Source organism: Brachyhypopomus gauderio, unplaced genomic scaffold (genome assembly GCF_052324685.1).
Source record: "Brachyhypopomus gauderio isolate BG-103 unplaced genomic scaffold, BGAUD_0.2 sc60, whole genome shotgun sequence".
Lineage (NCBI taxonomy): Eukaryota > Metazoa > Chordata > Actinopteri > Gymnotiformes > Hypopomidae > Brachyhypopomus > Brachyhypopomus gauderio.
Window position 1 is genome coordinate 1,333,615 of NW_027506881.1, and position 71,572 is coordinate 1,405,186.

The 71,572-nt window shown below is 42.9% G+C and overlaps 2 protein-coding genes and 1 long non-coding RNA gene across 3 annotated transcripts; 1 reads left to right on the top strand and 2 right to left on the bottom strand.

The window, feature by feature from the left end:
- Positions 1–26,345: 26,345 nt before the first annotated feature.
- Positions 26,346–32,086, bottom strand: LOC143489284 (uncharacterized). Its single transcript, XR_013124634.1, has 5 exons — positions 31,736–32,086; positions 31,005–31,637; positions 30,723–30,838; positions 30,466–30,559; positions 26,346–30,104 (listed from the first exon to the last, which is right to left on the bottom strand). It is a non-coding gene; the product is annotated as an uncharacterized LOC143489284 (long non-coding RNA).
- Positions 32,087–34,661: 2,575 nt separating this feature from the next.
- Positions 34,662–38,727, top strand: LOC143489202 (uncharacterized). Its single transcript, XM_076988053.1, has 9 exons — positions 34,662–34,862; positions 35,803–35,855; positions 35,960–36,079; positions 36,232–36,914; positions 37,091–37,229; positions 37,329–37,451; positions 37,544–37,595; positions 37,779–38,353; positions 38,658–38,727. The coding sequence occupies exons 2-8, from the start codon at positions 35,805–35,807 to the stop codon at positions 37,946–37,948; spliced, it is 1,338 nt and encodes a 445-aa protein (XP_076844168.1). The 5' UTR covers positions 34,662–34,862; positions 35,803–35,804; the 3' UTR covers positions 37,949–38,353; positions 38,658–38,727.
- Positions 38,728–44,248: 5,521 nt separating this feature from the next.
- Positions 44,249–50,912, bottom strand: LOC143489203 (uncharacterized). Its single transcript, XM_076988054.1, has 14 exons — positions 50,642–50,912; positions 48,801–48,853; positions 48,509–48,628; positions 47,567–48,354; positions 47,024–47,162; positions 46,805–46,927; positions 46,663–46,714; positions 46,354–46,479; positions 46,053–46,252; positions 45,601–45,756; positions 45,374–45,448; positions 45,058–45,194; positions 44,599–44,870; positions 44,249–44,370 (listed from the first exon to the last, which is right to left on the bottom strand). Exons 2-12 carry the CDS (start codon positions 48,849–48,851, stop codon positions 45,165–45,167), a joined length of 1,860 nt encoding a protein of 619 aa, XP_076844169.1. The 5' UTR covers positions 48,852–48,853; positions 50,642–50,912; the 3' UTR covers positions 44,249–44,370; positions 44,599–44,870; positions 45,058–45,164.
- Between the last annotated feature and the right edge of the window lie 20,660 nt (positions 50,913–71,572).

Here is a 71,572-nt window from a genome sequence, read left to right on the forward strand (position 1 = left end):
AAAACATTAAAGCTATTCCAGAATAACAAGTGAGAAGTATTTTAAACTTTGATTTAAAAATGTCTAAAGTCATGGCTCTTCTAATGTTTTTATTCAGCTACTTTTGTGCAAGAATGGCATATACTTCTGTTTAAAGAGCTTCTCCGTGCAGTTTCCGCCTTCTTTTGGAAGATCTGTTAAGATGAATGTCTGCAGTAAAAAATGATTGACACATGCTCCGCCCTTTATCCACGCCCACCGGGGCACCGGGCTGCAGCATTACATATATGAAGTGACCGTTGCGCGCGACTCCGCCCACCTCGCGCGACCCTGGTGCTGCGCGCGCCGCAAAACATTGCGATCATGGCGGCGCTGGTGAGGAATGTTCCACCATTCATAATAAGTTTTGGGTACAAAACAAGTACAAGTAGCAAATAGAAGAGCAGCAAACTGCAGCGTGTGTGGCATAAAAATACAGGACGCTGGTTCCACCACATCTAATTTTATTCGCCACCTGAAAACCCACCCGGAAAGGTTAGTCACTGCCTGAAAGTTTATTAGCAATATTGCAATATTGGTATTGACTTCCCACCAGTGCACCAGTATAGAGGGTGTTCAGTTATGGAGGCCTCATAATGCGACCTCACCGAGCCAGGCTAAGTGCAAGTACCCTGTCAATCCTGATCTTTTAAAAATGTAATGCGTTAGTTGCATAAATATTTTCCTTGTATTGGACACTGAAAGACACCTTGAAGTTCAAATAGATTGTGTTTGATCCAGTTCATTAGGAGACAAATAGTTGTTGCTGCAGGGCTTTTTATGTCAGAATCATTATTATTGTAAAATTTGAATTCTGTTTTTAATTTTTATTTTATAATCACTAATTTGGTTGCTATTTTCCTTATATGCAGACCTATAATATATATAGTTAAAAATGTGATTTTTTAATTTCACAGCCCTCCTTTATCTTTTAGAACAAAATATAGCAGATGTTCTACTGAAAGAAGAGAATATTGTATCCAGAAAAATGTCAATTTTGAAAGAAGAAAAATACTTTTTGGAGAAAATTACAGATACAAAATTTATCTAGAAAACATTTGTGTGTGTATTTGTATTTCTTCATTTACCAGTTTAAGCTATTATACATCAGAAGTGTCATAACAGATCATTACAACTATACAGTGATTTGCGACTACAGTGTCACTCAAATATTTGGGACTTGACTTGGACTTGAGAACAAAGACTTGAGACTTGACTTAGACTTGAGGTCAAAGACTTGAGACTTGACTTGAGACTTGACTTGGACTTGCAAAAAATGACTTGTGAGCATCTCTGGTACCAGGCTAGAGTTGAGGCTTAGCTCAGCGGGACCCACTTCTATTGGCTGAGCAGCGTGATGTCAGTCTCGCCATCCGGGAAACTGAATTGAGGAACAAGGTTCCGCTGCAATTCTATCCATTCAATTGCTGTGGATGTAGCATATCATATCATATCATATTTTTATACATTTAATGGAGTACTGTAATTATTAGTTTGGAATGATTGCAGGTTATTATTATCAAATTTAATAATTATATTTCAAAATGCAATTTATTTTTCGATCTTAAGAGTACATATTCATTGTTAATCAGTGAGGTTTCTGCACATTTTAATGTATTGGTTTAATCTTCACAAATTCAGGTCAGTGTAAAATGGAATACAGTGCCTAATCGCAGTTATGGTGCAGAAACATACATTAGCATAAACTCTATATCACAAAAAATACAATTCTTTGTACCTGAGTATTAATAATTATTAATACTGAGTAATTTAGGTGAAGATACTTTTAGGTATATATTTATCCCCATACTTCCTCTTTTGTGTTCAAATTACAAGCAAATCATATCACTCTGCAATTTACATATGTTCAGTATAAATAATGTAAATGTGTGGTTAACTTAATGGTGGAAAAAGGAAATGGACACAGACAACTACCTTACCAAGATTTTCATACAGGTGATACAAATAATCCAAAATGTAAGCTATAAAAAGAGCAGCTAACAGTGAAGGCTGAAGGCTGATTGACCATGGCCCATTTGTAGAGAATCCAGTAGATGAGGGAGCGTGTATAGTGCGCAGAGCATTCATGCTACCAGCTCCAAGGTCATTCCAGGACAGGACAGATCCACTGGGCTTTCCAGATGACTACTTATTTGAGCACTACAGGTTCAGAAGACACAGTATTATATATCTTTGTAAATTACTGGGGCCATATATTGAGAAGACCACTAGACGTAGTAAAGCTCTTACCAAACCCCAAACGGTCTGTATCGCTTTGCGCTTCTTTGCCAGTCGTGCATTTCTGTACAGCGTTGGGGATGCATAAAATCTTAGTAAGGCAACGGTCTGCCGCGAAATTCGAAAGGTTTACCTTGCGCTTAAGCGCTTCCTTAATATATTCATCAAATTCTCTGGTCACAGAGGCATCCTTCCCATCCTTTTCAGAACAGCTGGCATGTATTCATGAGAAGTAGTGTTGGTTTGATCAGTAACTTGGAGTTAAATGTATGACTTTAACAGACGCTCTGGATAAAGGCTCCATCTGTACCCATGGAGGCAGACTATGTGAACCAAAAAATTGTTTCACAGCATCAATGTACAGGTACATGCAAGTTTTGCCTACCCAACAGAAAATGTAAAGCATGTCAGTTCATGGGTTTGAACAACTTTCACCCTTTGTCACTTTTGCCATTGTTGTAAATGGTTTGCACCAGCCAATTTCTATTCTCCAACATTGAGGCAAAATGGCCCGGCTCGGTGCACGATTCCAGGATATTTCGTGCCTCCTCACTGGCACAGAGGTTTGCCCAAGGTAAGAACACTCCAACCACACAAAATAGTGCAGATTTGGCCTCAGTGTTTAACTCTACTCCTTATAATCGTATGTGCTTTTCCTGGCTTACTGCTTGGGGATAGGGGTTACCCCTGCCAACCTTTTCTCCTTACCCCATATGCAGACCCTACAACAGATGCAGAGAGGAGGTTCAATCGTGCACATTCAAAGACAAGGGCATGCATTGAGATGGCATTTGGACAGTTAAAGAGCAGATTTAACTGCTTGCGCCATCTCAGTGACCCCTGAGAGAGCCTGTGATATTGTAGCACCCTGTGCAGTTTTGCACAATGTGGCAATACTGCAAAAAGGAGTAATGCCAAGAGTGCAGTTGGAGCAATGGGAAGACGACATTTTAATTGCAGACCACATGGATGGTAGAGCTGTGAGGGACATGTATGCAAACACTTACTTTAGTTAAGGGAATATTTTGTTTGCATTTGTTCATTAACACTATTAACATAAAACAAGACGCCTTTTTTTTGGAAAGAGAAATGTATTAATTGTCTTGCTGAGCCTGTGGACAGAAGAAACTTTGATTTACTTATCTTGCAAAAACAAGCATATTAAAGTGAGACCTTTTTGCAAATACTCACATTTTTCTCCATTTTCTTTATTTCAAGCTCCAACTTCCATATTTTTAGTTTTTTGTATTGCAGATCTGTTTTTTTACATTCTATATCTAGGAGCAAGTACCTTTTGTAGATCTCACTAATCTCAGATTCCTTTAAGACTGAAGTATAGTCAAGATTGAGAAGTATTTATTCATGTTGAACTGCATAACTACCACTCACGTGTTCTCTTGCAGAGGTGTGAGCTCTGGACATGGAGGCCTGAGGGTCTTCTCTCTGTTCTTCCATTTCCTTTAAATACAACACAAATCGTGAGATCACACAGCACATTAACAGACAGATACATAGACACACGCCTTACAGAACAGGCAGACACTGTGTCCTTTCTGAACAGCCAGACACTGTGTCCTCATCCTCCTGTACCATCCTGGATGATCCGGCAATCTCCCCCTGCAAACAACAAATTAAGACGATCCTCAGGGTTCAGTCATAAGAAATAGACTGGTTTATGGTATGCACATCATTGTCAAATACAGGAGGGTCCAAAGAGTCAGCACGCCCCCCACCACTGTAAAATTTTAGTCATCAAGAATACAATAATACTATGATGTAGCCTGTAAGAACTGTGATATACATGGGCAAGCGATCTGTGCTCGATTGCACGGTACTGTCACGACCATGGGGTTCGGTGATTGATTGATTGCTGGGCATGGTGAATGTTGTTGTGGAGCTACGAAGTAAAAGAAGTTGTACCACATCCTTGCTTCCGTTGGTCGTTAATTAGTTACCCACGTTCATATCATAAGAACACAACATGGTGTCAGAAGTCGGAGTTACGGAGTAACACGAGGATGGTACCGTAAATGAGCTTGTAGAAGTTTATCCACACCGAGCACGTGCGAGAAAAAAAAAAAAAGACCGTTGAGGCAAAAATGGAGCAATTCAAGCCGCCGTCGCCGCTGATTCTCACAGGTAGTTTAGCTGAAAACTGGCGCAGATGGGAACAACGATTCCGGCTGTACATGGACGCTTCGGGAGCACTGGAAAAAGAGGAAAAGGTAAAATGTGCCATTCTACTTCATACTGTTGGCGAAGAAGCGTTAGAAGTGTATAACACACTCGCCATTACACCGACCGGAGAAAATGACACGATGCTAATGGAGGACATCGTGAAAGCATTCAGGGATTATTGCAGCCCACAAAAGAATGTTGTTTTTGAACGATACCAGTTCTGGTCCCACACAATGTCTCCAGGAATATCGGTGGACAGATTTATAACAGAACTACGCCAGAAGTGCAAAGACTGTGAATTTGCAATAAATAAAAACGATATGATTAGAGATAAGCTAGTATTCAGTATAAACGATACTCGTTTGAAAGAGAGGCTACTAAGAGAAACCGACTTAACTCTACGCAAAGCTATAGATATATGCAGATCTTCAGAGCTTGCTAAAACACAGCTTCAATCAATGTTAACAACGCCCGTCATGCACGACACCTCAGTGGATGCATTAAGAAATGTAACTGTACAAAAATGTACAGGACGGAACAAAAGCAGAATAAACAGCAAGAAGCAAATGACGAATGACGATGCCCAGCTTATGGTGTGGTGTGTCATAAGTGCGGAAAGAACAACCACTTCTCGAAGGTATGTAGAGCTGACAATGTGAAGATCAGCAACAGGAAAGAGAAGACTGTCCATAACATAGAGAGTGAAGTAGATTCTTTATACATAGGGATGGTACAACATGAAAACATGGAAATGGCAAGTCAGAAGAAAGACACTATATGGCATGAAACGGCTACAATCAGAGGTTTACAAATAAATTTCAAACTGGACACAGGAGCTGATGCTAATGTGCTTCCCAGGAATCTATACCAGCAGTTACCAGGTCCAACCCACCTAAAGGTCACAAAATCTTTTTGCTTTTGGTGGTGCACGCCTGCCTGTGGATGGGGTAGTATCTCTAGAGTGTAAAACGGCCAAACACAAGGCTATGCTTGACTTTCACGTAACCAGTCATGCTGACAAACCTATTCTGGGTGGAAGCGCATGTGAGGAGTTGCAGCTGCTCAAGAGGATCGAAATGCTTACAGCAAAAACCCCACAACCCAAACCATTTCCAGCCACCAAAGAGGAGCTGTTACAGCAATATGCAGAGGTCTTCACAGGACTGGGTGAATTTCCTGGAGTCCACCACATACATATTGACCCAACTGTCACACCAGTGATACATGCCTGCAGAAATGTACCCCTCTCTGTTATGGATCCATTAAAAAAGACACTGAAACAATTACAGGAAAGACAAGTCATAACGCCTGTTAGTGAGCCAACTGAATGGGTTAATAGTCTTGTTGCCACAAAAAAGAAAAATGGAACGCTTAGGGTATGCTTGGACCCTTGCGACCTGAATCAGGCAGTTAAACGCCAGCATTACTCCATTCCAACTCCAGAAGACGTCCGTAGCAAATTGACAGGAAAGTCCATCTTTTCCATCTTAGATGAAAAGGATGGATACTGGCAGATCAAGTTGGATGAGCCCTCGTCAAAGCTGTGCACTTTCAACACACCATGGGGTCGTTTTCGTTTTCTCAGACTCCGATCAAGTCTGCCAGCGAAGTGTTTCAACAGAAGAATTGTGAGACTTTTGGCGACATCTCAGGTGTTCACATCGTTGCTGATGACATGATTATTGCAGCATCGTCAGAACAGGAGCACGACAAGATCCTTCAAAAGGTAATGGAGAGAGCAAGAACAGCCAATGTGAAGTTTAACAAGGACAAGATCCAGTTTAAAGTAGACACAGTGAAATACATGGGCCATGTCATCACAGCAGCTGGTCAAAGAGCAGACAAAGCCAAAATTAAGGCAATTTTTGACATGCCTGAACCTGAGGATAAACAAAGTTTACAACGTCTGTTGGGAATGACAAATTCTTGGCACAATACATTCCAAATGAAGCTTCACTCACGGCTCCTCTCAGACAGTTGCTAAAGAAGAATGCAGCCTGGCAGTGGTGTCCTCATCATAGCGCAGCACTGAAAACTCTAAAGGATGCTCTTACACAAGCCCCAGTTCTCAGGTATTTTGACCACGAAAAGGAACTCACTTTACAAGCAGACTCCTCCAAGGATGGATTGGGAGCTTGTCTGTTGCAGGAAGGCCGCCCAGTGTGTTATGCCTCGCGAGCTCTCACAGATACAGAGAAAAGATATGCACAAATAGAGAAGGAGTTACTTGCCATAGTGTTTGCCACCAAGAGGTTCCACCAATATGTCTACGGCAGACCCGTGAGTGTGCAATCTGATCATAAGCCACTGGAAGTCATAATGCGCAAGCCGCTGAGCAAAGCACCAGCACGACTACAAGCAATGATGCTACAATTGCAAAGGTATGATTTACATGTGACATACACACCAGGTAAAGACTTACACATTGCAGACGCTCTATCACGCGCCACAGTTGGAAGAGGCAGTGAAACCATGTCTGAAAATCCATGTGAGGAGAAAGTTGTATACGCCTTAGAAGCTACTGATGCCCTGAGTGAAGAAACCCTCAGAAGACTGAAGGAGGCAACAGCTGCTGATAGCGTGTTACAAGCTGTATGCAAAAAACATCTGACAGGTTGGCCCACAAAGAAGCACAGCCTTGAGTCGTCACTTCACTGTTACTGGCCAATGCGTGACATCATTAGCATACAAAATGACATCATCATGATGGGAGAGAAAATTGTCATACCTCGGAGCTTCAGAAAAGTGATTTTAGACAAATTGCATGTTGCACATCAAGGAGTGCAACGCACAAAAGCCAAAGCAAGAAAAACCCTGTACTGGCCTGGCATGGCACAGGACATAGAGACCATGATCGAGAAATGTTTACAATGCCAGCAGTTCTTACCAAAACATCAGCGAGAACCGCTCATGCCTCATCAGGTTCCAGAGTTACCATGGATGAAAGTCGGAGCAGATATCTTCATGCTGAAAGGTCAGTCGTATCTTCTGCTAGTGGATTATTTGACCAAGTATCCAGAGGTGCTCAACTTATCTGATACAACTGCATATACAGTAATTCAAAAAATGAAGTCTGTTTTCGCAAGGCATGGGATCCCCAAAGAGCTGGTGAGCGATCATGTCCCATTCGCCAGCTATGAGATGAAATCGTTTGCGGATTCATGGGAGATCAAGCTCACACATTCCAGCCCAGGTTTGAGCTCACACACTCCAGCCCAGGTTTGAGCTCACACACTCCAGCCCAGGTTTGAGCTCACACACTCCAGCCCAGGTTTGAGCTCACACACTACAGCCCAGGTTTGAGCTCACACACTACAGCCCAGGTTTGAGCTCACACACTCCAGCCCAGGTTTGAGCTCACACACTCCAGCCCAGGTTTGAGCTCACACACTCCAGCCCAGGTTTGAGCTCACACACTACAGCCCAGGTTTGAGCTCACACACTACAGCCCAGGTTTGAGCTCACACACTACAGCCCAGGTTTGAGCTCACACACTCCAGCCCAGGTTTTCCCTCGTCAAACGGAATGGCTGAGCGATCCATCAAAACAGTGAAACATGCGTTGAAGAAGGCCATGCAGTCCGGCACAGACCCACATCTTGTGCTGTTGTCGCTCAGAAACACACCAGTGACAGGTCTACATATGTCACCTGCACAGATGTTAATGGGCAGAGTCTTGCGGAGCACGCTCCCTTGTTCCAGTACAGTACTGAAACAGACATCACTGCAGAAGATACATGAAAGAATACAGGATCTGCAGCGTCGTCAAAAACACCACTATGACCAGCATGCAAAACCACTTCCTTTGCTGAGTCCAGGTGACACTGTACACATGCAAACCCGTCGAGGTTGGGAACCTGCGGTGGTCCTTCAACAGAGAGCTGAACGACGCTCCTACACCGTGCAAACTCCAGCAGGTATGATGTTAAGGAGGAATAGACGTCATCTGAGATCCACCCAAGCCTGTTCCGGAATACACACCCTGATGAACACGCTGATTCAGAGATGACTAACCCGAGACCAGAAACAGACCAACAACCAGTTGACACTCCACCTCCTGTGAACAATGACAATATGCCTACGTGCTACATGAGATCTGGTAGGGCAGTAAGACGACCAGCCAGATACAGGGACTAATTCGTTAGATTTACACGAGGTGTTACCCAATGAGTGTCAAGCCTATAGGATGGAGGAGTGAAATGTTAAAGTTTACAAGGAATGTGTAGTTTAGGTTGAAATGTTTAGTTTAGATTTGTACAGAGCAAACACAAAGGTGAACAAGACACATTGCTAAGTCAAATAGAAACGTGTCTAGTAATGGTCTACTGAAAGCCATTAGTTTACTGATATCACCTTAAGGTTCTTGAAGTACACACGTGGATGTGCTATTGTGTTTGAGTTAATACACTTTATTTCATGCATCGAGTTCAGATGACTTTAGTTGTAAACGATGCTTCAGTCTTGAAAAGAGGGATGTGATACATGGGCAAGCGATCTGTGCTCGATTGCACGGTACTGTCACGACCATGGGGTTCGGGGATTGATTGATTGCTGGGCATGGTGAATGTTGTTGTGGAGCTACGAAGTAAAAGAAGTTGTACCACATCCTTGCTTCCGTTGGTCGTTAATTAGTTACCCACGTTCATATCATAAGAACACAACAAGAACAAAAATGTAAAATCTGAGAAACAACTGAACCTACCTTTAACATAAGGGTGTGTATCATGAGGACAGACAGGATCAGATGATGTTCCTCCTTCAATTCCCATAATGATGGGGTGTCCGCTGTTTTGCTCTAAAGCAAGGTCTTCTGCAGGAGTGAGGGCTGCTACAGGAGGCCCACCACCAGTAGCAGCAGTAGCAGTTTTCTTTCTGGTTGCTAAAATATTTTATACAGTTATTTAATATGGTGTTTTACCTTTTCCTGCACATTGGACTAATCAACTGTACTTACCATTCTGGAGTATATTTTTACATTTCCCTTGACCTGCTGCCACGTTCTCTTAACCCTGCTCATGTTACTTCTAAATCAGGAAATTATTAACATTATTAATTTACTATAACACTTTTTAAATGCCAATGAATGGATTAAATTATATGCTCATGCATTGTATGCAATATTATGCCAGGCAGCTTCTCTGGCTTTATTAATACAGGACGTGTTGCCTTTCTTCATAATAACGTCTTTATATTCCTCATAAAGACGTATGAGTAGCTCCTGTTCAGCAGAAGAAAAAAAGCCGCTCGTTCTTTCAGCCCTTTCGACATTTTCTTGCCTTTTTGAATATCGATTAGCAGTGGCGTGCACAGACATTTTGGGGGGCAAGTGCTCGGGGGGGTGAAGGGCACTTTTTAGCGCACTTCATTATAAAAAAAATATTACAAGCACACGTTGAATGAAATTTGACTTTTATTTGTAACATTCTCTAAACGTGAGTTTTCAATGGAAAAAAGTCACACCGCCAACTGATAAAATCCATATCCAATATTAACTATATACAGTCATTGTTAAGTCCTTCAGGTAACTTCTGTTTACCCTCCACTGTCTGCAGGCCTTGTTGCATATATTTTGCAATTAGTAAATCAATATAGGCCTACAATTAAGACAGTAAAAAGACCAAAAAGTAGGAGAAGGAGTTATAGGCTACTGAGTGTTGTCATTACATGAATGCAGATGGGCATTTTTCACAGGTAATGGGGAACTTCCCGTTTCTTCTTTCACAAACGAATGTGTTAATTTATGTTGCCTAACAAAACCTATACAACAGAAGACGTTCAGCTTAACACATAGATTTGCAAACTCTACCTTAATTATTTGTATGTGGGCGTCCTCACGTTATCTATCATTGATTTGGGCTAGTGCGACTAGTTTATCAGGTGACCAGTCGGCTAAAAATGCTTAGTAGTTTGGTGCTGTGAGACATTTTACTGCACAACAAAATGATTTCACGTTGGGCTTAGAGGGCAAACGGTAGATTTGAATTTGGTAGATGTGTATGTGACCTGGCTGGTGGGGACGGGAGAAGAAGTCTATCTGTGAGCGTGTGTGCTGTGCTGAAGACGCTTCCTTCCACTCGCTGAACTGAACTGCTGCTGCAGCGCATCTGGTGTTAAAGGAAGAGAGAGGTCGGGTGTGTGCGAGGTGGTGGCTCATTTCAGGGCATTGTTTTTAATCGCTCAGGTTTTCAAAAGATCATTTTAAACCGACCTCAGTAACATGTTAATAATAATAATTTTTTTTTTAACCGAAGTTTCAAAAGGGCACTTTCGTTGATAAAGGGCAGAGTTGGTGGTGCTTTGGCACCTGATGTCTATGTGTGCACGCCAATGTCGATTAGTGAGGCTGTGTAAATACTGTGTGCACGCGCATGATCGCCGATTACAAAAGCCAGGCTTGAATTAGTGGGAACAGGTTGCGTCTGGATTTCGTTAGTGGAACGGAACTAGACGGAAGTGAACTGTTTGGCTAACTCAAGCGAGGCTCACTCTAATAAGCGCCGTTTTCATAAGCTCGCTTCGTGGAATAGCCCCCAGGGAAACGGAAAGTTGTTTGTTGTGGATAAACTTTCTGTGGAATCCCTTATCTGCAGCAGCATTTGCCGTCAGGGCCGCCGAGGCATTTCGTGCACACAGAAGAATCGACGATAATCAACAAAAAGGACACACAGGTGCAGGGCTGGACTGGGACAAAAAATCGGCACTGGCATTTTTGGTTTAGACCGGCCCCTCATAATTAGTGGAGCACAACCGACTTGTAATTTATGTATGTGGGGTACGACGTGGAAAAATAATTATGTTGGCTTGCGAAGCAGCCAACATACTGTTCTCTCTATTCTTCTTATTCTTCTTCTTATTATTATTCTATTCGAGTTTTCGGTAACTTTCACAGGTCGCAGTTTTTGAGCTAGAACCTTGAAAATTGGCAGGTTCACAGATCTCATATGGAAGAAGTGTGCTTGTGCTTTTGGGACATGTCGGACATACGGTGTCCTCAGGACAAGTCCTCAAAGTTGACTTTTTCCCATAGAGAATGAATGGCGGAATGTTCAGAAATGTCCCCAGTTAGTGTGCTGTCATGAAAAATCTCCTGGATAAACAGCTGTAAATTCCTTCCACTTTCATCTAGAAGCTCCATTTAAATTTTAAATGAGAGAGAAATTTGTCCTTTCTGGCACGCCAAAATATCTAATCATTTTATTAATTACTTTTAGAGTTATGAGCATTTGTTTGGCACTAGACACAGAAAACTGCCCCATTAACTCCCATGTCAATTTCTCAAAATCAGAACTGTCTTTTTCACAATTTGCCTCTGTGTTTAACTTGTGATAAATCAGACAATATTGGGTCAAACAACACATAAATTACACCAAAATGATCAGCCAGGGGTCCTCTCTCATACAATATCTTCGGTTAAGCGATACGTTAAATAGAGCCCGAAGTACGACCGTTTGTTCGGAGGGTGCAAATCACATTAAACGAGGCTTCTAGAGTGGAAGAGACCGTGTTTCAGTTAAGGGATTTTTCACAATTTGCCTCTGTGTTTAACTTGTCATAAATCAGACAATATTGGGTCAAACAATACATAAATTACACCAAAATGATCAGCCAGGGGTCCTCTCTCATACAATATCTTCGGTTAAGTGATACGTTAAATAGAGCCCGAAGTACGACCGTTTGTTCGGAGGGTGCAAATCACATTAAACAAGGCGTCTACAGTGGCAGAGACCGTGTTTCAGTTAAGGGATTTTTCACAATTTGCCTGTTTTTAACTTGTCATAAATCAGACAATATTGGGTCAAACAAGACACAAATTACACCAAAATAATCAGCCAGGGGTCCTCTCTCATACAATATTTTCGGTTAAGCGATAAGTTAAACAGGTCCCGAACTACAACCGTTTGTTCGGAGGGTGCAAATCACATTAAACAAGGCTTGTCCACTCAGACAAGCAGAGTCAGTTATTTTGAATGTCTCTCCCCCTCCCCCACGCGCACACACACATGTATCTCTCTCATACCCACTCCACACAGACACACACAGATGGAGCAGAGGAACAGATGGGGAAGATGGAGCAGAGGGGCAGATGGGGCAGGTAGAGCAGCAGGGCAGGTAGAGCAGCAGGGCAGATGGAGCAGACGGGCAGATGGGGCAGATAAAGCAGATGGGGCAGATGGATCAGAGGGGCAGATAGAGCAGATGGAGCACACACGCACGGAACCTCTTCTCTCCCTCAGTCCCTGCAGCAGTATTAACTGTATAACTGAACAACCACTCAATTTTAACTAACCCACAACCAATTACCCCTCAACAGTAATTGCCCCACCACAGGTAAGTACCCCCTCAACAAAAAAATCACATCTAAACAAGCTTTTAACATAAATTATGACCCTAAAAAATGGACCCATTGATTTCATAACTCCGTTAATTTTCAAGACTTAATGATCAGACTTGGTGAACTGACTCAATAGCTGATCCCTAGCACTGCACTGAATATCATATTGATGCCATTTGTCTATCCTCCCCTTCTATCATTTCATTCATCCTTCCATCCTCCCATAAGAATGCATTGACTTAATCAATCCCTTAATTTTCAAGATATAGTGATCAAACTTGGTAAAATGACTCAGGAGCTGATCCCTAACACTATACTGAATATCATATTGATGCCATTTGTCTATCCTCCCATTCTATCATTTCATTCATCCCTCCATCCTCCCATATGGACCCATTGATTTCATAACTCCCTTAATTTTCAAGATATCGTGATCGAACCTGGTGAAATGAATCAGGAGCTGATGCCTTGCACTGCCCTGAATATCATATTGATGGCATTTGTCGATCCTCCCCTTCTATCATTTCATGTATCCCTCCATCTCATAGAAATGCAATGATTTAATCAATTCCTTAATTTTCAAGATATAGTGATCAAACTTGATAAAATGACTCAGGAGCTGATGCCTAGAACTGCACTGAATATCATATTGATGTCATTTGTCCTCCCCTTCTATCATTTCATTCATCCCTCCATCCTCCTATAGGAATGCACTGATTTCATCAATCTCTTAATTTTCAAGACTTGGTGATCAGACTTGGTGAAATTACCCAAAAGCTGATCCCTAGCACTACACTGAATATCATTTAACAGTGATAACATTGAAACAACCTTTAACATCATTTAGCAGGTTGTCAACATTTAAACAGCCTTCAACATCATTTAGCAGGATATCAACATTAAAACAACCTTTAACATTAGGAGGTCAACAACATTCAAAACAACGTTTCAGCTGCTTTGCAAGCCAACATAAAGTTTGTTCACAAACTTTGCCTATCTAGTTTAAAAATTACTGTTTAAAGTCATTGTATTCAATCTTAGCATTATTATATTACAATCACTTTTATGATTTTATTGAAATCATCTCTAATATGTATTTTCTGAATATCTCTGATAAAACAGCTCAATTCTAATTCTTCAGGTTAAAGGTGCTCCCTCTTTTAAACAGCTATAACATATATTTGTATCTGGCTACAAACAAAGCTGCTTTATGAATTCATGCAATGCAAACTTGTCTTAAAAGCATTTGACACCATTTTACTCTTATTCAGTGTGGGCATATCTTTTTTTTACACTTACTGTAGTCATGCTTAAATTGCAAAGCTTTTATTTATCATTTATACATTTTTAAATCTTAGCATAGAGCATAGAGTCGTTACCAGTGATAAGAAGCTGATTCTGAACAAAAGATGAGCGCGTTGTAGCGCATATTTAGTCAATGACATGTACACACAACAGTATATGTCTGATCACTTATTTTTTTACATTTAGGGGAAGCTGAGCTTCCCTTGCAGTCTTAGAGCAATCGCCACTGATTTTTACACATTTTGTAGCATCTACATTAGGGGTGACCTGCAATAGTCAGTCCCACCAGGATTTCGCGGGCCTTTTTTGTGATTGTTGCAGGCTAAAATGTTTGATGTTGCGGGTGTTTTTCAAAAAAATTGCGATGGAAGTTGTGGTGTGTTTTTGCTTTTTTGTGAGTACATTGCAATAGGGAGTAAATGTTGTATGGTTTCCTCTATTTAGTAGTCCATTTTAATTATCTATTTAACTATTTATTCAGGGTTGCCAACTTTTCAAGATCGCTTGGAGTGAGATTTGAACCTGGAGGGGGTGGCGAACGTAAGTTGTTACCGGGCGGCCTGTAAAATGGACACAAATTAAGTATTATATCGAGATCGATGGCGACCCTGATTTATTTATTTATGGGTATTATGCTTCTTATAAAACCCATGGTTTTAACACTTCAAGCAATCATTGAAGGAATCATTTCGAATCATTTAGACTATATGTATAAATATTTAACTTAATTAAGTTTATCTGGTGCGCGCAGTTACAAAATTCGAGAGGTGCACGACCTTGCGAATCGACAGCGTGCGACGCCCTCGCGCACGGGCGGAGCCAGTGCGATTACGTCATCTTCGCCGCGCGGACCCCCCGCCGCTTGTGCGCTGCAGTGACTTCGCAGGCTACCGTTGCATTGTGGGGAATGTAGTGTTTGTGCTTGCAAAACACCATCGGGCGGTTGTGGCCTGCGGGCCGGTTCTAATAGTAATTAAATATCATCCAGGGGGCCATAGATAATCAATTCGCGGGTCGGATCTGGCCCGCGAGCCTTAACTTTGACATATGTGCTCTATAGTTTGGGCAGGAATGATCCCTCTCAAGATTTTGTATGCCCCGCCCCCTGAAACACAGGTGTTGGGACAGAGAATGCACAATGATCCCTCTCACTTTCTTGAAATTGTAGTGTCTGTGCCTATGTAATACATTATGTAGTGTTTAAGTTTAAACTAACTGGTCTAAAATTCATTTCTCTTCTTGCTTATGTTCAGTTGAGCAGGACAAAGAGGTTGAAGAATGTGGTTTACATATGTTTTTTGGTTTAGGGGAAAAGGGGCCCTAGTTCAGGGGTCAAAGGTCTGGTGGGCCCTTTCTCACCCTACTCGCTTTTCTTTTTCATGATGGATGATATGATAGAGTTTACAGATGTGAGGAGCATCAGACCTCCTTTGTGTAACTCGCATATAAATATGGGTAGACTGGCAGTGTTCGAGAGAGGAGATTCACATTGGCCCGAGACCTCTCTCAAGCAAGACCTAGGTGCTTGATTTGATGCTGTTCTTTTTTATAATAAACTTATTATTGACAACTAAGACAGTGTCGGCGGAGACTTCTTCATTCATCATCACAGCATTGCTAAAGAAGAAAATACACCTCAAGAGTTGGCACCCCAGATGGGACCGTGTTGTGACTGACAGCGCTGCCGGACGACCTCTGCGCACTTATTCCTGCACCAGGCCAACAAACGGGTGAGCTGGTTTCTCACGTGTTTTGGGTGTTGGTTTATTCGTAAGGGCTGTTGTGTGGTTGCTGTCTAGTTGCACCGAGAAGAATCATTTATGTGCCATGCTGTGTTGCTGTTAGAGAAACTCTCCGTTTTAAATTTGGGTTCTAAATTTGGGGATTATGGTGGTGCATATGTTGAAATATGGGAATAGAGATGAATGGGAAATAGTGAAGATAAAGGTTTAAAGTTGAAGTAAAGAATAGGAAATGGTTTAAGTGTAGAATAGCGTAACTAGTAATGATAACAGTGTGCTAAATAACACCATGCGAGAGTAAGTTGTTTGGGCCCTTGACTTCTTAACAGTAAGACATGTGTACATTAGTCACTGCATGAAAGTTGGCTTTGTGATATAGTCTGATTTGGTTAAAAGTAAAGAGACTAGTGGTAACCCTGGGCCCAGGGCAATTGGCTAATAATAAGCATAAATAGAGGATTAAAGAGGAAAAGGTAAAGAGATAATGAGAAATGAGTTTAAGAGTTAAAGGTTAAAAGTTAAAGGGAAAGCCGCAGATTTGGTTTAAAGCCCTCTGGGAGGCGATGTTAGATGGGCCAAAATCCTGGAAAGTCACTAGGTGAGTTTCAGGTCAGTTCAATGGAACTGGTGGTGTAGCATTGGGATTCATTGTAGGTTCCCACTCAACATTAGCTGACGAGCTGTGTTCGAAGCAGCCTGACATTTGAATTGTCTACACTTCATATGGTAGCAAAAATTTTTAATGTAAGAGAAAAGATAAATGGGAAAAGGAGCGGCTATAAAGCATGCTATAGGGAAGTGTATGAATGAGTCGACTCTGAGTGTTTGAGATTTAGTGGTTCGTAAGGTTATACCTGGTTTAGGGTTGAGAGTTGTTTTGTGCTTAGAGGGAGAGTTGTCCCTTTGCCTGGGTGTCTGTCTGTGTGTGTGTGCGAGCTGAGTTGGTCTCTGTGTGTGTGCGTATCTTGGTGGAATGCCAGATGTGTGTGAGAAGCTGAGTGAGTTGGTTTCCATGGATTATATGATTTTATATTAAATAAAGGCCTATATAAATGTTAGTAGTTGAGTTATATATGATATAGAAAATTTATGAGCCTTTTTGGGGGACTTGAGTTGTAAAAAATAAATAATTAATAAATAAATAAAAATGTATGAGCCTTTGGAAAGAGGACTATGAATAAAGATGAGAACTTATGAGCCTCTTTCCAGGGACTTTGTTAAAATCTATGAGCCTCTTTTGAGTGGACGTAGGATATTTGAGTAAATTATATGAGCCCCCAAAGAAGGACATTGTGACGCTGGGGTGCTGGAGCAAGGACGAGACACGAGTCCAGGTCTCCGGTCCAAACGACACGTTTTTATTTGTAATAATCGCGCACTGGCGAACAGAAAACAAACACAGGCACACAACGTGCAGACTATAGACAACGACGAGCACAGGACACTGCGCGAGCGCACATTAAATAGACAAACCACATTAACCCCAGGTGATTACGAGACGATTCACAGGTGAGACGGATTATCACATGACATAGCCATCACCACGAAATATCCACAGACGCAGACGATGCACGTAGACTACGTAAACACACGCCCAAAAGGGAGGGGCCGGGGTCCTCAACGTGACAGACGCCCCCTCCAAGGGCACTACCCGTCCCGGGGTGCCAACAGGACCGAGTGCCCCGAACCCACGACGATGGGCGGATCCGACGCGCTCCGTCCTGCGTCTGGGAGGTGACTGCCCTTGGTGAAGCGTCCGCCACGGACCGCCTAGAACACCCTCCCTGGGAAGACGGGGGAAAAGACGGAAGACACATTAAACGGAACGTTCACGAATACACAAACAGGCACGCTCACACACAGTGGCACAAGAGGGAAAAACGGGTTTGGTACACAAAGGGGAAGACTGACAAACACGGGAACACACACACACGACATGGGCGCTAGGCTTCGCGCCAGGAGGAGAGCGAGCAGGAGAGAGGGGTCCGGAGCTGCTGGTGCTGCAGGCGCTGCGGTAGGCGGTGTTCCTCCTGCTTTTGCTGCGGACTCTCCGCCAGGTGCAGCGCGGCGGGCGGACGTGCCAGGGGCAGCGCGGCGGGCGGACGTGCCAGGGGCAGCGCGGCGGGCTGACGTGCCAGGGGCAGCGCGGCGGGCTGACGTGCCGGGGGCAGCGCGGCGGGCTGACGTGCCGGGGGCAGCGCGGCGGGCTGACGTGCCAGGGGCAGCGCGGCGGGCTGACGTGCCAGGGGCAGCGCGGCGGGCTGACGTGCCAGGAGCAGCGCGGCGGGCTGACGTGCCAGGAGCGCCGGGGCTTGCGTACGCGCCTGGTGCGTCGCGGCTGACGGACTGACCGAACGGGCCGTGTGAGTGGTCCCCCTCGGTCTCCATTTCTTCCTCCTCTTCCTCTCCCTGGCTCCACTCCATGGGCTGCTCCGGGCTGCCACCCCGAGAGCAGTCCATAGCCCTGTCGCTGGAGTGAGCGGAAGAGGGCGTCCGCTTCCCTCTTACGGTCTCCGCAGACCTCTCTGAGGGGGGAGGGCTCTCTTCCTCCTCCGTAGTGTAGGAGCCCTCCTCCTCCTCACCCTTCTCTGTGGTACGAGAGGGGCACACGGGCGGAGGGAGGTAATCCTCGTCCTCCGACTCTTCCTCCGACTCCGCCTCCTCCCTACCGTAGTCCACGGTGGAGGCGGAGTCCTCTGATGGAGGGTATTCCTCTCCGTCCCCTCCACCGTAGTCCACGGTGGAGGCGGAGTCCTCTGATGGAGGGTATTCCTCTCCGTCCCCTCCACCGTAGTCCACGGTGGAGGCGGAGTCCTCTGACGGAGGGTATTCCTCTCCGTCCCCTCCACCGTAGTCCACGGTGGAGGCGGAGTCCTCTGACGGAGGGTATTCCTCTTCCTCCTCTTCTCCACCGTAGTCCACGGTGGAGGCGTCGCCTATAGACGGGGAGTAGTCCTCTACCTCGTCTTCCTGCTCCTCCTCCTCCGAGTCCTCCTCTCCGAACTCCTCCTCCGGAGTTGACGAGGTAGCGCCGATTGTGCAGGCGACCACCCTCGGAGGCGAGAGGGCGCGGGAAGGAGACGAGTGGAGATGTCTCCAAATCCTCACCGCGCCCTCGCGGAACATCTCCGCCCTCTCCGGGTCCTTGCACTCACGCGCCGCAGACAGCTGGGAAGCGCACACAGGATCCCTCTCCAGCTGTTCCTGCGTGGGCATCGCCTCCTGAAGCGGAGAGGAGCCCTCCTCTCGACCGGGGGGGTCCTCCTCCAGTTCGAGGACGCCCACCCGCAGGGGCGATAGCTCCCGAGAAGGAGAGGGGTGTCGCTCCTCCCATACCCGAGCAGCTGTCTTGCGGTATTCCTCTCTCAGCTCGGGTATGGAGGTCTCCCGAGCCACGCACAGCAGGTAGGCACACTCTGGGTCCTGCATCAGCTGTGCCAGCGTCGGCGGGGCTTTGCGGCGTGAGGGAGAGGAAGAAGAGCCGTGATGCCGCTTGCAGGGGTTCTTCCCCTTCTTCGGCTTCTGTTTGCAGCCCGGCATGATGGGTGTCTCTGGTAGGCTCGTCGTTCTGTGACGCTGGGGTGCTGGAGCAAGGACGAGACACGAGTCCAGGTCTCCGGTCCAAACGACACGTTTTTATTTGTAATAATCGCGCACTGGCGAACAGAAAACAAACACAGGCACACAACGTGCAGACTATAGACAACGACGAGCACAGGACACTGCGCGAGCGCACATTAAATAGACAAACCACATTAACCCCAGGTGATTACGAGACGATTCACAGGTGAGACGGATTATCACATGACATAGCCATCACCACGAAATATCCACAGACGCAGACGATGCACGTAGACTACGTAAACACACGCCCAAAAGGGAGGGGCCGGGGTCCTCAACGTGACAGACATTTATTCTTTGAAAGAAAGATCAGGGAGGATCAATTGTGTGCACAAGCATAGAGAAACATTTTGTTTTTGGAGTAAAATAAATAAAATGAAGTTTTTCATGTATGGTATAGAACTTTAATTGAGGTGGATATTTTGTAGACATATGATATATGTGTTGGAAGATAACTTGGCGCGAACTGTGTTAAGCTGCTCAGAGAGTTGAGACATTAAAACTCTGGTCTGTTCCTTTGTTTGTTCATGGTGTGTGTGTCGGAGAAGGAGAAGGAGGAGGGGCCACTGCTTGAGGTCTGCTAACTCCAGCCTGACAAAGGCCAGTGTGTCTACTGACAAACTTTTTGATCAATACCTGCTTCCTGAATATATATGTGTATAACCATTTAAAGTCACTAATGTTGATATATCTAGTCCAGTTTCACATTTAAGCTGTTAAAGGAAAATTTTCAGTTTGGGGTTTAATAGATGCATCTCCTGTTTCTGTGTATGTAAGATACTACATGCTGTGTAGTCTTTTTATAGAACAAACCTTGGCAACAGATTGACTAGTTGATGCTTTAGTTACTTGAGGCTACTTTGATTTAGACTCTGTAAGAAGTTGTAGGTGAGAGTTTATCTCTGCATGTTTACTTCTTATTTGAGTTGTATTGGAGATCCATTTGTGTTTATATGGTTTATATGATGAGAATACCATTGGTGATAGTTGGTCTTGGGGGTTGTTTTTCTTACTAGGATATTTGAAGTGCTTTTATTTACAGTTTGATAGAGTGATTGGGAGTGACCAGTATTGTGAATGTACATTAATGTGGTTTGATTCCTCTGGAGTTGGCAAATTGTGTTCTTTTTCTCTTTGATTGCAGCAAAATAGTGGTAAATAAATTTAATAAATTGATTGGTTAATTGATTAGTTATAAATACTTATTGAAAAAAGGAAGATTAATAAATAAGTACGTAAATAAATTTAAATAATTAAATTAAATAAATTTGAAAAAGAAAGAGGCAGGAAGTCAGTAAATTTTTAAATAGTCTTAAAGGAGTCTCAGTATTTTTAGTCAGTTTAACTTATAATAAGGGAATTAAGGGAGCTGTTGCAATGTCGGATAAGGACAGTAAAGCGGTAAAAGTACTTACACCTGTTGATGTAGTGCAGAAGAATAATCCTTTAGTTAAAGGTATTGCAAAGATGTCAGAGAAATGGAATAAGCGTTGGCCTGATATAGATCAACCATGGCCACTGGAGGGGACTCTTAACCCGGATGTGATCAAAACAATGCAAGTGCTTGTGTCCACATACAAGGCAGGACAAAAGAAGGGTAGGAAAGGTAAAAACCGCAAAGAGAAGAGACATGCAGAGCTTGGGTTTCTCCAGTTGTTTGAAAAGGAAGGACAGAAGATGATAAAAGTTGCAAAGGAAAAGAGAGAAAGAAGTGCAGAAGATATAGCAAAAAGTGAAAGAGAAACTGAACGGCTGACGTCAGAAATTGAGACACCTTTCTCTCACACGGATCTGGTAAAGAAGCCCCCTCCCTATGAGAAGGAAGTGAAGTTTAAGGAAATCTATCCTCAGCTCCCAGTGATCAGTCAAGAAGGCGTCTATAATGTCAGAGATGAAGATGATAAAATAATAGAAACTGGACAAGCAGAGACAATTATCAAGATGTATCCAAGTTCTAAAAGCAAGAAGAAAATGGTAAGTCTGGAAACTAAGGGTAAAATGAAGGTTAAGAAGATGGTTTCTGAAGATGATGAAAGTGACCTGGAGGAAGTCAGGGGTGGATATGACCCTGAGGTCAGAAGAATGTTGGAAAGAGCGGAAAGGAAGGGAAACAGAATGTGGAGGAAAGAAGATTCAGAAGATGAAAGTTCAAATGAAAGTGAGAATGGAGACAGTGATGGAGATATTGAGTGTAGGAGTTCTTCATATTCAAGAGGGTCTTGTCTGGCAGCATCTAGTACTGGGACAAAAGAAGACAAGAGGAGAGCCTCAAGGGAGGTTGAGCGACAAGGCTCCCTAAGATCAGAAGCAAAATATGTATTGCGCTCAAGAAAAGGGAAGCGACCTGAGAAGATGTGTCCAGTCATCATTCGAGGGCAGAGTATGGAGTACAAGCCCTGGCAGAATACAGACATGTCAGACATACTTGAGAAGTTGCCTACTCTTCAAGATGGAGCACATCCGTGGATTTCAAAGTTGGAAGAGATCATGGTGGGGACGCAGCCTGCCATAGGAGACATTAAGAGACTTTTGGCTAATCTCCTAGGGGTTCCAGCTATGGAAGAGATCATATTGAAAGCTGGACTGAATAGATATGTGGGAACTGCTGTGAATGATCCTGAGTTGTTTTCTGCAAATAGAGGACGAGTGTGGGGAGCACTGAGAGATACATTTCCAACAAACGTACATCCTGATAATATTCTCATTGAGCCACTGGGACAGGAAGAGAACCCAAGAGCCTATGTGTCAAGAGCACATCAAGTGTGGAGAAATGTCACAGGACGTGATCCAGATATCAATCAAATGGAGCAGTCAATCCTGAGAGCAAAACTACAGAAGGGGATGCCCTTACCAGTAAGAAGTAAACTGGCAGAAGTAGTTGGTCTTGGAAGTATGACCAAGGGTGTTTATACAGATCATATAGCCCATCAAGTGGAGCTATACAGGAAGAAAGACCATGACCAGAAAGAACAAGATCAAGAGATTCTAAGAAAACTTAATCAAATACAGCTGCTGGATAACAGGAAGAAGGAGAGAGGCTAAGTGGAAGGCTTTTGGATTTGATTCTTCAGTGTTAAAAATTGCAGACCAATAGGCAGGTAGGAACTTATGGTTTCAGCAATTAACTCATTCTGTAAAATCAGTAAGGATATTGAAATGTCCATGTGTGGTGAAAGTGCCAACGCCAAGCACATGGCCTTCAATTTTAGAGCATATATTTTTGCCGCATGGATGGACAGGATGCTGTTACATGGCGACGTTAAAGCTTCCGTATGAGGTTTTCTCTGTTCAGAGAGGGAATAGATCTGATGAGGTTCACTCTGATGCTGTTTCTGGAGACAGGCCAAGAAGAGAACTAGCACAATTTCACGAGGTGGAGTCCTTCCATTGGAGGATAAGTCTAGGAGAGAAGTGGGGTATAGGTTTATTTCCATGGTATGGTGTAACATTTCTGGCAGATCATATTGATAATATTACATATACCCTACAGGGTTTTGCAGATGAAACTATAAAGGGTTTTGATCATTTGACAAATACTCAGAGGAGTCACCGTCTGACGTTACTGAAGCATGACATGGCTCTAGATTATCTTTTGGCCAAACAGGGAGGTTTGTGTGTAGCTTTGAACTTAACTGGAGATGCCTGTTATACTTTGATTCCTGATAATTCTGATAATATGACTAGTGTTATTGATGCGTTGAAGAACATTAGGGATGCGTTTGGTCCATCTGAAGGAGCTGGATGGTCTGCGAATGCCTGGTTGCGAGAGAGATTAGGATCTATGGGAGCAGCGAAGGTTCAGATTTTGATAGCGGTTCTCCTATCATTGTTTGTGATGTTTTGCGGTTGTACGCTGGTGTTGACCTTTGCGAAGGCTATGATATTGAGATGGGTTGGAGTTGTGATGCCTGGAGATTCAGTTCAGATGCCGTTGTTGCAGAGGTCTGATATAGGTGATGACGAGGAGGTGGTGATAGAAGGTGAATTAGTGGAAAAGTATCCATTTTGATATTTATTCACATTTATTGTTTTGACATTTGTTGTTGTTTTTTAGTATTCTAGTAGTTTTTAGTACAATAGTGTGTGTGAGTGTGTGTAGGGGGGAAATGGAACAGGTGACATAATTTGGAGTGTGAAAGTATGATATGGTGAATTTTGCATTCCATATAGAATTAAGTCTGTGTTTGATGTTTAATTCACATACATCTGTTGTTTTTGCAAAGATACTGGTTTGTGTTTTTTCTTCCCCTCCAGAACAAATAGAGGGGGAAGGCTGCTATGAGGGGTTCAGGAGCTAAAAAATGGACAATACAGAAGGACTCTGAACAAGGATGCTGAGAGATGGTGTCCAGAGTCCACAGGCTGTCGACACTACACTGAGAGTCAAGCTGCTGAGGAGCTGCAGAATGACACATCAATTTGGTTTCCTTCGTATATACATTTGCATACTAGTAGATTGTGTGATAATATTAATCTGAATAAAGTATAATCATGTGTTTTGAGTGTATTCTATGAGTAACATTTGCAAATATGACGATTGATGGTGATATAGGATGATGTTTCTGTTAGTTGGATGAGTACATGTGGGACCTCAGATGTTTTGTTTTTTCCTCGATGCTAGGGAAAGGGGTAACTAGGCAAGGAAAGGTTCGAATTTCAGGTCCGATGGGTCGACCAGCCTGGATTTGAACATTTTGACTTTATTTTCTGAGGTTTCTATATGTATTTGTTAAGCTATATAACTACTTCATTTGCTTGAAATATCTTCCTTTTTCAAATTAGTCTGGAGTACTTTATGTGGTCGCCTAGGCAGAGGGGCCGTAAGAGAATTTTCCTGTCTAGATTGTTTGATGGACATTTCAAGAAAGATTTCTGCCTGACAGGTTTTTTGCTCTTACACTCCACAAAGATGTTGTGTTGTTAAGTGTGCTGTAGAAAGCACTGTAGGAGTAGTTGTTATAATGTGATTGATACAAAAATGTATGACATGTAACAAATATGACATTTTCTTGTTTTCGAGACTCTACGTAGTCTCGAAGGGGGGAAATATGTAGTGTCTGTGCCTATGTAATACATTATGTAGTGTTTAAGTTTAAACTAACTGGTCTAAAATTCATTTCTCTTCTTGCTTATGTTCAGTTGAGCAGGACAAAGAGGTTGAAGAATGTGGTTTACATATGTTTTTTGGTTTAGGGGAAAAGGGGCCCTAGTTCAGGGGTCAAAGGTCTGGTGGGCCCTTTCTCACCCTACTCGCTTTTCTTTTTCATGATGGATGATATGATAGAGTTTACAGATGTGAGGAGCATCAGACCTCCTTTGTGTAACTCGCATATAAATATGGGTAGACTGGCAGTGTTCGAGAGAGGAGATTCACATTGGCCCGAGACCTCTCTCAAGCAAGACCTAGGTGCTTGATTTGATGCTGTTCTTTTTTATAATAAACTTATTATTGACAACTAAGACAGTGTCGGCGGAGACTTCTTCATTCATCATCACAGCATTGCTAAAGAAGAAAATACACCTCAAAATGATCCCTCGAAGTGCAACAGCTCGGTGGCAGAAATGGACTTTCCGTCTCTTAAAAGACTATGAAAATCACTTGGAGTGGATGGGCTGGTGCTAGAAATGTTAAACTTGTTGGAAACACATGTATGAACCCATCGTTGTGAAACAATAAAACACTGAAAACAAAAAACAAAACCAGTTTATCCCCGCTTTCATGTAGTGTACCGGGATACTGCTTTTCCCGATCTTTTTGCCGTTATTTTCGTCGCTCATGCTGCTTTCAGTCTGCTCCTCTTGAACGTATATACGGAAGTAAGGCGGGAGTTTGTCGACGTTACATCAAGACGACATCAGCGATTGGTCAAATTTGCGGGAAAGTTGCGGTGATTGGCTGAAGTTGCAACACCGCCCTGAATTCGCAGGGTTTGCTTGAAGTTGCGTTGAAGTTGCAAATCGCAACATCGCGACTTTCTGGAGGGTCTGTTTTACAGAGAGGCGGTTGGTGATACTGAGCAACGTCTCTGTCCGTTACAGGTACAGTTAGGCTCTCGTGCTGGGCGACGTCATACGTGCAATTATATACATGCACGAGAAACTGGCCTATACTACCTCACAACAGTGCCACCTACTGGATACTTAAAATAACATGCGAGGCAAAGGAGAGAATGATGTAAATGTAAATGTGCCGTATTTTGTCAATTGTGATTTTTACACCGCCCAGAGCGGTGGGCAGCCCTAGCCCGGCGCCCGGGGAGCAGTTAGGGTTAGGTGCCTTGCTCAAGGGCACCTCAGTCATGGCCTCAGGTCTGGGAATCGAACCCACGAACCCTCCGGTCACAAGACCAGTTCCCTAACACCAGACCATGACTGCCCATGACTGTTCCCTACCACCAGGCCATGACCATTTCATATGGAAATAATAACTTTATTATTCACCTGGCTACATTTATATAGAAATAATAATAATTATTATATCTGCTTCACTAGGATGGTTGTTACGGTTACGCAGTGCTGCTTCTCTCACTGGGCACATCTCAAATCAATCATTATTTAGTGCCCATTTAGTGCTTTTAGTAAGCGTAGGAGTATTTTTGTTTAGGATAGTGAATATACATTCAGCTTTTGACTGTGTAGTGCACTAGTTAACAGGGGAAATGTTATTTGAATGTTAAAAAACACAAATGAAACAAAACGAGGACTGTTCTCTCTCTTCAAATATAGTATTCTTATATTTCTTATTTAGGTTTCAGCCTTACATCAAGATGAATATGTCACAACAAACACAGAGTCTCGCTGGAGAAGAAAAATGAGGAAGCCACCAAAACTCTCCAAACGATATAGAAGGCTAAAAACATTGGTGAGTATAATAATTTAAAATATATATCTTTGAACATATAGAGGCCACTTTATTTATTTTATTTTAGAGATACTTTTGTATCTCTAAAATGCTGGTGTGTTTAAAGTGTGTAGCACATCTCTTGATGGACAAATGCACTGATAACATGGTCACTGAACTTTGCGTTGGGAAAAAAAAATCTAACTGGGTGTTATAAATATAATGTATCTTATATTGCAGAAGGAATCTAACTCAGGAGCCCAAAACACAGGTGTATATTGTTGGGATATTTTTTCTTGACCCAGATAGGCCCCAACACTGCCCCGATGAACCGATTGGTTTTGACTGAGTTACCCAAGCAAAGTCTTAACACCAAAAGTTCTTTTAGATCAATTTATATGAAATATAAATGAGTACAAAATAGCCAAAGTATACATGGTACAAACTCTCCAGTGCACTGGTGCTAGTTGCCTAGAAGTCTACCTAACCCAAGTGGATCTCAGCAGCGTCCCAGCAAAAAGGGCTCTGCACCTTAGTTGCCCTCTCCTCTGTCCCTTCAGGAAATACTGTCCCAAATGATAAATAGTTCATTATTATCAGGTTCTCAATAGTGTTTCAATTCATGGGGGGTTGTGAACATTTTTATGTTCCCTAGGGGGGGCATGACAGAAAATAATTGAGAACCACTGCCTTATCAGGAGAGTAGGTACAGTAGACTGGGTGTAGGGGAATGGAAAATCCAGGGAGAGAGATTCTAACTGAGGTGCAGACACACAGATAAGGGAATGAACATGTCAATGTGTTCTGATTAAGGATTTGCTGGGTGTATGTATGTCTGAAACACATCTGGAACAGGAACATCTGTCCAGCGCAGTGGAGTTGGGGTGAAGCAGGGGGACCATAACAGCTGGAACAGGTTGAGACTCAGTAGCAGCATGACGTCAGGAGTAGATTTACCTCAGCAAGAGGAGAGACAAGATCATTAGACATGTCTTAGTACAGAGAAGTGTAAATTAATGGACTATAGTGTGCAAGGCTCCAGCAGATCTAGCTATGGCAGCACAGCTAAAAGTGTGGAGCTAGAAAATAGCACAGGCATGAGGATCCCTGAGACATCAGGATTAGGTTTATCTGCAGGCAGAGGCAAAGAATAAGACATGTTAACATAATGTTTTTATATGAGGAGAGAGGTGCATTCGCCGACTAACACGTCCAGGTCTCCTAAAAAGAACACCATGAGTGACCTTAATCTGAAAAATGAAACACCAGAAGACTTTTTAACCCATGTGGTGTAAATACTTGTCCAAACATTCTCAGGTATGGCCAGTTTTTTTGTTTGTTTGTTTTGTTAGGGTTGCATCTTGCACAGATGAAGCACAAGTCTAAAAGTAACAGTTTTACAGGTGAAGCTTCTACAAAGTTAATCACAAATCATTAATGACCCCCCTTTGGGTGCCATATGAAATGCCATGAACATGTCGCACACGAAATGGTAGGCAAGACTTGGGGAGAGCTATCCTACTGTCGGGGGCAGGAATGGCCTCAAGCAGGCAGGCATGTCCTGTAAAAACAATCAAGAGATTTTGAAAGATATGCAACACGCCTATATTTACCACCATGCTCTTGAGGCAGGACCCTCGCCATGACCCCATATTCAGAGACCCCATTGCTCCTGATTACCTCCAAGAACTTATTTCCAATTATGAACCCCCACGTCCACTAACATCACAGGTTGCTGGCTTCTTATTAGTTCCAATAATAGCTAATAAATAATAATGAATAATGAGGTAACAGCAGGGGGAAGATTAAATGGATGAAGGATCAACCCACTGCCCTGGCCCCTCTTACCACCCCGAATTACCCCCTGCTAGGGTTGTATCACCACAGCCCTGGACTACCATTACTGACCATCAAGAAGTCTAGGACTCTTAAGAATAAGAATTACACAGATAACACATGTATATAAATATCACACATATACGCAAATTCTAACACAATGTGCAAGTATGTTTCATTACAACAAATATAAGTTTTATAAAAAGAAGTTTGCAGCAAGTGTGATTCCAAATATATTTTGGTTTCTCCCGAGGTTTCTTCCTATTCCCCATCATAGGGAGTTTTTCCTCGCCACTGTCGCCTTTGGCTTGCTCATTAGGGTTCTAGACCCATAGTATTGTTAACCTTGTAAATCCTGTAAAGTGCTTTGTGACAACATGTGTTGTGAAAAGCGCTATACAAATAAACTTTGATTTGATTTAGTTTACTCTTTAGTGGGATTCAGTGAATTTGCCATTGCACTATACGTACTGCTAACACATTGTTTATTCTTTAGCACGAAAAAATATGCGTAAAATGCGCATGAAACACATACAAAATGAGCTAGTCAGTATGTGCCCCGGCCCTTAAATTCAATTAAGCTGCCGCTGAGAATCATTTAAATCTGCTAAATATTAGATCCCTGTCATCTAAAGCATTACATGTTTTGCTTGACGGAAACTTGGACTCGGCCAGGCGACTATATGGCCCTAAACGAAGCGTCTCCCTCTGGCTATAGATATGTTCATAACCCCCGTCCAAATGGTAGCGGGGTGATGTTTGAACATCTCATCCTCACTGTATCAAATTTATCAACCAAAGTGGCGCAGACATTTATGTTAATTACTCTTTACTGCCCCCTGATTCATATTCTGAGTTTTTGCTACTGAGCCTCATTTGAACTTGTCTTGAAGAATTTCAACTAAAGTTTGATCAGCCTGTCATTTGATTTTCCACTTGGATTTTGAGTATGATTCCAAATGCAGACCTCCATGGGATAATAATTTTAATTTACATTGATCATTTTTTATGCTATTTTGTTCTCAACACATTCCACTATGTAATAAATAGATTTTCTACAGTATATTTATATTTGCAAGAGTTATGGCATAATTTAGCATTTCACTAGCCTTACTGAAAAGGTGAATCCACCAACTTTGTTATATCTGCATGACAATTAGGCAACCAAGATTTGAAATAAACTAAAACAGAATGAACATAAATATTCTGGCCTACAAACCACTTCTAAACCAAATAACCAGTTGGTCAAGTCTTTAAATCACAGAAAGCAAATGTGTCTAAAGTTGACATAGGCTAAGTGTTTCAGATTGTAGACAATGGTGATGAAGATAGGGGAGCTTGAAACCCTGAGGCGTTTGATTCCTTAGATGAAGGAGAATACAAATTAAGATGAAGAACAGGAGTACTTTAAAGTCTATTTAACTGGTTGTGGAGATCCAGTATTACATGGCATTTTACATGTAAATGAACATCTGACTGTAAGAGTCACTTCAATAATCCCTCCAGGGACCTTGGTCATATTTTTGTCACATTTATTTTCAGAAGAGCAGTGAATTCTATTGCCCCCCTGTGTCAATAGTATGTCAAGTTAGAGTCTCTCCTGTGTGAGTGTGATGGTCTCTCTACTCAATATTTATGTGGTGGATTTTACTGAATCAGCTGACAGGAGCCACTAACAATCTCAACTGGAACTTGGTGTGATTACTGAAACTAAATGTAATGTGTGTTGTACAGAACTCTCTGTGTGTGTGTATGTGTGTGTGTGTGTGTGTGTGAGAGACAAGGACATTGTTAAGACACATGCACACATTTAAAATGCTTCTATTTAAAGATGTTTAGGAAGAACTAATATATGCCAGTGTGTGTAATGCTGGATGTCAGACGATATCAGGTTGATGAGCAGGTGCAGCACCTTCATTTCACCTGTGCAGGTGCAGCTGCTGAGGGCATCCACACAGGGGAACAGGAGGAATGTTCTCAGGCTGCAGAGCACCCTGGTGTGGAAAAGAACACAGTAAATTAAAAAACACCCTAACAATCAGGGTTGGGTTGAAACTGTGAAACTGTGTGTGTGTGTGTGTGTGTGTGTGTGTGTGTGTGTGTGTGTGTGTGTGTGTGTGTGTGTGTGACAAGGACGTTGTTAAGACACAACTTAAGTATAACTTCCCTAAGCTTCGATATATGTCTGTAATTATTAATTAGAACAAGAACGTCATTATTGTAACTTCATTAGTGAGACAAAGAGGTGTTTCTGGGTTTTCTGGAGTCCCCATGTCTTAGCTGTGCAGGGTGTTGCTGGTGGAGACATTGTGTGTTGGTGCTACGGTTGTTTCCTAGTGTGGAAGTTGACCTCACCTTTTTACACCTTATCACAGAGCACATAGACCTCAGTCTTTCCTGTACAGGGACCTTGAACAACATTTAGCCCGCTGATCTTCAGTTTCAGCTACTACACACATGCGCCACACACACACACACACACACACACACACACACACACACACACACACACACACACACACACACACACACACACACAGCATTTTAGTATTTTAAAGCTGATATCTGAGATCTGAAGTATGTTTGTGTAGTAACATGGTGGAGCGTCATACTCTTGTCATATATAAGGTTGGACACGCGGGGACTGAGTTGGACTCTGTCTCCATCCTCACGCTCCAGCTCACACAGCCGCACCACGTTCATGTCCATGTCTTCAATGAGAGACCAGCTGCAGAGAGAGAGAGAGAGAGAGAGAGAGAGAGAGAGAGAGAGAGAGAGAGATGGGTACACTAGTTACACTTTACTATAGTTACATTACAAAGCATTTCATCATCAGCAGTCTTCTCAACTCGCCGGTGTTACGTTTGAATTCTTGACATAACCGGTGGACCTGCCTGGCGAACTTCTCTCCGCCCACGTCTCTAGGGTTGTCCATCTGTCACATGACTTCTTTGATGTTGGACACAGTCCATGGGGGGTGGACCACCATCAGTCCTTCATGGTCTGTCACCTCTACCTTTGGCATCTGGTGGTTCTCTTGTCTCTCCTTTTTCTGTGTTTTCTTTCTAATGAGGCCTGCGTTTTGAAATGACCCCCCCGACCGTGTGAACCCACGTGCTTGCTCTTCTCCTGTTTCCTGCTCATTCTCTGTGTCGTAACCGCTGTAATCTTCTGGGCTGGTGCTGGTGATGATGATGATTGCAGCACCAGCAGCTGGGTTGGTGATGATGATGATGATGATGATGGCACCACCAGCAGTAGTGCCTGCGCTGCTGTCCTCTGTTCAGCTTGTGAGTCAGTTTTCTGGGCTGAAGTTTTCTGGTCCCGATGCTGCTCTTGTGGTGTTGATGGCGGTTCGTGGTGTTGTCTCCTCGGTGTTGGGTTGGCTCGGGGTCTCGAGGGCACAACTTCCAGGTCTGGATCAGCCTGCAACTTCAAGCACTGAGATGGTTGAGACGGACCTGCCTGCATGATTCTCTTACCTGCTTCTTTCTGCCACATTCCAAGTGCCTTCCAGTTGTTAAATACTGAAATGCAATTAAAATGCGATTAATTTTGATTAATTAATCACAAAGCTTCTGATTAATTTGATTAATTTTTTTATTATATATATACATGTAAGTACCAAATATAAGAATATAAGAATAAATTCTGCACTCTTAGGGAAACGTGCTCTTGTCGGGCACAGGTCTTCTCTCTGGAACATGTCTACATTCCCACCTTCTCCCTGTCTAGTGTCCTTGACCCAGAGGGTGACCTTAAACTTCCTCATTTGGTCGTACGCCATGTTAAAAAAGTAGGAAAGTAGAGTTTCAGCATTTTCTATAACATGATCCTCCAGCAGAACACTGCTTCCTTCCTGAATTTCCTGAATTTATTGAGGTCCAGGTTCAGCTCTCTCAAGTGTGATGAAGGGTTTGACTCCAGAGCTGAGGACAGAGCAGCGCAGTCTTCCTCTGAAATATTGCAGTCAGATGGCCTGTAGACAGAAAGAGATAAAAACACACTTACAGCTGCACATAACAAATGCATCTCACACACAAGGTCTTTCACATTTCAGAATACACACACTCAGAAATGAAGCTGCACCAGTCTAATCACCCCAAACACATATGTTGTGTGTGTGTGTGTATTAGAGAGGGATGCTACGATGTGTGTGTGCATGTGTGTGTGTATAAATAGAGAGTGAGAGAGAAGGGAGTGTGTGTATGTGATTCATGTGTATGTGATCTGATAAATACACTGATAATATGGATGTTTCAGAGATAGGAAGAGGGTAATAGCAATTATTTGTGTGTATGTGAAGGAGAGACAAACACTATTTTTAAGTGTGTATTTATAAGCACATATATAAAGCATATGTATACATATCCTTTTGCATATTTGCCAAATCCTTAACTTTAGTTAACCTTAACTTTAGTTATCTCTCATGCTCTTAACATTTTTGTGGTGCTTTGACACTTCATTTCATACCATTAAAGATACTTTGAACTACTCTGAACTGAGTGCTAAAGACTGAGAGAAAATTGAGAGTGCAGCTAGATGCAGCTAGACAACCTGCAGAGACGAGAACAACTCCTCCCCATGCACTACAACACACACATGTTGTTCTGTTGCTGTTGCGTTGTGTTCCTGCCTCAGGTGGGTGGGGCCCATTATAATCCCCAGCACCTGAGGGCCATTTGTCCATCTATATATAGCTTGTCTTTGTACCAATTGACTGCTGGTGATTGTTTCCTTACTTTGGATCATGTCTCGGGTTTTGTGTTGTGCACCTTAAGCCAGGTTCACACTACACGATTTTAGGCTGGTTTTTCAGTCGCCAACTGTTTTTTGTAGATCGCCGACAGAAACTGTGGTTGGAGGCAAATCGGCGATCACTCGGCGCTCGCTCAGTCGTGTTGTAGTGACATGCTGAAAGACGCTCGCCGAGTGGTCGCAGAGTGGTCGCCGACTCATCGCAGACGCCCGACAAATATCTAGAATGTTTAATATCTAGCATGTTTAATATCTAGCATGTTTAATATCTAGCCCAGTCGGCGACTGTTCTCGTGTTTTTGGAGGGCAGCCAGATGAGTCGGCGATTCCCCAGTCGTTTAATTCGTGAGCCCATGTCACCGATCAGTCATGTAGTGTGAAAGCCACAACAACTGAAAGACTCGCGATTACAGCACAACCAGTCATGTAGTGCGAACGGTACAAAAACCTGACGACTGAAAAGTCGTGTAGTGTGAACCTGGCATTATTCATTAAATTCCTCCTTTTCCCCGAGACTGGCATGAGTACTTAGTCATTAGAAACACTGCACACGTCCTGTTCACTTGTTCACTTCCTGTTCATAAATCTCACAATGTTAATGTTAATCAACAGGGTTCAGTTCTTGGCCATTTCCATTTAATTATCTATATGTATATCTATATCACATTCTACAGAAGCACCATAGAGAGCATTCTGACCAGCTGCATCTCTGTGTGCCATCTGTTATATTCTTGAAACCCTCTCAATCATGGTTACTGGAAATCTATTGATACATTTCATTTCATCTCATTTATTTTTCTTATATATCCAAAACTTTGTTGTACAAAACTGTAGTTCTAGTCCCTGGTCCTAAGTCCATCATTTCCAGACTTCATGGTGCCACGATCTTCTTCTACCGCTGCTATATTGCTAGACTTAGGCCCATAGCCACCCACCACCACACAGACGCTCTGGTTCATGCTTAATCATGTCCAATCTTGATTATATTCACTTATTATATCTTGATAACTTTATCCTGAAACTCAAAACATCCTTTTTGTTTGGCAAACCAAAACAAACCGGTGTGCTCACTGTAGTATGTCTGCTACGTTACACTGGTTATCTATCTTACAATGCATTCAGTTTAAACGTATTTCCACACACACATGTTGGTGAAGTGTACTTACTGGCCATGGGCCTCCACTAGACACACACACACATGAAAACATGAGTGTAGTATTAAAAACACCTCCATAACACTGTTGTCATTAACGTACCCTTTACCGCCTTGTGTTACAATCTCAAGATGAGCTGTTGCTCGGCCTTTTCTCACAATATCCACTTTTTCGTTGAATGGCCGTCTTGAAAATGGTGTTGTTATCCTGCGATTACATCCTTTCCTCTTGTGAAACAGCACGGTAGCTCTGCTAGCAGCTGCTAACTAGCTAGCGCACAAGCTAAAAGCTCACGAGACGTAGAACGGTTGCACGCGGACCAGCGACAGGGTTGCCAGGTCTTACAAAATTATCCAGCCCAAAGTCAGTCTAAAACCCGCCCTTCAGAAGCTCAAACTAGCCCAAAGTTAGTATTTTGTTTATGAGGGATTTATTATCAGTATTGCGATTTATATTAAAGTCATTAATAATATTGTAACATTAGTGTTTATCAACTAAATAGTAACCCAAGAAAACGCGCCCCGCCTCCGCTGAATTTTCACCCGCGACTAGATTTCCAAACAAGCCCAATTTGGCGTGAAAACCGCGAACATGGCAACTCTGACCAGCGAGAATATCTCGAGACCATTGGACCACGCCCCCGCCATTCTAATTCGAAATATGATTGGTTGATTAAACGGTGTAAGGGGAATTCCCATGACGTCACACAGCAACTGTATATAAAGTGGCGCGCGCGATTAGCGGGGTACAGTCGGAGGAAAGCAGTACTCGGAGTTGAACACTTTAACAATATTTATTCACCACAGCATTTAGGCTTCAGCCACGCAGATTGCTGCAGAGGTATGTGTGTGTCTTTGGACTTTTAGCGCTAAGGGTTTCTGACGGTCCTTTGACTTTAATTAAGCGATAGAAGACGAGAGGGAGTGTGTTATCGCCAATAACCGGCTGTGATTCGGTCGTAGTGTGGAGTCTTTTTCTGAGTCTGTCCAAACTGGCTGCAGCTCAAACGTTATGTTAACAACATCCATTTGATTAATTTTAGCAGGTTGTATATAAAATAATAATAACAGACCATTATTAACAATTTCATCTGTTAACCTTTCTCCCAAGAGCCGCGTGAATCCAAGCAAAGAGCCGTTTTGTGTTTTGTGTGTACATGCCGTTGCCTGGCAACGCTCCGCGCAGTTCTCACAAACATCCACCTCAGATTGTGAGGAACTAACTGTTGTATAATGATGGTTTTAAATGCGGTTTTTAAAGTAACTGTAGATTCAACATTTGTTTTTGGAAAGAGTATCGATATTTAGTGATTTTTGACGTACCTTATTACTGATATGCAACCAACTCTTAAACCTTTGGGACTGTTGTACATTTACTAGCTAAATGTGCATTAATACACATTGAGGCGATGGTAGCAAACGTTTAGGTCAGGAGTGGCCAACCTGCAGCTCTTTGCTTGGTTTCATGCGGCTCTTGGGAGAAAGGTTAACAGGTTAACAGGTTGTTATTATTATTTTCTTAGATAAGACATGTTTACTATGCATTTAGTGGCCCTAAACATATGGCCCTACCAATAAGCAGTTGTCAGATTACTGTAAAACACAAAGAAAGCACTATTTAACTATTCAAATGGTTCATGGATTATTAGCTGGCTGTCAAAATAGTGGAGGAGCTTCTCAAATGCCAGAAGCTCTTGGCACCAAAACGTTTTCTCGCTCTGGTGAACTTTGAAGCGCGCTGGTGTTTTGCCTGTCTGACTGATGTGTTGACCTCGTTTCAGAAATGGAAGCGTTGCTCAAGAAAACATGCGACCAGCTACTGGAAGCCCACAAGGTTGGTCTTGTGCACAGTATAATGTGTCATTACATATGTGTCATTATGTGTCATTACATATTATAATAGCATTTCTATGTGTTTATTAATGATTTTCCTCATAGATTTATCAGCATCAGGTGGCGAAATATAAGGAGCTCATGATGACTTGCCAGGAAAAAGATGAAAAGATCTTCAAGTTGGAGAATTCTTTAGAGCAAAGTATTGAGACAGCGTCTGAATACGTAAGTGATTTTAACTCTGATGAACGTGACAAAGACATAGTAATGTGTGACAATACACAGTAGGATATCAGAGTACAGAAAATAGTGACATTGTAAGCGTTACAAAAGAGGTAAACCTGCCCTGACTATTTTGATACTGTGTTTTTCATCAGAGGTCCTTTGTTGATGGTGTTAAAGAGGAAATATTGCATTATAGAAAAAAATGCAAGTGTTTGGTCAACAATGGCAAGGAGGAGGTGAAACACCAGGAAATCCAGCGGCTTGTGCAGACTTTGAAAAAGAAAGACGAGCTTCTGGACCAGATGCAGCACGAGCAGCATTCACTAAAGGAGAAGGTGAAGGAACTTGCCAATGATCTGATGCAGCAGGACCTGGTGTACAGAAACACCGTCTCCACGCTGGAGACAGAGAGGGCAGCAGCCACCCGTCTCACTGCTGAGAATCAGGCTTTGTCCAGTAAGCTCGTCGAGTTCCAGCAGGTCACCGATTACATGAGCACCAAGCTCCAAGCACTGGAGACTGATTTAAGTATCCAGACAAGCACAGTGATTGATGTTTCTGAGGAACTTCAGAAAGCCAAAGCTCTTCTCAGGGATGGTGAAGAAGAGCGTACCCAGCAGTCTAGGACCATCAACTCCTTGAAGCTGGAGGTGGGGGAGCTCCAGCAGAAGAACATCAAAGCAATCATGACAACTTTACATGAGAAGAGCCGGAAGATCGAGGCCCTGGAGACAGAGCTGAGCCGCACCAGAAAGGAGATGGAGAAAGTCCTTGAGGAGCTGAGGCAAGACAGATGCACTGCCCTGAGGGAACAGGCCCAGGAGGAGGTTTTAAAGTAAGACCCTTATTAATCGATCTTACTCAGCAATGCTCAAACTGTTCCCTTGTCTTTTAATAACATGCAGTTGGCCTTATATATCAGATAATACATAGGTCTGATCCAAACTGAAAACATGGTAAGAGTTGGCTGTACACAGTATCAGCATAGCAATTTGTATTGTATGGTTACAGGCTCCAGAAGCAGATGTGTGATGACCAGGATCAAATCAAGACCTTACATGCTGATCTGCTGCAGAAGGAGTACAACATCTCGTATCTCCAATCAGAGATGCGTCAGGCCAACACCCGTATTGCCGTGCTGCAGAAAGAGGTTAGTAAACAAACCATGGTGTTAAAAATAATCAACGTGGCAGGCAGAGTGGGTGGCGTTAAACCTAACATGTCGGATCACTTCATCGTCCCCCTTAAGGTACAGACCCTGGCTGAAGCTCTCTGGGAGCACAGAACCAAGAGAGTTGACGCGGAGGGAGAGAGGGACAGAGCTCTCAGCGCCTTGTGGAATCAAGAACAGACCATTGCGCAGCTGAAGACTGTGAGTGCCGTTCATTAAGTCTTACTGAGCTAGTGATCTTTCACACGGGCTTCCTGCGTGTTTTCTCATAGCTTTTTCCATGTCGTTGACAGGAGCAGGTCGGGTCGCAACAAACTCTCCGGAAATACTGGGAGACGTGTCAGCGTGAGTACTTTAACACAAACACCCCACAGTACAGCAGTACTAGTGCTAACACCGTGAGAAGGAGCCAACGGTTGCAGAGACGCCTTCTGCTTTAGACCTCTTGAACCGGTGCTCTCGTGCGGTGTGCTCTAGTATGTGAAATAAGTGGAAAACCTCACCTGGTGTTTGATCTTTTGCCTGTAGTGCTTCAGGAAAAGGACAAGATGATTCATGAATTGCGGTTCACCCTTGCAGAGAAAGAGAGGGCACGTGTGGAGCAGGAGAAATGTCTTCACGCTCTGCAAAAGGACATCAGATCCCTAACTGAAAGTAATGGGAGGCCATTGCATTTTTTTGAACACACAGATTGTTAAGTAACTCGTCTTTTATAGTCGCTGACGTTGGTAACGCTATTCAACCATTTCTCACAGAGCTGGATAAGTTGGAGAGGGGGACCAGACAGAGTGGGACTGCCTGTGGTCCTGATCCCGCACATCCCAAGGGAGATAACAAGCGGGACACTACAGGACGCTGCACAGTAAGTGTTACTTCGTACTCTTTGATGGCAACATATTTCTCATCCTGCTGCTTTTCTCAGAGGAAACAGAGGAATGTTTTCAGAGTGGGTGGAAGTGTTGTTCTAGATGTTCCTTTTGATGTTCCAGAGAGACACAAAGTTGAAGGGAAAGTCTGGAGGAACGGTTCTGTCCCCCAACAAACCCAAGAAACCAGCGGGGAAAGACCAGAGCAAGACACCACAGCAAGACACCAGTGGCAGAGTAGGTTCTCTGTCTCACACACACTTGCTTGTTTTGGCTATTAAAATCTAGCAGTGGTTTTTTTTTTTTTCTCACTGGTCAACACACTGGTCACAAAGCCACAATAATGATATACATGTAAACAATTTAAGAGAGATGCAGACATAACAGTTAAGATAAATTCAGACAGCAGTCAGTGTCAATCATCTCCTAATTAACATACAGACCTGATCCCAGATCAGCACTACAGGCTCAGGACCTTCCAGCACCTGCAAACCCGTGTTGTCTTGTCCTCACCAGCCCTCTTTCTGATTGCACTCGGCAGGACTCTTCGGTCTCCACTAAGACGAAGGAGAACCGCTCCTCCAAAACAGCAAGCCCAACACCATCGACGTCCACAGGGCATCCAAATGGAATGTGAAGTTCAGCATCGACGTCTGCAGGGCTGTAAAGAAGAAACCACCACATTGAGCTGGTCAATTGACACGACCACCATCATAAGATCAGCTTCAGGCTTTCCAACAATAAACCTCTTCTTGAATAAATGAAACAAGTTCTTCCAAATGGTTCTATTTCTCATTAATAGAAAAAAAGCACCAGCTAAAGTTTCCTATATACAGTAGTGTTCAAAATACTAGCAGTTCTATATGACCAACCAGATTAATCACTGTTCTTGACAGTGACAGTTAGAAGATGCCTGTGTGAAGCTAATCTATTAACAAGATGTCCCCACAAAGTCCCACTGTTAAAAGACACGTACTGAAGCGGATACAATTTGCCAAAGAACACATCAACTGGCCCAAAGAGAAATGGAGAAACGTATTGTGGACTGATGAAAGTAAAATTGGTCTTTTTGGGTCCAAGGCCATTTGATTTTTTTTCGGGAAAAAATCCGTCAAATCATACATGTATATTTTACGTCAATAACTACAGAGTAACCATAAATGTGACAAGAGACACGAAACGGGACAATAGTGCAATACAAGGGTAGTGAAGTGGTAAGATGAGATGGGGGATTAAGAGGGAATAACAGTACCAGTGTATCAACAGATCAGTACTGTGTTGATCTGGATGCTGTATGAGTGTGTGCTGGGGTTAGGAGGGGGGGGGGGTAAAGTTGGGAGAGAGTTCAGCATCCTCACAGCCTGGTGTATGTAGCTGTCCTTCAGTCTAGTGGTCCTGAGACTCCACAGTCTCCTCCCTGATGGCAGCAGGCTGAAGAAGCTGTGTAGTGGGTGGGTTGGGTCTCCTGCCAGGTGAAGGGCTTTCCGTGTGAGGCGGGAGCTGAATAAGTCCGGAAGGGAGGGGAGAGAGGTACCGACGATCTTCAGGTCCTCTGTGACACACACACCCAGGAACTTGGTGCTGCTCACCCTCTCCACCGCAGTATCGTTGATGAACAGGGGAGTGTGCTGGGTGCGAGTTCTCCTGAAGTCCACAACAATTTCCTTGGTCTTGTTGGTGTTCAGAGAGAGATTGTTGTGTTTGCACCAGGAGGCCAGGTGGCTCACCTCGCTCCTGTAGTGTGTCTCATCGTTGTCGCTGATGAGACCCACCACCGTTGTGTCATCCGCAAACTTGATGAAGAGATTGGAGGGGTGCTCTGGTGTGCAGTAGTGGGTCAGCAGCGCGAACAGAAGGGGGCTCAGCACACATCCTTGGGGAGCCCCTTTGTTCAGTGTTACGCTGTTGGATCTGTTTCTGCCAACCCGCACTGCCTGTGGTCTTCCGGTCAGGAAGTCTAGCAGCCAGTTGCACAGTGATTTGCTCAGCCGAGTGAGCTGTTGGGGGATGATAGTGTTAAATGCCGAACTGCAGTCAAGGAACAGCATTCGGACGTAGGTGTCCTTCCTGTCCAGGTGTGTAAGGGCTAAGTGTAAAGCAGTGGAGATGGCATCATCAGTCGAGCGATTAGACCGATACGCAAACTGGTAGAGGTCCAGGAAGGAGGGGAGGGAAGACCTGATGTGATGCATGACATGATGTGAAACGTTTTTAAGTTTTTTTGTAGATAAAGTCAGGGATATTAGAGGTAATATTCTGCTTCCTTCTATACCTATTACAGTGGTTCCTCAGGTGGCTGTACCTGTAGTTTTAGAGCAGTTTTCTCCTATTTCTCTTGAGGAACTAAAAAAGGTTATGCATGGCCTGCACCCGTCTACTTCTTCTGGTGATATTCTCCCTGCAAAATTCTTAAAAAAGGTCTTTGACTCGGTGGGCATTCACATTCAGTCAATTATCAATTTGTCTCTTGGATCAGGCTGTGTCCCAGACTATTTTAAGCTAGCGATGGTGCAGCCTATTCTTAAAAAAACGGGTCTTGATACTACAGACTGTGTAAATTATAGACCAATCTCAAAGTTACCTTTTGTCTCAAAAATACTGGAGAAAGCATGGTGGTGCTGGTGCGGATGCTCGCTTCTATTCCACCATTCTTAAGTTTTGGGTACAAAAACGTAGCACAAGTAGCAAATTGAAGAGCAGCAAACTGCAGCGTGTGTGGTATAAAAATACAGGACGCTGGTTCCACCACATCTAATTTTATTTGCCACCTGAAAACCCACCCGGAAAGGTTTTTAGCAATATTGCAATATTGGTATTGACTTGCCACCAGTGCAGCAGTATAGAGGGTGTTCAGTCATGGAGGCCTCATAATGCGCCCTCACCGAGCCAGGCTAAGTGCAAGTACCCTGTCAATCTTGATCTTTGTAAAATGTAATGCATTAGTTGCTCAAACATTTTCCTTTTATGGGACACTGAAAGACACCTTGAAGTTGAAATATATTGTGTTTCATCCAGTTCATTAGGAGACAAAAAGTTGTTGCTGCAGGGCATATTGCAAAATTTGAATGCTGTTTTAAACTTTTATTTTATAATCACTAATTTGGTTGCTATTTTCTTTATATGCAGACCTTTCATATGTGACGCCGAAGGCGTCGGGACAGAGGCAGCCGGAGACGTGGGTGGAACTGAAGGGAGTTTATTCTCCATGACTACAAAACAACAAGATCTTGTTTTTCTCCTCGAGAGGAGGCATGCTGTCAAAATACAGCTGGCACTGGACCAGGAAGCCCTCGAAACGCTCTGGGTCCCCTCCGTAGGGTTCGGGGAGAGGAATCGGTGTCCGTGGTGTCGGAGGATGTACGGACGCCTGCACCGTCAGAGCCTTTATGCAGGACATGAGTGTGGTCACCAGCGCACGGAGTTCCTGGAGCTCCTGCAGCTCCTGCAGCTGTTTACCCAGGACGATACCTTGGTGGGCCAGCACCTCCAGAGGTGAGGCTCCCTCGCCTCCGGCTGCTCCAGGCTGCACATTCTGTGACGCCGAAGGCGTCGGGACAGAGGCAGCCGGAGACGTGGGTGGAACAGAAGAGAGTTTGTTCTCTATGACTACAAAACAATGATGCCCAAGTAATACTCTTAGCGCACACACAAACAGTGATGCAAAAGTAACGCTAGTGGAATGCTCGCCGGATCCAGAGACGCTGTTGTAGCGGCAATGTGCAGCACTGGACCGGACGACCTGCGGGCTTAAAAAAGAGCAACGTAATAGAAAACAGGTGCATCAGTATTCAGGTGATTGTGGCTGTGGGAGTGGTTGGGTGCTCGGGGGTGTGTGCTGGGATCAGCTGCTGGCCGGGATGCGTGCCCTCCTGTGGCGACCCGGCTCCCTCACCGTGACATCATATATATTTTATATAGTTATATATAGTTATATATAGTTTAAAAATGTGATTGTTAGAAAGATTTCGATTTTTTAATTTCACAGCCCTCCTTTATCTTTTAGAACAAAATATAGCAGATGTTCTACTGAAAGAAGAGAATATTGTATCCAGAACAATGTCAGTTTTGTAAGAAAAATACTTTTTGGAGAAAATTACAGATACAAAATTTATCTAGAAAACATTTGGGTGTGTGCGTGCACTTTTTGAAATTGTATTTCTCAACTTACTAGTTTAAGCTATCATACATCAGAAGTGTCATAACAGCCATTACAACTATAAAGTGATTTGCGACTACAGTGTCACTCAAATACTTGGACTTGGACTTGAGACCAAAGACTTGAGACTTGACTTGGACTTGCAAAAAATGACTTGTGAGCATCACTGGTGGGCACATTCTTGTTTACAATATATTATAGACCTCTTCTTCCATATCCAATATTAACTATCAGTGGCGTGCACACATAGACATCAGGTGGTGCTAAAGCACCACCAACTCTGCCCTTTATCAACCAAAGTGCCCTTTTGAAACTTCGTTTTTTTTTTATTATTATCATTTTACTGAGGTCGGTTTGAAATGATCTTTTGAAAACCTGAGCGATTAAAAACAATGCCCTGAAATGAGCCACCACCTCGCACACACCCGACCTCTCTCTTCCTTTAACACCAGATGCGCTGCAGCAGCAGTTCAGTTCAGTGAGTGGAAGGAAGCGTCTTCAGCACAGCACACACGCTCACAGATAGACTTCTTCTCCCGTCCCCACCAGCCAGGTCACATACACATCAAGTCAAATCGTACCGTTTGCCCTCTAAGCCCAACGTGAAATCATTTTCTTGTGTTGTAAAATGTCTCATACAGCACCAAACTACTAAGCATTTTTAGCCGACTGGTCACCTGATAAACTAGTCGCACTAGCCCAAATCAATGATAGATAACGTGAGGACGACCACATACAAATAATTAAGGTAGAGTTTGCAAATCTATGTGTTAAGCTGAACGTCTTCTGTTGTATAGGTTTTGTTAGGCAACATAAATTAACACATTCATTTGTGAAAGAAGAAACGGGAAGTTCCCCATTACCTGTGAAAAATGCCCATCTGCATTCATGTAATGACAACACTCAGTAGCCTATAACTCCTTCTCCTACTTTACGGTCTTTTACTGTCTTAATTGTAGGCCTATATTGATTTACTAATTGCAAAATATATGCAACAAGGCCTGCAGACAGTGGAGGGTAAACAGAAGTTACCTGAAGGACATGACTGTATATTGGATATGAATTATATCAGTTGGATGCGTGACTTTTTCTCCATTGAAAACTCACGTTTAGAGAATGTGACAAATAAAAGTCAAATTTCATTCAACATGTGCTTGTAATTTTTTTTATAATGAAGTGTTCCACGTGCGCTAAAAAGTGCCCTTCACCCCCCCCCCCCCCCCCCCCCCGAGCACTTGCCCACCCAAAAGGTCTGTGCACGCCACTGTTAACTATATAATAATAATAATAATAATCTTTATTTGTATAGCACCTTTCATACATACATGTAACTATATATACAGTTAAGTCCTTCAGTTAACTTCTGTTTATCCTCCACTGTCTGCAGGCCTTGGTGCATATATTTTGGAATTAGTAAATCAATATAGGCCTACAATTAAAACAGTAAAAAGACCAAAAAGTAGGAGAAGGAGTTATAGGCTACTGCGTGTTGTCATTACATGAATTTTTCACAGGTAATGGGGAACTTCCCGTTTCTTTTTTCACAAATGAATGTGTTAATTTATGTTGCCTAACAAAACCTATACAACAGAAAACATTCAGCTTAACACATAGATTTGCAAACTTTACCGTAATTATTTGTATGTGGTCGTCCTCACGTTATCTATCATCTCAAGGGTATTTCAAGGGTATTTTCTCTTTTTTTACTTTCATCAGTCCACAATATGTTTCTCCATTTCTCTTTGGGCCAGTTGATGTGTTCTTTGACAAATTGTATCCGCTTCAGTATGTGTCTTTTAACAGTGGGACTTTGTGGGGACATCTTGTTAATAGATTAGCTTCACACAGGCATCTAACTGTCACTGTCAAGAACAGTGATTAATCTGGTTGGTCATATTGGACTGCTATTATTTTGAACACTACTGTATATAGGAAACTTTAGCCGGTGTTTTTTTTCTATTAATGAAAAACAGAACCATTTGGAAGAACTTTTATTTATTCAAGAAGTGGTTTATTGTTGAAAAGCCTGAAGCCTGAAGTCTTCTACGTCTTCCGCTTGACAGTGAGATGATTTCTGTCATGTTGATGTACTCATGATCTGCGAAGGAAATCAGAAACAGCTTGAAAACTACAATTCCCAAAATCACCTCAGTGATTACAATAACAATAGGTTACTATGATAACACTGTACTGAAGTTACAGGCATCCCAGAGCCCTACTCAACAGATGTGAAGGTGTAATCAATGGTGATGAGCCTCTGTTTCCTCTGAGAAAAGCAGCAGGATGAGAAATATGTTGCCATCAAAGAGTACGAAGCAACACTTACTGTGCAGCGTCCTGTAGTGTCCCGCTTGTTATCTTCCCTGGGATGTGTGGGATCAGGACCACAGGCAGTCCCACTCTCTCTGGTCCCCCTCTCCAACTTATCCAGCTCTTTGAGAAATGGTTGAATAGCGTTACCAACGTCAGCGACTATAAAAGACGAGTTACTTAACAATCTGTGTGGTTTCTGTGTGGTTGGAAAGCCTGAAGCCTGAAGTCTTCTACGTCTTCCGCTTGACAGTGAGATGATTTCTGTCATGTTGATGTACTCATGATCTGCAAAGGAAACCAGAAAAAGCTTGAAAACTACAATTCCCAAAATCACCTCAGTCAGCCCAAAAACAATAGGTTCACTATGATAACACTGTACTGAAGTTACGGGCATCCCAGAGCCCTACTCAACAGATGTGAAGGTGTAATCAATGGTGATGAGCTTTGGGGCTAGAACAGCCTGCGATCTAACCTCATGGGTTTTCTCTTCATCTCTGCAGGGTTGGAGCTCTGGGGGATCTTCTTGGCTGGGTGGAAGCCTGCGTCAGAGGGGCCAGGGCGGGGGCGAGGAGGGTGCGCTCAACTGGATCCGTCCTCACTTGTCTTACACTGACAAATCAAAAACATTTTCACGACAGGGTGTTTTAATTATACCCTACAGGAACCGGTTACAGTAATAACTACAGTTGTAATTACAGCCCTGGTCCAAGCGATCAGCATTCATTACTGCCGTGATCGTGATCTTGGAGCCACAGGTATAAGAGCAGCTCTGCTGCGCAGACACAAACCTTCACAGACGTCACGCTGACCCTGGAGGTCGTCCGGTGCCGCAGTTTCTTCCCGTTGTCAGATGGCATGGAGTCCTAGACCACACATAAAACAACGCAGACAGGTTCAGGCCAGGTTACGAGGATACTATTCAACCAGCTAATTGTGAGCAACTCCTAAAAAAAGTCAAACATTTAATTATTTTTTTAAGGCAGGTTCTGTCAAGAGCCCTCCGGGAGCTACAGACCTCTGTGAACTTTCTCTTCTGAGCTGGTTTAATGGACCTGCCGCTTCCAGCCTTGCGGACGTCGACGCCCTGCGAATGCCCTGCGGACGTCGATGGTGTTGGGCTTGCTGTTTTAGAGGAGCGGTTATCCTTCGTCTTAGTGGAGACCGAAGAGTCCTGCCGAGTGCAATCAGAGAGAGGGCTGGTGAGGACAAGACAACACGGGTTTGCAGGTGCTGGAAGGTCCTGAGCCTGTAGTGCTGATCTGGGATCAGGTCTGTATGTTAATTAGGAGATGATTGACACTGACTGCTGTCTGAATTTATCTGTTATGTCTGCATTGCTCTTTACTGTTGTGTCTGCATCTCTCTCAAATTGTTTACATGTATATCATTATTGTGGCTTTGTGACCATAAGCAGTGAGACAAAAAAAAAACACTGCTTGTGTGTGTGTGTGAGACAGAGAACCTTACATTGCGCTGCACTCTGCCACTGGTGTCTTGCTGTGGTTGCTTTGTCTTCTGGTCTTTCCCCGCTGGTTTCGTGGGTTTGTTGGGGGGGCTTACTGTGCAGCATCCTGTAGTGTCCCGCTTGTTATCTCCCTTGGGATGTGCGGGATCAGGACCACAGGCAGTCCCACTCTGTCTGGTCCCCCTCTCCAACTTATCCAGCTCTGTGAGAAATGGTTGAATAGCGTTACCAACGTCAGCGACTATAAAAGACGAGTTACTTAACAATCTGTGTGTTCAAAAAAATGCAATGGCCTCCCATTACTTTCAGTTAGGGATCTGATGTCCTTTTGCAGAGCGTCAACACATTTCTCCTGCTCCACACGTGCCCTCTCTTTCTCCGCGAGGGTGAACCGCAATTCATGAATCATCTTGTCCTTTTCCTGAAGCACTACAGGCAAAAGATCAAACACCAGGTGAGGTTTTCCACTTATTTCACATACTAGAGCACACCGCACAAGAGCACCGGTTCAAGAGGTCTAAAGCAGAAGGCGTCTCTGCAACCGTTGGCTCCTTCTCACGGTGTCAGCACTAGTACTGCTGTACTGTGGGGTGTTTGTGTTAAAGTACTCACGCTGACACGTCTCCCAGTATTTCCGGAGAGTTTGTTGCGACCCGACCTGCTCCTGTCAACGACATGGAAAAAGCTATGAGAACACGCAGGAAGCCCGTGTGAAAGATCACTAGCTCAGTGAGACTTAATGAACGGCACTCACAGTCTTCAGCTGCGCAATGGTCTGTTCTTGATTCCACAAGGCGCTGAGAGCTCTGTCCCTCTCTCCCTCCGCGTCAACTCTCTTGGTTCTGTGCTCCCAGAGAGCTTCAGCCAGGGTCTGTACCTTAAGGGGGACGATGAAGTGATCCGACATGTTAGGTTTAACGCCACCCACTCTGCCTGCCACAATTTTTTTTAACCCTGTGGTTTGGTTACTAACCTCGTACTGCAGCCGGGCAACGCGGGTGTTGCCCTGACGCATCTCTGATTGGAGATACGAGATGTTGTACTCCTTCTGCAGCAGATCAGCACATAAGGTCTTGATTTGATCCTGGTCATCACATATCTGCTTCTGGAGCCTGTAACCATACAATACATTTACATTTATGGTATTTGGCAGACGCCCTTATCCAGAGCGACTTATATCTCTCTCTTTTTTTTTTTAATAGAAGTGAGCAATTGATGGTTAAGGGCCTTGCTCAGGGGCACCACAGTCATGGCCTCAGGTCTGGGAATTGAACCCACGACCCTCCGGTCACAAGACCAGTTTCCTAACCACCAGGCCATCACTGCCCTGTGGTTACAATACAAACTGTTACAATACAAACTGCTGTTCTGATACTGTGTACAGCCAACTGTTACCATGTTTTCAGTTTGGATCAGACCTATGTATTATCTGATATATAATGCCAACTGCATGTTATTAAAAGACAAGGGAACAGTTTGAGCATTGCTGAGTAAGATCGATTAATAAGGGTCTTACCCTAAAACCTCCTGAGCTTTAGAGTTGAGTTCCAGATCTTTATGTGCCAGCTTCTCCTCCATGTCTTTCTGTCTCCTCTGTGCCTTCTCCACCTGGGCCTGTTCATTCTGGCATTGCTGGAGCTTCTCCCTCAGGGCAGTGCACATGGCCTTTAACTCAGCCAGCTCCCGCTCCCTGGACCTCTCGTTTTTTTCAGCGTCTTGTTTTTGTCTCAGCTCCTCACAGGCTTTTTGAATCTCCTTTCTGGTGCTGCTCAGCACTCTCTCCATGGCCTCGATCTTCCGGCTCTCCTCATTCGAAGATGTCACCACTGCCATGTAAGCACAGTTGGACTTTCTTCCTCTGGAAAGTGTGTGGAGCGTCTGCTGGAGCTCCCCCACCTCCAGCTTCAAGGAGCTGATGGTGCTGGACTGCTGGCTACGCTCTTCTTCCCCGTTCCTGAGAAGAGCTTTGGCTTTCTGAAGTTCCTCAGAAAGATCAACCACTGTGTTTGTTTGGATACTTAAATCAGTCTCCAGTGCTTGGAGCTTGGTGCTCATTTCATTGGTGATCTGCTGGAACTCCACAAGCTTCCAGGTCAAAGCCTGATTCTCAGCAGTGAGACGGGTGGTTGCTGTCCTCTCTGTCTCCAGCATGGAGACGGTGTTTCTGTACACCAGGTCCTGCTTCGTCAGATCACTGGAGAGTTCCATCACCTTCTCCTTGAGTGAATGCTGCTCGTGCTGCATCTGGTCCAGAAGCTCGTCTTTCTTTTTCAAAGTCTCTTTAATGCCATCAACAAAGGCCCTCTGAAGAAAAACACAGTATCAAAATAGTCAGGGCAGGTTTACCTCTTTTGTAACGCTTACAATGTCACGATTTTCTGTACTCTGATATCCTACTTTGTATTGTGACACATTACTATGTCTTTGTCATGTTCATCAGAGAGTTAAAAGCACTTACGTATTCAGAAGCTGTCTCAATACTCTGCTCTAAAGCAGTCTGCAACTTGGAGATTGTTTCATGTTCTTCCTGGCAAACAGTCATGAGCTCCTTATGCTTTGCAACCTGATTCTCAGAAATCTATGAGAAAAATCATTAATAAAGACATAGAAATTATAATATGTTATGTTATTATATCATTATTATTTGTAGATGTACAAATTATTATATTGTATTATTATACATGTTATAATATGTAATGACACATAAAGACACATATGTAATGACACATTATACTGTGCACAAGACCAACCTTGTGGGCTTCCAGTAGCTGGTCGCAGGTTTTCTTGAGCAACGCTTCCATTTCTGAAACGAGGTCAACACATCAGTCAGACAGGCAAAACACCAACGCACTTCGAAATTCACCAGAGCGAGAAAACGTCCATTTTGGTGCCAAGGAGCTTCTGGCGTTTGAGAAGCTCCTCCACAATTTTGATTAGGGGTGCCCTCGGGCTTTCAAGCCCTTGCTTTTCAACTACCTCGCTATCATATAAAGAAAAGAGAGCTAGTAGCATTTTGCATTTATCAGTTCATCTGATCTTTTTAAGTACCTGTGATTCACCAAATTCACTGTCTTTAGAGGTAAATGTACGTATTCAGAGGTAGACCTGTAGCCTAAATGTTCCTGATCCAGCAGAACGGACTACTAATGGGATATAAATTATGCTTTGTTTGTCTTAGAAGTACGTCATACAGACTGCACTATGATGTAAATGTGTTCGTAAAATTTGAAAAGCCTCGTCGTGGTGTACTGCAACCAGTCATGCAACTCACAAAGCCGTAAAAAGAACCACTTTGGATATGTGTCTGTTTGTGTGTGTGTGTGGTATGTGAGAGTGTGTGTGAATGAAGGTGTGTTTATGGCATGAGAGAAGGTGAGAGCGATTGTGAGTACGACTGTGTGCAGTGTGTATGAAAGTGTTTACAGTCTAACACAACTCTTGATTCTAGTTTAAAACCTACAGTGATATTCCCTTCGTCTCTTATCAGGTTATGTTTAGTCTATTTTGGTGAATCGTTTTGATACATGCTGCATCATTTAGCTCATCATCAGCATCAAATGCTCCTTAAATGTAGATTGCTAGCTAAGTATTTAGACAGAAACCAAAGCTTAAAAACCCTGATTAAAAATCCCATTTAACACAAACTAGTATCTATCTAAATAGTTAGCTAGGGGAATTAATAAAGCTCTTTAAATGTAGCTAGCTAACGATGCATTTGCTTTGAGTATTTGCAGTGCGTTTTCCGCTTGCATCGTGATGGGCTTTCAGGGCCACCGTACTATCGACTCGAAAACTACATAGCACAAGTCACAGCATCGAGACCTTCGACACGCTTTTCAAGCCCTATAATAATATATATTGATCAGTATTCCACTAAATGCATAGTAAACATGTCTTATCTAAGAAAATAATAATAACAACCATTAAATAACCTTTCATCTGTTAACCTTTCTCCCAAGAGCCGCATGAAACCAAGCAAAGAGCTGCAGGTTGGCCACTCCTGACCTAAACGTTTGCTACCATCGCCTCAATGTGTATTAATGCACATTTAGTTAGTAAATGTACAACAGTCCCAAAGGTTTAAGAGTTGGTTGCACATTAGTAATAAGGCACATCAAAAATCACTAAATATCGATACTCTTTCCAAAAACAAATGTTGAATCTACAGCTACTTTAAAAACCGCATTTAAAACCATCATTATACAACAGTTAGTTCCTCACAATCTGAGGTGGATGTTTGTGAGAACTGCGCGGAGCGTTGCCAGGCAACGGCATGTACACACAAAACACAAAACGGCTCTTTGCTTGGATTCACGCGGCTCTTGGGAGAAAGGTTAACAGATGAAATTGTTATTAATGGTCTGTTATTATTATTTTATATACAACCTGCTAAAATTAATCAAATGGATGTTGTTAACATAACGTTTGAGCTGCAGCCAGTTTGGACAGACTCAGAAAAAGACTCCACACTACGACCGAATCACAGCCGGTTATTGGCGATAACACACTCCCTCTCGTCTTCTATCGCTTAATTAAAGTCAAAGGACCGTCAGAAACCCTTAGCGCTAAAAGTCCAAAGACACACACATACCTCTGCAGCAATCTGCGTGGCTGAAGCCTAAATGCTGTGGTGAATAAATATTGTTAAAGTGTTCAACTCCGAGTACTGCTTTCCTCCGACTGTACCCCGCTAATCGCGCGCGCCACTTTATATACAGTTGCTGTGTGACGTCATGGGAATTCCCCTTACACCGTTTAATCAACCAATCATATTTCGAATTAGAATGGCGGGGGCGTGGTCCAATGGTCTCGGGATATTCTCGCTGGTCAGAGTTGCCAGGTTCGCGGTTTTCACGCCAAATTGGGCTTGTTTGGAAATCTAGTCGCGGGTGAAAATTCAGCGGAGGCGGGGCGCGTTTTCTTGGGTTACTATTTAGTTGATAAACACTAATGTTACAATATTATTAATGATTTTAATATAAATCGCAATACTGATAATAAATCCCTCATAAACAAAATACTAACTTTGGGCTAGTTTGAGCTTCTGAAGGGCGGGTTTTAGACTGACTTTGGGCTGGATATTTTTGTAAGACCTGGCAACCCTGTCGCTGGTCCGCGTGCGACCGTTCTACGTCTCGTGAGCTTTTAGCTTGTGCGCTAGCTAGTTAGCAGCTGCTAGCAGAGCTACCGTGATGTTTCACAAGAGGAAAGGATGTAATCGCAGGATAACAACACCATTTCAAGACGGCCATTCAACGAAAAAGTGGATATTGTGAGAAAAGGCCGAGCAACAGCTCATCTTGAGATTGTAACACAAGGCGGTAAAGGGTACGTTAATGACAACAGTGTTATGGAGGTGTTTTTAATACTACACTCATGTTTTCATGTGTGTGTGTGTCTAGTGGAGGCCCATGGCCAGTAAGTACACTTCACCAACATGTGTGTGTGGAAATACGTTTAAACTGAATGCATTGTGAGATAGATAACCAGTGTAACGTAGCAGACATACTACAGTGAGCACACCGGTTTGTTTTAGTTTGCCAAACAAAAAGGATGTTTTGAGTTTCAGGATAAAGTTATCAAGATATAATAAGTTAATATAATCAAGATTGGACATGATTAAGCATGAACCAGAGCGTCTGTGTGGTGGTGGGTGGCTATGGGCCTAAGTCTAGCAATATAGCAGCGGTAGAAGAAGATCGTGGCACCATGAAGTCTGGAAATGATGGACTTAGGACCAGGGACTAGAACTACAGTTTTGTACAACAAAGTTTTGGATATATAAGAAAAATAAATGAGATGAAATGAAATGTATCAATAGATTTCCAGTAACCATGATTGAGAGGATTTCAAGAATATAACAGATGGCACACAGAGATGCAGCTGGTCAGAATGCTCTCTATGGTGCTTCTGTAGAATGTGATATAGATATACATATAGATAATTAAATGGAAATGGCCAAGAACTGAACCCTGTTGATTAACATTAACATTGTGAGATTTATGAACAGGAAGTGAACAAGTGAACAGGACGTGTGCAGTGTTTCTAATGACTAAGTATTAAAAAAGACTCATGCCAGTCTCGGGGAAAAGGAGGAATTTAATGAATAATGCCAGGTTCACACTACACGACTTTTCAGTCGTCAGGTTTTTGTACCGTTCGCACTACATGACTAGTTGTGCTGTAATCGCGAGTCTTTCAGTTGTTGTGGCTTTCACACTACATGACTGATCGGTGACATGGGCTCACGAATTAAACGACTGGGGAATCGCCGACTCATCTGGCTGCCCTCCAAAAACACGAGAACAGTCGCCGACTGGGCTAGATATTAAACATGCTAGATATTAAACATGCTAGATATTAAACATGCTAGATATTTGTCGGGCGTCTGCGATGAGTCGGCGACCACTCTGCGACCACTCGGCGAGCGTCTTTCAGCATGTCACTACAACACGACTGAGCGAGCGCCGAGTGATCGCCGATTTGCCTCCAACCACAGTTTCTGTCGGCGATCTACAAAAAACAGTCGGCGACTGAAAAACCAGCCTAAAATCGTGTAGTGTGAACCTGGCTTAAGGTGCACAACACAAAACCCGAGACATGATCCAAAGTAAGGAAACAATCACCAGCAGTCAATTGGTACAAAGACAAGCTATATATAGATGGACAAATGGCCCTCAGGTGCTGGGGATTATAATGGGCCCCACCCACCTGAGGCAGGAACACAACGCAACAGCAACAGAACAACATGTGTGTGTTGTAGTGCATGGGGAGGAGTTGTTCTCGTCTCTGCAGGTTGTCTAGCTGCATCTAGCTGCACTCTCAATTTTCTCTCAGTCTTTAGCACTCAGTTCAGAGTAGTTCAAAGTATCTTTAATGGTATGAAATGAAGTGTCAAAGCACCACAAAAATGTTAAGAGCATGAGAGATAACTAAAGTTAAGGTTAACTAAAGTTAAGGATTTGGCAAATATGCAAAAGGATATGTATACATATGCTTTATATATGTGCTTATAAATACACACTTAAAAATAGTGTTTGTCTCTCCTTCACATACACACAAATAATTGCTATTACCCTCTTCCTATCTCTGAAACATCCATATTATCAGTGTATTTATCAGATCACATACACATGAATCACATACACACACTCCCTTCTCTCTCACTCTCTATTTATACACACACACATGCACACACACATCGTAGCATCCCTCTCTAATACACACACACACAACATATGTGTTTGGGGTGATTAGACTGGTGCAGCTTCATTTCTGAGTGTGTGTATTCTGAAATGTGAAAGACCTTGTGTGTGAGATGCGTTTGTTATGTGCAGCTGTAAGTGTGTTTTTATCTCCTTCTGTCTACAGGCCATCTGACTGCAATATTTCAGAGGAAGACTGCGCTGCTCTGTCCTCAGCTCTGGAGTCAAACCCTTCATCACACTTGAGAGAGCTGAACCTGGACCTCAATAAATTCAGGAAATTCAGGAAGGAAGCAGTGTTCTGCTGGAGGATCATGTTATAGAAAATGCTGAAACTCTACTTTCCTACTTTTTTAACATGGCGTACGACCAAATGAGGAAGTTTAAGGTCACCCTCTGGGTCAAGGACACTAGACAGGGAGAAGGTGGGAATGTAGACATGTTCCAGAGAGAAGACCTGTGCCCGACAAGAGCACGTTTCCCTAAGAGTGCAGAATTTATTCTTATATTCTTATATTTGGTACATGTATATATATAATTTAAAAAATTATCAAATTAATCAGAAGCTTTGTGATTAATTAATCGAATTTAATCGCATTTTAATTGCATTTCAGTATTTAACATGAGAAATATTCAAGTTTGAATGATGAATGAATCAATGAACATAATCATAAACTTCAACATCTTGTTTATTTTTCCACCAGTCTACTACACAGACCAATAGATAAGTGCAGAAAACAGAGCAAACAGTTTTCAGAACACAGGAAATTCTGACCAAAAATGTTGTTTAATTTTGGGAGTTTTGCTCAGGATATTGGAAGAATAAGAACTGAAGTAAATCAGAAGATGATTTTTAATACCATTTTAGATGGTAGATTTTCTTTAATTTCCCAGGCCTCTGCCACAGGCATCTCCATAGTGCCTAGAAGTGGTCTTCTGCATGCTTAAAGCAAATGACTGGATCTTTTATTCATCATCTATAATATGAGCTGTCACACCAAGATAATTCTTGTTGCTAACAGAGGTCCAGTGAACCCCAGTCAGAGCCACATTTGTGGCGCTCTTCACAATAACCTGCTTTACTTCCCTTTCCTCATCATACAGCTGCTGGATTTTCTTCGACATTCAATCAATCAATCAATCAAATTTTATTTATATAGCGCTTTTTACAACAGTTGTTGTCACAAAGCAGCTTTACAAGTGCCGAGTCCTAGCCCCCAGTGAGCAAGCCAAAGGCGACAGTGGCAAGGAAAAACTCCCTAGTTTTTTTGCATGAGGAAGAAACCTTGAGAGGAACCAAGACATTGTCTTTCTGGACGGTAGTTCGTAACATGCATCAGTTGACACAATGTGCAGCGCTTCTTGTAAGCCTTTATCTTTGACCACAGAGAGCAGACAACACTGCAAACAAGCCAACATAATAATGTAACGCGTGAAGTTTAAACGTCTCCGCCGCTCGCGTGAGGTGTGCGGAGTCGCGCGCTACGGTCACTCGCAAAAGTTTAATCCAGTCTTAATGGCCCAATGAAGGTAATTTAAAAACCAGGACATTTCCTCACTTAAAAAAACCCGGGACTCCCGGGACAGGATGTGAAATACGGACGTTTGGTTTCCCTATCGTACTAGAAATCAGAGATGGGGACTCGTGTTTGGGACTCGGACTCGAGTCGCACTTAAGTCGCATATACAGTGACTTCAGACTCGACTTTAGACTTGCATTCAAAAGACTTGCAACTCGACTTGGACTCGTGATTTGAGACTCGTGAACAATCTTTTATTTGTAATGTTCTTTTGTGTTTCATTTGACAACCTTTTCTCCGCCTGTCTGTATGCTTTTTACTTCCCGCTGACGTAACATTTTCGGCGCGCGGACCCTCGCGCCGGTCGCGACGTGTCAAATATTTTGCAAATGACCGAGAAGGGTAATGCTGCAGGCCGGTGCCCCGGTGGGCGTGGGTAAAGGGCGGAGCATGTGTCAATCATTTTCGACTGCAGCCAATCAGATACTAGACTTTCGTTGTCAATCAATTTTTTATTAAGCCAATTATCAGCCAGAGTTAGCTGTCAATCAGTGGCACGCGACACGCTGGACCAGCATCAGCAAAAAAATTAATAATAAAAAATAGAGCACGATCCTCCAATCGAAATCGCTCCTCAACGCTCTGCTCCTTGATCGCAATATAATACTTAATTTGTGTCCATTTACACCTCCCCTCCGCTAACAATTTACACTCGCCACATATATATATGATGTACAAATTATGCAATATGTGCAATAAAGGTAAAAAAAAACATTAAAGCTATTCCAGAATAACAAGTGAGAAATATTTTAAACTTTGATTTAAAAATGTCTAAAGTCATGGCTCTTCTAATGTTTTTATTCAGCTACTTTTGTGCAAGAATGGCATATACTTCTGTTTAAAGAGCTTCTCCGTGCAGTTTCCGCCTTCTTTTGGAAGATCTGTTAAGATGAATGTCTGCAGTAAAAAATGATTGACACATGCTCCGCCCTTTATCCACGCCCACCGGGGCTCCGGGCTGCAGCATTACATATATGAAGTGACCGTTGCGCGCGACTCCGTCCACCTCGCGCGACCCTGGTGCTGCGCGCGCCGCAAAACATCGCGATCATGGCGGCGCTGGTGAGGAATGTTCCACCATTCATAATAAGTTTTGGGTACAAAACAAGTACAAGTATCAAATAGAAGAGCAGCAAACTGCAGCGTGTGTGGCATAAAAATACAGGACGCTGGTTCCACCACATCTAATTTTATTCGCCACCTGAAAACCCACCCGGAAAGGTTAGTCACTGCCTGAAAGTTTATTAGCAATATTGCAATATTGGTATTGACTTGCCACCAGTGCACCAGTATAGAGGGTGTTCAGTTATGGAGGCCTCATAATGCGACCTCACCGAGCCAGGCTAAGTGCAAGTACCCTGTCAATCCTGATCTTTTAAAAATGTAATGCGTTAGTTGCATAAATATTTTCCTTGTATTGGACACTGAAAGACACCTTGAAGTTCAAATAGATTGTGTTTGATCCAGTTCATTAGGAGACAAATAGTTGTTGCTGCAGGGCTTTTTATGTCAGAATCATTATTATTGTAAAATTTGAATTCTGTTTTTAATTTTTATTTTATAATCACTAATTTGGTTGCTATTTTCCTTATATGCAGACCTTTAATATATATAGTTAAAAATGTGATTTTTTAATTTCACAGCCCTCCTTTATCTTTTAGAACAAAATATAGCAGATGTTCTACTGAAAGAAGAGAATATTGTATCCAGAAAAATGTCAATTTTGAAAGAAGAAAAATACTTTTTGGAGAAAATTACAGATACAAAATTTATCTAGAAAACATTTGTGTGTGTATTTGTATTTCTTCATTTACCAGTTTAAGCTATTATACATCAGAAGTGTCATAACAGATCATTACAACTATACAGTGATTTGCGACTACAGTATCACTCAAATATTTGGGACTTGACTTGGACTTGAGAACAAAGACTTGAGACTTGACTTAGACTTGAGGTCAAAGACTTGAGACTTGACTTGAGACTTGACTTGGACTTGCAAAAAATGACTTGTGAGCATCTCTGGTACCAGACTAGAGTTGAGGCTTAGCTCAGCGGGACCCACTTCTATTGGCTGAGCAGCGTGATGTCAGTCTCGCCATCCGGGAAACTGAATTGAGGAACAAGGTTCCGCTGCAATTCTATCCATTCAATTGCTGTGGATGTAGCATATCATATCATATTTTTATACATTTAATGGAGTACTGTAATTATTAGTTTGGAATGATTGCAGGTTATTATTATCAAATTTAATAATTATATTTCAAAATGCAATTTATTTTTCGATCTTAAGAGTACATATTCATTGTTAATCAGTGAGGTTTCTGCACATTTTAATGTATTGGTTTAATCTTCACAAATTCAGGTCAGTGTAAAATGGAATACAGTGCCTAATCGCAGTTATGGTGCAGAAACATACATTAGCATAAACTCTATATCACAAAAAATACAATTCTTTGTACCTGAGTATTAATAATTATTAATACTGAGTAATTTAGGTGAAGATACTTTTAGGTATATATTTATCCCCATACTTCCTCTTTTGTGTTCAAATTACAAGCAAATCATATCACTCTGCAATTTACATATGTTCAGTATAAATAATGTAAATGTGTGGTTAACTTAATGGTGGAAAAAGGAAATGGACACAGACAACTACCTTACCAAGATTTTCATACAGGTGATACAAATAATCCAAAATGTAAGCTATAAAAAGAGCAGCTAACAGTGAAGGCTGAAGGCTGATTGACCATGGCCCATTTGTAGAGAATCCAGTAGATGAGGGAGCGTGTATAGTGCGCAGAGCATTCATGCTACCAGCTCCAAGGTCATTCCAGGACAGGACAGATCCACTGGGCTTTCCAGATGACTACTTATTTGAGCACTACAGGTTCAGAAGACACAGTATTATATATCTTTGTAAATTACTGGGGCCATATATTGAGAAGACCACTAGACGTAGTAAAGCTCTTACCAAACCCCAAACGGTCTGTATCGCTTTGCGCTTCTTTGCCAGTCGTGCATTTCTGTACAGCGTTGGGGATGCATAAAATCTTAGTAAGGCAACGGTCTGCCGCGAAATTCGAAAGGTTTACCTTGCGCTTAAGCGCTTCCTTAATATATTCATCAAATTCTCTGGTCACAGAGGCATCCTTCCCATCCTTTTCAGAACAGCTGGCATGTATTCATGAGAAGTAGTGTTGGTTTGATCAGTAACTTGGAGTTAAATGTATGACTTTAACAGACGCTCTGGATAAAGGCTCCATCTGTACCCATGGAGGCAGACTATGTGAACCAAAAAATTGTTTCACAGCATCAATGTACAGGTACATGCAAGTTTTGCCTACCCAACAGAAAATGTAAAGCATGTCAGTTCATGGGTTTGAACAACTTTCACCCTTTGTCACTTTTGCCATTGTTGTAAATGGTTTGCACCAGCCAATTTCTATTCTCCAACATTGAGGCAAAATGGCCCGGCTCGGTGCACGATTCCAGGATATTTCGTGCCTCCTCACTGGCACAGAGGTTTGCCCAAGGTAAGAACACTCCAACCACACAAAATAGTGCAGATTTGGCCTCAGTGTTTAACTCTACTCCTTATAATCGTATGTGCTTTTCCTGGCTTACTGCTTGGGGATAGGGGTTACCCCTGCCAACCTTTTCTCCTTACCCCATATGCAGACCCTACAACAGATGCAGAGAGGAGGTTCAATCGTGCACATTCAAAGACAAGGGCATGCATTGAGATGGCATTTGGACAGTTAAAGAGCAGATTTAACTGCTTGCGCCATCTCAGAGTCACCCCTGAGAGAGCCTGTGATATTGTAGCACCCTGTGCAGTTTTGCACAATGTGGCAATACTGCAAAAAGGAGTAGTGCCAAGAGTGCAGTTGGAGCAATGGGAAGACGACATTTTAATTGCAGACCACATGGATGGTAGAGCTGTGAGGGACATGTATGCAAACACTTTAGTTAAGGGAATATTTTGTTTGCATTTGTTCATTAACACTATTAACATAAAACAAGACGCCTTTTTTTTGGAAAGAGAAATTTATTAATTGTCTTGCTGAGCCTGTGGACAGAAGAAACTTTGATTTACTTATCTTGCAAAAACAAGCATATTAAAGTGAGACCTTTTTGCAAATACTCACATTTTTCTCCATTTTCTTTATTTCAAGCTCCAACTTCCATATTTTTAGTTTTTTGTATTGCAGATCTGTTTTTTTACATTCTATATCTAGGAGCAAGTACCTTTTGTAGATCTCACTAATCTCAGATTCCTTTAAGACTGAAGTATAGTCAAGATTGAGAAGTATTTATTCATGTTGAACTGCATAACTACCACTCACGTGTTCTCTTGCAGAGGTGTGAGCTCTGGACATGGAGGCCTGAGGGTCTTCTCTCTGTTCTTCCATTTCCTTTAAATACAACACAAATCGTGAGATCACACAGCACATTAACAGACAGATACATAGACACACACCTTACAGAACAGGCAGACACTGTGTCCTTTCTGAACAGCCAGACACTGTGTCCTCATCCTCCTGTACCATCCTGGATGATCCGGCAATCTCCCCCTGCAAACAACAAATTAAGACGATCCTCAGGGTTCAGTCATAAGAAATAGACTGGTTTATGGTATGCACATCATTGTCAAATACAGGAGGGTCCAAAGAGTCAGCACGCCCCCCACCACTGTAAAATTTTAGTCATCAAGAATACAATAATACTATGATGTAGCCTGTAAGAACTGTGATATACATGGGCAAGCGATCTGTGCTCGATTGCACGGTACTGTCACGACCATGGGGTTCGGGGATTGATTGATTGCTGGGCATGGTGAATGTTGTTGTGGAGCTACGAAGTAAAAGAAGTTGTACCACATCCTTGCTTCCGTTGGTCGTTAATTAGTTACCCACGTTCATATCATAAGAACACAACATGGTGTCAGAAGTCGGAGTTACGGAGTAACACGAGGATGGTACCGTAAATGAGCTTGTAGAAGTTTATCCACACCGAGCACGTGCGAGAAAAAAAAAAAAAGACCGTTGAGGCAAAAATGGAGCAATTCAAGCCGCCGTCGCCGCTGATTCTCACAGGTAGTTTAGCTGAAAACTGGCGCAGATGGGAACAACGATTCCGGCTGTACATGGACGCTTCGGGAGCACTGGAAAAAGAGGAAAAGGTAAAATGTGCCATTCTACTTCATACTGTTGGCGAAGAAGCGTTAGAAGTGTATAACACACTCGCCATTACACCGACCGGAGAAAATGACACGATGCTAATGGAGGACATCGTGAAAGCATTCAGGGATTATTGCAGCCCACAAAAGAATGTTGTTTTTGAACGATACCAGTTCTGGTCCCACACAATGTCTCCAGGAATATCGGTGGACAGATTTATAACAGAACTACGCCAGAAGTGCAAAGACTGTGAATTTGCAATAAATAAAAACGATATGATTAGAGATAAGCTAGTATTCAGTATAAACGATACTCGTTTGAAAGAGAGGCTAATAAGAGAAACCGACTTAACTCTACGCAAAGCTATAGATATATGCAGATCTTCAGAGCTTGCTAAAACACAGCTTCAATCAATGTTAACAACGCCCGTCATGCACGACACCTCAGTGGATGCATTAAGAAATGTAACTGTACAAAAATGTACAGGACGGAACAAAAGCAGAATAAACAGCAAGAAGCAAATGACGAATGACGATGCCCAGCTTATGGTGTGGTGTGTCATAAGTGCGGAAAGAACAACCACTTCTCGAAGGTATGTAGAGCTGACAATGTGAAGATCAGCAACAGGAAAGAGAAGACTGTCCATAACATAGAGAGTGAAGTAGATTCTTTATACATAGGGATGGTACAACATGAAAACATGGAAATGGCAAGTCAGAAGAAAGACACTATATGGCATGAAACGGCTACAATCAGAGGTTTACAAATAAATTTCAAACTGGACACAGGAGCTGATGCTAATGTGCTTCCCAGGAATCTATACCAGCAGTTACCAGGTCCAACCCACCTAAAGGTCACAAAAACTTTTTGCTTTTGGTGGTGCACGCCTGCCTGTGGATGGGGTAGTATCTCTAGAGTGTAAAACGGCCAAACACAAGGCTATGCTTGACTTTCACGTAACCAGTCATGCTGACAAACCTATTCTGGGTGGAAGCGCATGTGAGGAGTTGCAGCTGCTCAAGAGGATCGAAATGCTTACAGCAAAAACCCCACAACCCAAACCATTTCCAGCCACCAAAGAGGAGCTGTTACAGCAATATGCAGAGGTCTTCACAGGACTGGGTGAATTTCCTGGAGTCCACCACATACATATTGACCCAACTGTCACACCAGTGATACATGCCTGCAGAAATGTACCCCTCTCTGTTATGGATCCATTAAAAAAGACACTGAAACAATTACAGGAAAGACAAGTCATAACGCCTGTTAGTGAGCCAACTGAATGGGTTAATAGTCTTGTTGCCACAAAAAAGAAAAATGGAACGCTTAGGGTATGCTTGGACCCTTGCGACCTGAATCAGGCAGTTAAACGCCAGCATTACTCCATTCCAACTCCAGAAGACGTCCGTAGCAAATTGACAGGAAAGTCCATCTTTTCCATCTTAGATGAAAAGGATGGATACTGGCAGATCAAGTTGGATGAGCCCTCGTCAAAGCTGTGCACTTTCAACACACCATGGGGTCGTTTTCGTTTTCTCAGACTCCCATTTGGGATCAAGTCTGCCAGCGAAGTGTTTCAACAGAAGAATTGTGAGACTTTTGGCGACATCTCAGGTGTTCACATCGTTGCTGATGACATGATTATTGCAGCATCGTCAGAACAGGAGCACGACAAGATCCTTCAAAAGGTAATGGAGAGAGCAAGAACAGCCAATGTGAAGTTTAACAAGGACAAGATCCAGTTTAAAGTAGACACAGTGAAATACATGGGCCATGTCATCACAGCAGCTGGTCAAAGAGCAGACAACGCCAAAATTAAGGCAATTGTTGACATGCCTGAACCTGAGGATAAAAAAAGTTTACAACGTCTGTTGGGAATGACAAAATTCTTGGCACAATACATTCCAAATGAAGCTTCACTCACGGCTCCTCTCAGACAGTTGCTAAAGAAGGATGCAGCCTGGCAGTGGTGTCCTCATCATAGCGCAGCACTGAAAACTCTAAAAGATGCTCTTACACAAGCCCCAGTTCTCAGGTATTTTGACCACGAAAAGGAACTCACTTTACAAGCAGACTCCTCCAAGGATGGATTGGGAGCTTGTCTGTTGCAGGAAGGCCGCCCAGTGTGTTATGCCTCACGAGCTCTCACAGATACAGAGAAAAGATATGCACAAATAGAGAAGGAGTTACTTGCCATAGTGTTTGCCACCAAGAGGTTCCACCAATATGTCTACGGCAGACCCGTGAGTGTGCAATCTGATCATAAGCCACTGGAAGTCATAATGCGCAAGCCGCTGAGCAAAGCACCAGCACGACTACAAGCAATGATGCTACAATTGCAAAGGTATGATTTACATGTGACATACACACCAGGTAAAGACTTACACATTGCAGACGCTCTATCACGCGCCACAGTTGGAAGAGGCAGTGAAACCATGTCTGAAAATCCATGTGAGGAGAAAGTTGTATACGCCTTAGAAGCTACTGATGCCCTGAGTGAAGAAACCCTCAGAAGACTGAAGGAGGCAACAGCTGCTGATAGCGTGTTACAAGCTGTATGCAAAAAACATCTGACAGGTTGGCCCACAAAGAAGCACAGCCTTGAGTCGTCACTTCACTGTTACTGGCCAATGCGTGACATCATTAGCATACAAAATGACATCATCATGATGGGAGAGAAAATTGTCATACCTCGGAGCTTCAGAAAAGTGATTTTAGACAAATTGCATGTTGCACATCAAGGAGTGCAACGCACAAAAGCCAAAGCAAGAAAAACCCTGTACTGGCCTGGCATGGCACAGGACATAGAGACCATGATCGAGAAATGTTTACAATGCCAGCAGTTCTTACCAAAACATCAGCGAGAACCGCTCATGCCTCATCAGGTTCCAGAGTTACCATGGATGAAAGTCGGAGCAGATATCTTCATGCTGAAAGGTCAGTCGTATCTTCTGCTAGTGGATTATTTGACCAAGTATCCAGAGGTGCTCAACTTATCTGAAACAACTGCATATACAGTAATTCAAAAAATGAAGTCTGTTTTCGCAAGGCATGGGATCCCCAAAGAGCTGGTGAGCGATCATGTCCCATTCGCCAGCTATGAGATGAAATCGTTTCATGGGAAACGGATTCATGGGAGATCAAGCTCACACACTCCAGCCCAGGTTTGAGCTCACACACTCCAGCCCAGGTTTGAGCTCACACACTCCAGCCCAGGTTTGAGCTCACACACTCCAGCCCAGGTTTTCCCTCGTCAAACGGAATGGCTGAGCGATCCATCAAAACAGTGAAACATGCGTTGAAGAAGGCCATGCAGTCTGGCACAGACCCACATCTTGTGCTGTTGTCGCTCAGAAACACACCAGTGACAGGTCTACATATGTCACCTGCACAGATGTTAATGGGCAGAGTCTTGCGGAGCACGCTCCCTTGTTCCAGTACAGTACTGAAACAGACATCACTGCAGAAGATACATGAAAGAATACAGGATCTGCAGCGTCGTCAAAAACACCACTATGACCAGCATGCAAAACCACTTCCTTTGCTGAGTCCAGGTGACACTGTACACATGCAAACCCGTCGAGGTTGGGAACCTGCGGTGGTCCTTCAACAGAGAGCTGAACGACGCTCCTACACCGTGCAAACTCCAGCAGGTATGATGTTAAGGAGGAATAGACGTCATCTGAGATCCACCCAAGCCTGTTCCGGAATACACACCCTGATGAACACGCTGATTCAGAGATGACTAACCCGAGACCAGAAACAGACCAACAACCAGTTGACACTCCCCACCTCCTGTGGACAATGACAATATGCCTACGTGCTACATGAGATCTGGTAGGGCAGTAAGACGACCAGCCAGATACAGGGACTAATTCGTTAGATAACACGAGGTGTTACCCAATGAGTGTCAAGCCTATAGGATGGAGGAGTGAAATGTTAAAGTTTACAAGGAATGTGTAGTTTAGGTTGAAATGTTTAGTTTAGATTTGTACAGAGCAAACACAAAGGTGAACAAGACACATTGCTAAGTCAAATAGAAACGTGTCTAGTAATGGTCTACTGAAAGCCATTAGTTTACTGATATCACCTTAAGGTTCTTGAAGTACACACGTGGATGTGCTATTGTGTTTGAGTTAATACACTTTATTTCATGCATCGAGTTCAGATGACTTTAGTTGGAAACGATGCTTCAGTCTTGAAAAGAGGGATGTGATACATGGGCAAGCGATCTGTGCTCGATTGCACGGTACTGTCACGACCATGGGGTTCGGGGATTGATTGATTGCTGGGCATGGTGAATGTTGTTGTGGAGCTACGAAGTAAAAGAAGTTGTACCACATCCTTGCTTCCGTTGGTCGTTAATTAGTTACCCACGTTCATATCATAAGAACACAACAAGAACAAAAATGTAAAATCTGAGAAACAACTGAACCTACCTTTAACATAAGGGTGTGTATCATGAGGACAGACAGGATCAGATGATGTTCCTCCTTCAATTCCAACAATGATGGGGCGTCCGCTGTTTTGCTCTAAAGCAAGGTCTTCTGCAGGAGTGAGGGCTGCTACAGGAGGCCCACCACCAGTAGCAGCAGTAGCAGTTTTCTTTCTGGTTGCTAAAATATTTTATAGTTATTTAATATGGTGTTTTACCTTTTCCTGCACATTGGACTAATCAACTGTACTTACCATTCTGGAGTATATTTTTACATTTCCCTTGACCTGCTGCCACGTTCTCTTAACCCTGCTCATGTTACTTCTAAATCAGGAAATTATTAACATTATTAATTTACTATAACACTTTTAAAATGCCAATGAATGGATTAAATTATATGCTCATGCATTGTATGCAATATTATGCCAGGCAGCTTCTCTGGCTTTATTAATACAGGACGTGTTGCCTTTCTTCATAATAACGTCTTTATATTCCTCATAAAGACGTATGAGTAGCTCCTGTTCAGCAGAAGAAAAAAAGCTGCTCGTTCTTTCAGCCCTTTCGACATTTTCTTGCCTTTTTGAATATCGATTAGCAGTGGCGTGCACAGACATTTTGGGGGGCAAGTGCTCGGGGGGGAGAAGGGCACTTTTTAGCGCACTTCATTATAAAAAAAATATTACAAGCACACGTTGAATGAAATTTGACTTTTATTTGTAACATTCTCTAAACGTGAGTTTTCAATGGAAAAAAGTCACACCGCCAACTGATACAATCCATATCCAATATTAACTATATAGTCATTGTTAAGTCCTTCAGGTAACTTCTGTTTACCCTCCACTGTCTGCAGGCCTTGTTGCATATATTTTGCAATTAGTAAATCAATATAGGCCTACAATTAAGACAGTAAAAAGACCAAAAAGTAGGAGAAGGAGTTATAGGCTACTGAGTGTTGTCATTACATGAATGCAGATGGGCATTTTTCACAGGTAATGGGGAACTTCCCGTTTCTTCTTTCACAAACGAATGTGTTAATTTATGTTGCCTAACAAAACCTATACAACAGAAGACGTTCAGCTTAACACATAGATTTGCAAACTCTACCTTAATTATTTGTATGTGGGCGTCCTCACGTTATCTATCATTGATTTGGGCTAGTGCGACTAGTTTATCAGGTGACCAGTCGGCTAAAAATGCTTAGTAGTTTGGTGCTGTGAGACATTTTACTGCACAACAAAATGATTTCACGTTGGGCTTAGAGGGCAAACGGTAGATTTGAATTTGGTAGATGTGTATGTGACCTGGCTGGTGGGGACGGGAGAAGAAGTCTATCTGTGAGCGTGTGTGCTGTGCTGAAGACGCTTCCTTCCACTCGCTGAACTGAACTGCTGCTGCAGCGCATCTGGTGTTAAAGGAAGAGAGAGGTCGGGTGTGTGCGAGGTGGTGGCTCATTTCAGGGCATTGTTTTTAATCGCTCAGGTTTTCAAAAGATCATTTTAAACCGACCTCAGTAACATGTTAATAATAATAATTTTTTTTTTAACCGAAGTTTTAAAAGGGCACTTTCGTTGATAAAGGGCAGAGTTGGTGGTGCTTTAGCACCACCTGATGTCTATGTGTGCACGCCAATGTCGATTAGTGAGGCTGTGTAAATACTGTGTGCACGCGCATGATCGCCGATTACAAAAGCCAGGCTTGAATTAGTGGGAACAGGTTGCGTCTGGATTTCGTTAGTGGAACGGAACTAGACGGAAGTGAACTGTTTGGCTAACTCAAGCGAGGCTCACTCTAATAAGCGCCGTTTTCATAAGCTCGCTTCGTGGAATAGTCCCTAGGGAAACGGAAAGTTGTTTGTTGTGGATAAACTTTCCGTGGAATCCCTTATCTGCAGCAGCATTTGCCGTCAGGGCCGCCGAGGCATTTCGTGCACACAGAAGAATCGACGATAACCGACAAAAAGGACACACAGGTGCAGGGCTGGACTGGGACAAAAAATCGGCACTGGCATTTTTGGTTTAGACCGGCCCCTCATAATTAGTGGAGCACAACCGACTTGTAATTTATGTATGTGGGGTACGACGTGGAAAAATAATTTAAAAATTACTGTTTAAAGTCATTGTATTCAATCTTAGCATTATTATATTACAATCACTTTTATGATTTTATTGAAATCATCTCTAATATGTATTTTCTGAATATCTCTGATAAAACAGCTCAATTCTAATTCTTCAGGTTAAAGGTGCTCCCTCTTTTAAACAGCTATAACATATATTTGTAACTGGCTACAAACAAAGCTGCTTTATGAATTCATGCAATGCAAACTTGTCTTAAAAGCATTTGACACCATTTTACTCTTATTCAGTGTGGGCATATCTTTTTTTACACTTACTGTAGTCATGCTTAAATTGCAAAGCTTTTATTTATCATTTATACATTTTTAAATCTTAGCATAGAGCATAGAGGCTACAAATTCAAACTACTATGCAGCCTTTCTGTCACGTTGAGGACCCCGGCCCCTCCCTTTTGGGTGTGTATATACGTAGTCCACGTGCTTTGTCTGCGTCTGTGAAACTCCGTGGTGAGGGCTATGTCGCGTGATAATCTGTCTCACCTGTGAATCGTGCAGTGTCCTGTACTCGTCGTTGTCTAAGGTTTTCACGTCTCTGTGTGCTGTTTGTGTTCTACGTGCGCTATTGCGCAATACTTGTAAACGAAAGTAAAGTGACGTTTGCTGCAACAGAGGGATTCTGTGTCTCGTCCTTCACGCCGCACCCACCGTCACACTTTCAACACACCTTTAACCTAATGATCTAAAATGCTATGATAACCTAAAATGGACACGTGCTGCTCATCCAAAAATTCTCAGTCTTGACCATTTGCTATTTTATCAGAATAAGGGCGCGTGGCCGCCAGATTTTGGGAAGTATGCAAATTAATTATTTATTTCATACTGATACTAATCAATCGCCATGGCTCATCATTCTCATGTAGTAAAGTCCCTGTGTTAACATTACTACCTGCCTACGTACTACACTTTCCCTCTCAGTCTGTCCCTCTTTCACAAGCCTGCATCTCTGGCTGCTGCTGCTGTCTTCACCTACAGAGGACGCGGAGGCTACAGCAGCGAACATGTCTGTGATTTTTACCAGTGGCGGATGCTGGTCTTTCAAAGAGGGGAAGCTCAATTTCGGCCATCATCATAAAATGTGTCGGTTTATTTATACATAAATTCTACCCTCCGTTCCTTTTCAAGAAAATGATCTGTGACCCTGTCATACCAACAAGAAACGTTTCTTTCTTTTAATGAAGAAAATGCCACTAAGAGGATTAGGAAAATCTCCGGTTCAACTCAGAACAGAATGAAAATTTAAAACATTAAAATTAAACGCTCCCGCGAAGGTTTACACCAAAAGATTGCTGATTCGCTCATTTCGCTGTCAATCAAAAAGGGATTCAGCCTCAGACAGATCATCCAATCATCATGCAGAAGCTGAGCGTCCGGGCCAGCCGAGGCCAGCCCACTGCCCCATAGACCCCCAGAGACGCTGAGCGTCCGATGGGCGGGACAAAGCCCAGAATTCATCCAATGGCTCGTCTCGTTTCGCTGCACTCTTCGCTTCGCTATTGAACTCTGTAGACGCTCAGCGTCCACACCGTTTAAAGCACCGTGAAGCTGCGGGACTGAGTGAGAGGAAAGCCGCGTCGTTACCAGTGATAAGAAGCTGATTCTGAACAAAAGATGAGCGCGTTGTAGCGCATATTTAGTCAATGACATGTACACACAACAGTATATGTCTGATCACTTATTTTTTGACATTTAGGGGAAGCTGAGCTTCCCTTGCAGTCTTAGAGCAATCGCCACTGATTTTTACACATTTTGTAGCATCTACATTAGGGGTGACCTGCAATAGTCAGTCCCACCAGGATTTCGCGGGCCTTTTTTGTGATTGTTGCAGGCTAAAATGTTTGATGTTGCGGGTGTTTTTCAAAAAAATTGCGATGGAAGTTGCGGTGTGTTTTTGCTTTTTTGTGAGTACATTGCAATAGGGAGTAAATGTTGTATGGTTTCCTCTATTTAGTAGTCCATTTTAATTATCTATTTAACTATTTATTCAGGGTTGCCAACTTTTCAAGATCGCTTGGAGTGAGATTTGAACCTGGAGGGGGTGGCGAACGTAAGTTGTTACCGGGCGGCCTGTAAAATGGACACAAATTAAGTATTATATCGAGATCGATGGCGACCCTGATTTATTTATTTATGGGTATTATGCTTCTTATAAAACCCATGGTTTTAACACTTCAAGCAATCATTGAAGGAATCATTTCGAATCATTTAGACTATATGTATAAATATTTAACTTAATTAAGTTTATCTGGTGCGCGCAGTTACAAAATTCGAGAGGTGCACGACCTTGCGAATCGACAGCGTGCGACGCCCTCGCGCACGGGCGGAGCCAGTGCGATTACGTCATCTTCGCCGCGCGGACCCTCGCCGCTTGTGCGCTGCAGTGACTTCGCAGGCTACCGTTGCATTGTGGGGAATGTAGTGTTTGTGCTTGCAAAACACCATCGGGCGGTTGTGGCCTGCGGGCCGGTTCTAATAGTAATTAAATATCATCCAGGGGGCCATAGATAATCAATTCGCGGGTCGGATCTGGCCCGCGAGCCTTAACTTTGACATATGTGCTCTATAGTTTGGGCAGGAATTATCCCTCTCAAGATTTTGTATGCCCCGCCCCCTGAAACACAGGTGTTGGGACAGAGAATGCACAATGATCCCTCTCACTTTCTTGAAATGATCCCTCGAAGTGCAACAGCTCGGTGGCAGAAATGTACTTTCCGTCTCTTAAAAGACTATGAAAATCACTTGGAGTGGATGGGCTGGTGCTAGAAATGTTAAACTTGTTGGAAACACATGTATGAACCCATCGTTGTGAAACAATAAAACACTGAAAACAAAAAACAAAACCAGTTTATCCCCGCTTTCATGTAGTGTACCGGGATACTGCTTTTCCCAATCTTTTTGCCGTTATTTTCGTCGCTCATGCTGCTTTCAGTCTGCTCCTCTTGAACGTATATACGGAAGTAAGGCGGGAGTTTGTCGACGTTACATCAAGACGACATCAGCGATTGGTCAAATTTGCGGGAAAGTTGCGGTGATTGGCTGAAGTTGCAACACCGCCCTGAATTCGCAGGGTTTGCTTGAAGTTGCGTTGAAGTTGCAAATCGCAACATCGCGACTTTCTGGAGGGTCTGTTTTACAGAGAGGCGGTTGGTGATACTGAGCAACGTCTCTGTCCGTTACAGGTACAGTTAGGCTCTCGTGCTGGGCGACGTCATACGTGCAATTATATACATGCACGAGAAACTGGCCTATACTACCTCTCACAACAGTGCCACCTACTGGATACTTAAAATAACATGCGAGGAAAAGGAGAGAATGATGTAAATGTAAATGTGCCGTATTTTGTCAATTTTGATTTTTACACTGCCCAGAGCGGTGGGCAGCCCTAGCCCGGCGCCCGGGGAGCAGTTGGGGTTAGGTGCCTTGCTCAAGGGCACCTCAGTCATGGCCTCAGGTCTGGGAATCGAACCCACGAACCCTCCGGTCACAAGACCAGTTCCCTAACACCAGACCATGACTGCCCATGACTGTTCCCTACCACCAGGCCATGACCATTTCATATAGAAATAATAACTTTATTATTCACCTGGCTACATTTATATAGAAATAATAATAATTATTATATCTGCTTCACTAGGATGGTTGTTACGGTTACGCAGTGCTGCTTCTCTCACTGGGCACATCTCAAATCAATAATTATTTAGTGCCCATTTAGTGCTTTTAGTAAGCGTAGGAGTTTTTTTGTTTAGGATAGTGAATATACATTCAGCTTTTGACTGTGTAGTGCACTAGTTAACATGGGAAATGTTATTTGAATGTTAAAAAACACAAATGAAACAAAACGAGGACTGTTCTCTCTCTTCAAATATAGTATTCTTATATTTCTTATTTAGGTTTCAGATTTACATCAAGATGAATATGTCACAACAAACACAGAGTCTCGCTGGAGAAGAAAAATGAGGAAGCCACCAAAACTCTCCAAACGATATAGAAGGCTAAAAACATTGGTGAGTATAATAATTTAAAATTAGGGGTGGGATGCGATCAAAAAAATTAATCGAATTAATCGGAAGCTTTGTAATTAATTAATCGAAATTAATCGCATTTTAATCGCATTTCAGTATTTAACATGAGAAATATTCATTTAACACTAGCAAGACTGAAATTTCAGGATCTCCAGGACATCACCCCTCCTTCTTGCTAGCAATTAGCCATCCTTTTATTATGCAAATGCGGAGCACTGAGGCAGCAGGTCAAACACTAATATGGCTAAAAGTACGAGGAGTTTCGCAGGCAAACCGCGCAGACCCCCGCTCTCCTTTCCACAGAAAACCAGCTTATCTGTATATCACAGCTTCAAGAAGCAATTCGAAAGTTACAACCCGTGAAACTATCTTTTTTTTATAGCGCGAAGGTAATTATTCCTATGATGAATAGGAATTAATCTTTTGGTTTGAATCTCGCTAAACATTCTAACTGAAATAAATCTTCGCGATAAAGAATAAACGTTGTATTTGTAGTAGGCGTACGTGCTGTGCGATTTTCACAAGGCAAACCAGACACTGACTAGCCAATTTTATGTGTTTCATACGCATTGTATGCTTACTTCATCGCACTAAAGAATAAACTACAATAATGTGCTCGTTGTAGGCATACGTGTTGTGCGATTTTCACAAGGCAAACCAGACACTGACTAGCCCATTTTATGTGTTTCAAAAACATTTCATGCTTACTTCTTCGCACTAAAGAATAAACGTTGTATTTGTAGTAGGCATACGTGTTGTGTGATTTTCACAAGGCAAACCAGACAATGACTAGCCCATTTTATATGTGTTTCATACGTATTTTACGCTTCCTTTGAAGCGCCGACCCCGCGCTGAACATTCTAACTGAAATAAATCTTCGCGCTAAAGAATAAACGTTGTACTTGTAGTAGGCGTATGTGCTAGAAGTTATTTGTTTTATACTATCCAAGTATTATCTAAAATTAAGTAAAA

What these genes read in the sequence shown, in the direction of transcription:
- LOC143489203 (XM_076988054.1), bottom strand. Translation starts at nt 48,851, where the DNA reads ATGGAAGCGTTGCTCAAGAAAACCTGCGACCAGCTACTGGAAGCCCAC. An exon ending in AAAGCTCAGGAGGTTTTAGG is followed by an intron (nt 47,163 to 47,566) that starts GTAAGACCCTTA and finishes GTATGGTTACAG; the next exon opens with GCTCCAGAAGCAGATATGTG. An exon ending in CCATTGCGCAGCTGAAGACT is followed by an intron (nt 46,715 to 46,804) that starts GTGAGTGCCGTT and finishes TGTCGTTGACAG; the next exon opens with GAGCAGGTCGGGTCGCAACA.
- LOC143489202 (XM_076988053.1), top strand. Translation starts at nt 35,805, where the DNA reads ATGGAAGCGTTGCTCAAGAAAACATGCGACCAGCTACTGGAAGCCCAC. An exon ending in TTGCCGTGCTGCAGAAAGAG is followed by an intron (nt 37,230 to 37,328) that starts GTTAGTAAACAA and finishes GTCCCCCTTAAG; the next exon opens with GTACAGACCCTGGCTGAAGC. An exon ending in CCATTGCGCAGCTGAAGACT is followed by an intron (nt 37,452 to 37,543) that starts GTGAGTGCCGTT and finishes TGTCGTTGACAG; the next exon opens with GAGCAGGTCGGGTCGCAACA.